This window comes from Entelurus aequoreus, linkage group LG10 (genome assembly GCF_033978785.1).
Source record: "Entelurus aequoreus isolate RoL-2023_Sb linkage group LG10, RoL_Eaeq_v1.1, whole genome shotgun sequence".
Taxonomy (NCBI): Eukaryota; Metazoa; Chordata; class Actinopteri; order Syngnathiformes; family Syngnathidae; genus Entelurus; species Entelurus aequoreus.
The window spans coordinates 10,580,513-10,652,448 of record NC_084740.1 but is presented as its reverse complement, the minus strand read 5'-3'; the positions used below and the strand labels follow the sequence as shown (position 1 = coordinate 10,652,448).

Genomic DNA, 71,936 nt, shown 5'->3' with positions numbered 1-71,936 from the left:
GGAAAAAAATCAGTAATCATCACTGAGAATTTACTATTGGAGCGGAATGAAGTAAAATATTTTAGCACAAAACCGTATAGGCCAACTCAGTGTATCAGGTGGGAGATGAGGACTGCATGGTCCACTATAAGATCCAAAAGTAATTGACATTGTGCACTTTTATTAAGCCTAATTAAAACATTTAAGCAATATCATGAAGGGACAGATATGGCTGAAGGACAAGTTACTCTGCGACTTTGGACAGACAAGGCAGAGATAAGATTGGATGGAAGTTGGACAGACAGAGGTATGCTTTTTGAGGACTGGTCTGACTACAACTTGTCTAAGAACAGTCCCTTAAGACAGTGGTCCCCAACCACCGGGCTGCGGCCTGGTACTGGTCCGTGGATCGATTGGCACCGGGCCGCACAAGTAATAAAAAAAAAAAATTAAAAAAAAAAACTTTTTATTTTATCAACATAAAAACACAAGATACACTTACAATTTGTGCACCAACACAAAAAACCTCCCTCCCCCATTTACACTCATTCACACAAAAGGGTTGTTTCTTTCTGTTATTAATATTTCTGGTTCCTACATCCATCCATCCATCTTCTTCCGCTTATCCGAGGTCGGGTCGCGGGGGCAGCAGCCTAAGCAGGGAAGCCCAGACTTCCCTCTCCCCAGCCACTTCGTCCAGTTATTCCCGGGGGATCCCGAGGCGTTCCCAGGCCAGCCGGGAGACATAGTCTTCCCAACGTGTCCTGGGTCTTCCCCGTGGCCTCCTACCGGTCGGACGTGCCCTAAACACCTCCCTAGGGAGGCGTTTGGGTGGCATCCTGACCAGATGCCCGAACCACCTCATCTGGCTCCTCTCGATGTGGAGGAGCAGCGGCTTTATTTTGAGCTCCTCCCGGATGGCAGAGCTTCTCACCCTATCTCTAAGGGAGAGCCCCGCCACCCGGCGCAGGAAACTCATTTCGGCCGCTTGTACTCGTGATCTTGTCCTTTCGGTCATAACCCGAAGCTCATGACCATAGGTGAGGATGGGAACGTAGACCGACCGGTAAATTGAGAGCTTTGCCTTCCGGCTCATCTCGTTCTTCACCACAACGGATTGATACAGTGTACGCATTACTGAAGACGCCGCACCGATCCGCCTGTCGATCTCACGATCCACTCTTCCCTCACTCGTGAACAAGACTCCTAGGTACTTGAACTCCTCCACTTGGGGCAGAGTCTCCTCCGCAACCCGGAGATGGCACTCCACCCTTTTCCGGGCGAGAACCATGGACTCGGACTTGGAGGTGCTGATTCTCATCCCAGTCGCTTCACACTGAGCTGCGAACCGATCCAGTGACAGCTGAAGATCCTGGCCTGATGAAGCCATCAGGACCACATCATCTGCAAAAAGCAGAGACCTAATCCTGCAGCCACCAAACCAGATCCCCTCAACGCCTTGACTGCGCCTAGAAATTCTGTCCATAAAAGTTTTGAACAGAATCGGTGACAAAGGGCAGCCTTGGCGGAGTCCAACCCTCACTGGAAACGTGTCCGGCAATGCGGACCAAGCTCTGACACTGATCATACAGGGAGCGGACCGCCACAATCAGACAGTCCGATACCCCATACTCTCTGAGCACTCCCCACAGGACTTCCCGAGGGACACGGTCGAATGCCTTCTCCAAGTCCACAAAGCACATGTAGACTGGTTGGGCAAACTCCCATGCACCCTCAAGGACCCTGCCGAGAGTATAGAGCTGGTCCACAGTTCCACGACCAGGACGAAAACCACACTGTTACTCCTGAATCCTAGGTTTGACTAGCCGGCGTAGCCTCCTCTCCAGTACACCTGAATAGACCTTACCGGGAAGGCTGAGGAGTGTGATCCCACGATAGTTAGAACACACCCTCCGGTTCCCCTTCTTAAAGAGAGGAACCACCACCCCGGTCTGCCAATCCAGAGGTACTGCCCCCGATGTCCACGCGATGCTGCAGAGTCTTGTCAACCAAGACAGCCCCACAACATCCAGAGTCTTAAGGAACTCCGGGCGGATCTCATCTACCCCCGGGGCCTTGCCACCGAGGAGCTTTTTAACTACCTCAGCAACCTCAGCCCCAGAAATAGGAGAGCCCACCACAGATTCCCCAGGCACTGCTTCCTCATAGGAAGACGTGTTGGTGGGATTGAGGAGGTCTTCGAAGTATTCCCTCCACCGATCCACAACATCCGCAGTCGAGGTCAGCAGAACACCATCCTCACCATACACGGTGTTGATAGCGCACTGCTTCCCCTTCCTGAGGCGGCAGATGGTGGTCCAGAATCACTTCGAAGCCGTCCGGAAGTCTTTTTCCATGGCTTCTCCGAACTCCTCCCATGTCCGAGTTTTTGCCTCCGCGACCGCTGAAGCCGCACACCGCTTGGCCCGTCGGTACCTGTCTGCTGCCTCAGGAGTTCTATGAGCCAAAAGAACCCGATAGGACTCCTTCTTCAGCTTGACGGCATCCCTCACCGTCGGTGTCCACCAACGGGTTCTAGGATTACCGCCACGACAGGCACCAACTACCTTGCGGCCACAGCTCCAATCAGCCGCCTCGACAATAGAGGTGCGGTGATTCCTACATTATATATCAATATAGATTAATACAGTCTGCAGGGATACAGTCCCTGCAGTCCCCAAAAAGGTTGGGGACCACTGCCTTAAGATACATCAAGTCTAACTTTCTTCTAATTGTGCTCAGCCTGTTTACACTGACATCTCAAGACATGTGTGGTTTAATTTTGCCACGAGTCAGGAGTAGTTGTAGTTATAGTGACTTTGTTTCTGACATTCTTTTTACATGTTGAAATTATCACTTTGTTTGAATTGATTATTATTTAATAGTGATATATGATTTATCCGTACCTGGCTCCCTGTTGTTAGTGAGCAGCCCACAGCGTCTCACCATGATTGGGCGTCAACAGGAAAGTTCTCAATATTGATTTTTTTCCTGTAAAAGAAGTCGCCAATAAGTAAAGGGAAACAGAAACATATTAAAAATACAATGTTGTTGTAGATTACACAAGAGCAAACATATTATATGAACACATTTTTTTGGGAAATGTGAGCCTTATTATTATTGTTAAACAAATACTCTACAGCTTACCTGTTGGTGTGTGTGTGTGTGTATGAGGAAGTGTCCACAGTAAACACGGAAGAGGACTCGGTTAAGTTTACAGGAGAAGGCCACACCCACTCAGCCTTGAGAATTATTTTTTTTGTCGTTTGGCACACCACGCCTGACTGGGTACGCTCCTATTTATTTTGTTTTAATTTCAGTTTTTAAAAGAAATCAAGAACAATTAAAAATAAATTGCAAATGTTGGTGATTATTATTACAAGGTTTAATTGTATTGATGTACGGTTTGATTTTATTGAAATAATTGCTTGTGTTTAAAATAACTTAAATGTATTTGTATAATAAGGGCTATTATTTTAATGTAAATCAATAATGGAATATTGATTTTAATAAAATAAACAAATCTTACTTTGATGGATAGTTATTCCCTAGGTCAGGAAAACACACAGAGGCTATTTCATCTCTACAGGTCTGTTTCACAGGTTTCCCTGCTCTTAAGGTAGAGTTTTGATAGATTAGTATCGATAGATCGATGGATAGATGGATGGATGGATGGATGGATAGAGACAGATGTAATATATATGTCAAATATGTCAAAGAAAATATTACTCATTTTGATTCATATATAGTGTCAGTTCCCTCTTTAAAGTAGCACAGAAAATTGTTAACAAACAAAACAATTCCACATTGGATGCATCAGTTGCAACGTGAGATGGTAGTGAACAACAACAAAGAAGCAAACGTGGTCTGCTGTTGACCACAATAAAGATTATCCAAGAAGACACAGAGGGCAGCGAAAGAAAACAGAGCGGCGCAGCAAAGTGCAGACTGTGGAGTATAATTGTGCAGCAACAGGGTAGCTTGCGTTGGCACGTGTATACTCAAATGCACCCAGACTGACAAGCTACAACAAACCGTATCCATTTATGTGAGTGGAAAAGCATCATGCAGAGTAGGGCCAGGTCAAGTCCAGTAGGTATCGTGCAGTGGGAAATGGGCATTAGCGTGAGTCAAGTGGGCATTGAGTTGAAAATAATCCCATGCAAACCGCAGGAAAGTCATTAACTACTACATTACTCCTATCTACAAATCCATCAGTAATTACTGTAAGCTACATAGCCTGAAACAGCTGATCACTCAATTCACACGGGTGTGCCGTGCCCTGCTGCTCAAACAGTCATTGATTTGATTTTGACATCAGACCGGACCAAGATCTCCAGAAGCGGTGTAATCGAGTGCGGAATAAGTGATCACTTCATCATTTTCTGCACACATAAAATTCAGAAATCTGTATCAGATTGTCACAACACAATAAGATTCAGATCGATGAAAAAGTACACCAGCGAAGCTCTAACAGCAGCCCTGGAGAGACTGGACTGGTCAAATGTACTAAATTGCTCATCGGTTGAAAAAGCATGGGCATGCTTCAAATCCAACTTCCTGCATGTATCTGACCAGCTAGCACCCATGAAAGCTTCCAGGGTAACATCCAGAACAGAACCCTGGATCAATGCAGACATAATATAAGCCATGAAACTTAGAAATGACAAACACGCTAAGTTCACTAAAAACAGGACTGAACAGCTCCTTAAAGAATACAAAAAACTAATATGATCAGGAAGGCCAAATCCAGTTACTTCAAGGGAAAAATAGCGGAAAATAAAAATAACCCGCAAAAACTCTGGAAGACGCTGAAACAATTGGGCCACAGCAGTCTCAAAACAATAACCACCAACCTCAACTTGAAAATAAACAGCTCACTCATCACAGACAAACTGAATGTGGCAAATTGCTTTGACAGATTTTACTCAACCATCGCTTCCACGTTGGTAAGCAAATTGCCCACACATTCAGGCCTCTGCAGTGAACAGCACATCAAAGACTTTTACAAAAACAAAGGGGTATGCAAGGATGACTTCAAGTTTGTCAAAGTTAAAACTGATGATGTGTTAAAGAAACTCAGCTCGCTGCAGCCAAACAAAGCCACAGAACATGATAATATTCCCCCCAGATTTCTCAAAGACGCAGCCATCAGCACTAATGGAATATGTCGGTCCCAGTCATGCTGATGGTTGGCGGTGAGGATAGCTAGTTGCTGCTGCATGGTGCGGTTAAACCGCTCTACTGGTCCATCACTTTGCGGGTGCAAGGGAGTCGTGCGTATCTTTTGCATGTCTAGTCTTTCACACAGGGCAGCAAAAACCCTGGATTCAAAATTCCTGCCCTGGTCGCTGTGTAGGATATCTGCAGTCCCGAAGCGACTGAACATGCCCTCCAGTAAGGCAGGGGTGCTCACACTTTTTCTGCAGGTGAGCTACTTTTCAATTGATCAAGTCGTGGGGATCTACCTCATTCATATATATAATTTATATTTACTTATTTATGAAATATATGTTTTGTTAACAAGTTAAAGGTGTTTAATGATAATACAAGCATGTTTAACACATATAGTTAATATTGTTAATAAATTAAAGGTGTTTAATGATAATACAAGAATGTTGAATACATATAGTTAACATTGTTAACATGTTAAATTGTTTAAAGATAATGCAAGCATGTTTAACACATATACTTAATATTGTTAACAAGTTAAAGGTGTTTAAAGATAATACAAGCATGTTTAACACATATAGTTAATATTGTTAACAAGTTAAAAGGTGTTCAATGATAATACAAGCATGTTTAACACATATAGATTCCTTTCTTTCATGAAGACAAGAATATAAGTTGGTGTATTACCTGATTCTGATGACTTGCTTTGATTGGAATCATACAGTGGTACTGATAACGTCCGAATTTTCAAATGGAGGAGAAAAAAAGTCCTCCTTTCTGTCCAATACCACATGAAAGTGGTTGGTTTTTGTCATCTTATTTGTCCAGCTTCCATACTCCTTTGTACACACTTTACAAGAAATACATTGGCGGCAAACTCCGTAGCTTGCTAGCTTGTGCACGCCAGCTTTCTGAGACTCTTAGCGCAGGCAGGATGAAGCAGAGCTTTTATTGTGAAGGCAGGAACTATGCAGTCGGTCTTTGGAGTTTTGACGACAGGCACGGCGCCAGAGTCTGTTGAAATAAAAAGTGTTTCTCGCCTTCCTGTCTGTAATTTTTTCTTAATAATGAGCTGGCAGCAGCCAGCGTCATCTCAGAAGACCCTCGGGTGCCGTGAATGTCAATCAAGTGACGAAAGTGACGTCATAGTGAAGATTTATGATCGCTCATTTTTAGGACTATTTTTTTAATGCCTGGCTGGCGAACGACTGACACAACCTCCGCGATCGACCGGTAGATCGCGATCGACCTAATGAGCACCCCTGCAAGAAATCAGCCACTATCTCCGGCCACTTGCTAAAGTAATCCATCGCGCAAAGCACATTCTTGTTTCCTCTGTCTGTTACAGAAAAAGGGCCCATAATGTCCACAGCTACCCTCTCCATGGGTGCTCCAACCCCTTGCTGCTGAAGCGGTGCGTGTGACCGGTCCTGGGGTCCCTTGTAGGCTGCGCACTCATCACAGCGCCAACAGAAGTCCTCCACGTCCTGCCGGTGCTGACCCCAGTAGAACCCTTGGCACAACCGACGGAGCGTCTTTGAGCTGCCAAAATGTTCCGAGCCTGTGCCCCCATGACACGCCTTCAGCACCGCGTCCTTCAGAGTCTTCGGCACCCCCACCTGCCATCTCTCCTCCTCGGTGGCCAGCTCCTTCCACGCATGCTGTACGTCGTCCCTGATGCGCAGCACAGCAAACTTACTCCACAGGCCCTTGGTGCCGACCGACAGCCCCATCACACCTTCCCAGGGTGGTCTCCTACCACTCTGGACCCATTGTCGTGTTGCAGGTCTCAGGTAGCCAGGACAAGCAGTCAGATAATAATGTCCTGTTAAACAGGAGGAAAAAGCACACAGAACGTTTCAGATGTTTACAGACTGGTCGCTCTCATCAGAATTTATTAACAGAAATTAGAAATCCACAATTCACTTAATTTCCCATATATTTTGTCACTTTGTGTTACCATGTAAATGTCTTTTACTTTATCTTCACCTCTATTTTCATCAAAACACTTAATAAACTATCATTAAACCGTTACTGTATCACTGGAGTTATAATTACCATAACAAAACTGTATGCCTTTGCCATATATTTTCACACAACCCACATCATCACTCCAAAACATACAATATAGTGCCCAATTAGACATTATTTCACTGTCTTGCCTTTCTCAGGAATGTTCACCTTTAACTTAATGCACAATTTAGCAACATTCATTTAAATACTTTACTTTTCTTCATATTGTCCTTCTTATAATAGCAGCTTTAAGTTACTGTATTTGAAATGTTCATTGACCATTCCTGAGAGCTTAACTTATATAACCATGTCTAAACACAATATAATAGCATGTAAAACCTATTTCATAACACACACATTATACAAAAATACATTATAAAATAAATAAGAAAACGGGAGCTCTAATTTGGGAGTCTAAATTAGGATCAGAAGTTCCTATATAAACATTGCGCACTCACGTCGCCATTTTGTATTGATTACTGCAGCTGTGCACTGGATTCATTCACAAATACAAACTACAACTCACAAACACTTTAGAGTTAGGCTCCACTATTAGAATGTGTACTCAAACTTATGAAGATCACATGGATATTATTCAGTGAGTTGATTCACCAAAACTAACCTGTTAAACAGGTGGAAAAAGCACACAGAACGTTTCAGATGTTTACAGACTGGTCGCTCTCAGCCTCTCATCAGAATGACGAGAAGCTTCCGGTCTGCAGGTAATAGCATTCAGTTGGGAAGAAACGCCCTACTGCCCCCTACTGACCAATTTGAATAGTGATAAATGTGGAATGACAGCTCCAAAAACGAATTCAAACCACAAAATAAAATAAATAAATCAACACAAAAATGTGACACATTATGGGTGGGTCACAGTCGCACTGGTTTGAGGTCGCTGTCTTCCCCCTGCCTGGCCGCCCATTTTGCCGCGTCCACAGTCTCCAAGGTGCAGCACGAAGGCCCGTCAGAGGTCTCATCTACGCGCAGCTCCTTTTCTCTGACGTCTCGCCGGTCACAATAGCTACTGCACAAGCTACAAACACTACTACTACTACGCATGCACAAGGCGCATCACACGCACCCTGTGTGCATGCACACACACACACACACACACACACACACACACACACACACACACACACACACACACACACACACACACACACACACACACACACACACACACACACACACACAAATATTAGTGGTTATTATTCGAGGGTTGTATTGTATTGATGTGCTGTTACCACCATTGCGACATAAATTGTTTGTACCACTGCCATCGGGGAAGAGGTTCAGGACCATGAAAATAATAGGCTGAGGAACAGCTTATTCCCCAGAGCCAGGGCCAGCCCGTGGCATAGGCCGTATAGGCAAATGCTAAGGGCGCCGTCCATCAGGGGGCGCCACGCCAGTGCCACAAATGTTGGAGAAAAAAAAAAGTTGGTACTATTATTTCTAAATACAAAAAATAATCCCACTTTGATTAAAATGCAAAGTAAAGCCTTGTTCTGTTACAACTAAAAGTTGTAAACTCTTGTTGTTGAAACGTGTTGTGCTTAAATAAGCTTGTTATGTAATTAACATTATTACATGTGTATTTGTCGCCATCATGTGGTCACGGCAGTTAATACATCTTTGAGAAGTGTGTATTTTGAATCAAACTTTATTGACCGGAAGTTACATAAGCCAAGCAGAGAAATCTCCGGTTCCAGCACGTACTTTATGGTGGTTATTTTCGAAGAAAAACTGCATATATCCTTTGTTTAAGGTTGCATCGCCGGTATGTATCATAAGTTGAACTTTGAAACTTGTTTTTTGTCTAAAATATTTCGAGCTAAATTTATGATTTTTGATGTGTGATCTTTGCCATACTCATTAGCAATAACTTGCGATGTCATCTAAGATGGCGTCGTAGTACAATTTCACTTTGTTTACCTTCTCATGCCTTGTAAGGTAGCATTACAGCATATATATGAATACATTTGCATAACAAATGTATATATTGACTGTATTGTTTGTCTTTTTAGTTTCACCCTTTCGAATGTCATTAAACCTGCTGACAACGCTCATCGGTCTCCAGAGTCGTGACGTAAGAAAGGTGTTAAACAGCCCTTGCATCAGACATGCACCCCTAACGGCACAAGCCTATTTAATAGAAATATTATTTGTTACAACATTACGCGCCCCCCCCCCCCCTCCCCCTCCCCCCGCACGGTGCGCCCCCTCCCTTCCTGTATCATGACTTTTTGGACATCACCACATCAAAAAATCAACACAAGATGTTAAAACGGCCAAAACTGTCAGGTGCCCAGGGAAGAAAAAAGAGAAGAGAAGAGGAGGAGAAACGAGAAAAAGACGGAGGTAGCAGGGAGGTAACGTTAGCCTACATGAAATTATTTGTCTGTTACAGAATGTGATAGTAACCTGCTGGCTTTTTAGCATTAAGCTAATGTTACATGATTCGGCAATTGCTAATCAATAAATAGCTAGTTCTGTTTTAACGTCGGGTTAATATTGTGGAGGGGGCTAAATTGTTCTGGAAAATAATAATGTAACGTTGGGTAATTACAGTACTCCCACCTTACATTCCTCAGGGACATTTGTATTAGATCTTTTAAGCAGGTGTTTTTTGTTTACATTGTTATTGCCTTCTGGTTAGCTAATGTTTGCCCTGCAGGTAATAGTCACTTTTCCACCCCTTTATATATTAGGTATAGTTGTAAGCCTAGTTGTTAAAGTGCACATCATTAATGTTAATTAAGCAATATCACATGAGAGGGAATGCTGTTTTTTAATTTGAGCACTGCTGTGATTCGGTTAAAGATAATCATAACATAACATTCTCATATAATATGTTAATTTGCTTTCTTTAAGTAAAAAAAAAGGTCAAAAACAAAGCTATTCGGTTTCTTGTGAGTATATACACTTCATTGCCGAAGTGGGGGGCAAAACCTAAAATCTTGCCTAGGGCGCCAGATTGGTTAGGGCCAGGCCTGCCCAGAGCGGACACACACAAACACACACACATCCACTCCACACACACACACACACACACACACACACACACACACACACACACACACACACACACACACACACACACACACACACACACACACACACACACACACACACCAGTCCAATATACAATCCCAACCTCATTATTATTATATATATATGTATATATTATATACTATACTTTTTTTTTACCTAGTTGTACTCACTCAATGTTTAATCTGTAATCTTTTATTGTGTATTATTAATATTGTATTGTACTGTTTTAAGCTGTTGGTTCGTCTCGATTTGTTTCGTCTTGTCTTATTAAGTGCCACCAAAATGTTGTAGGAATACGATGACAAATAAAATATGACTCTTTGAAAGCGAACAATACAGAAAATAAGAACTGTGGAGAAAATATCATATGTAAAGGCAGCTAAACAAGTACAAGGAAAGCAGGTGCAGAAAAGAGTAGATGCTTGCTGTAATATCTAGGAGGGATCGCTCGTTGTCAAAAAGGAACACTTTGTGTATTTTATTGCAGAAGTAACCAATTGCACGTGTCAAGCTGAGCATAAGTCAGAAAACAAAGCGATTGTGGTGAAGAGTAAAGCTTGATATTTGGACATCAAGGATATCATGTGGGAGCAAGGAGCTGAAAAAACAAGAAAGGGTAGAGTTTTTCTGTCTTGCCACTGGTGAGGGCGGTCGCATCTCTCTCCGCTCCCTCCTTCCCTGCTTGCTCTCTTTGTTTTTTGTCTTGTCTGAACTATTTTGAAGCCTCTTTTCTTGAGCTGTCCTCAAATCTAAACATCAAAATGAATTTGATCAACTGGACTCTCGACGCAATTGACACAGTCTTTTCGACAAGGAAAAGAGGCTCGGGGGAGCCTGGCTGCCCTGATGGAACCATTGCTGCGGGGTACGTGAGAGATTCCTGGAATACTTGGAGAATCATGTGCCTCTCAGTCCTTTCCATCGAGGACGTGGAAGACATCTACCTATTTGGAGCTGTGATCGCAGGGCATTTGCTGATTGGGCTGGGCATTGCTCTGGTGTATCGTCAAATTCGGAAGACGATGGCAGCCACTCAAGGGGCCAACAGGCTGTTCAACGCAATGGAAGGATTGGGTCGTGCTGTGGGATCACAGACTGGAGCGATTGCTGATTTGAATCGCAAGGTAGATTCCATCTTGATGATGTTACAGAAAGAATAAATTGGAATTGTCAGAGCCAGCATATAGAGCAGGAATGTCATTGTTTTGACTGCTCGAAGAAAAAAACAACATCTTAATCTACGATTTGACTCCCTCGAATGGCCTTGAGGAACAGGCTGTTTGAAAACACTCCCCCGAGGACTCCTCAAAGATGGACGCTTTTGACCTTTCCCTTTTCTTCAAAAGCACCTGGGTCGGACTCTTGAACTCTTGAACTCTTGGGGCCGGCCTCGGCCCATAAAGACAATCCAACATCTCACCCAAGTTAATTGGGCATACATGCACGCACATACCCCTCCCCAAATCAACGTCTTCACCACTGCTTTATTCCTCCGGGGTTGTGGGGGCTGAGCAGCGCTCAACAGCAGCTGCTGGCCTCCAAGGTCCTGTTGGATGACTTTGTTGCGAGTTGTTGTGATTAAATGTACCTTGTTTATGTGTGCCATGCTATGTGAGGTTTTTTTCCTCGGACTCAGTCTGGACCATTCCTGAGGGTCCAGCCTCAGACTGATATTTTTTTTTACTTCCCCCCTCCCCCCAATGTCACCTTTTTCCCACCTTTTTGAGGAGCGCCTAAGTGAGGCTGATCCGTTGGCGGTCCCGTCTTGTCTCCCTGTAACGTATGTCTGCTCTTAGCGGGATTGTGCCGAAAATGTAATTTCAGTTCTTATGTGTCTTGTACATGTAAGAATGGACAATAAAGCTGATTGATTGATTGAGAAAGACACCGGCAATAAACCTCAAACCTAATGGACTTCCTCCAGTGGAATGCAAGAAGGCTGATAGTCAATGGTCAGCAGTTGAAACAATTCATTTCAGAGCAAAACAATTAACTTGACGTTATATGTATTGTAAAAACGTATACGTTTAAAATGTGTTATTAATGGGTATATATGTGTAACCTGACTCTCGCCAGATCCCTGTAGTTCGCTGAGCTCCACACAAGGATCTGGGATCGAGGGCATTGCAAACTCCTTCAAGATAGCAAAAAATAATGAACCAATCAGAATCGCCGGGCGGGGTTTCATAGATGTGCCGTAGCGCCGAAGCGACTGTTTGATTCAAACAACAACGGCGTCACGCAGCGAGGAGTCATGTGCTGACATTGATTCTGCTATTGCAACTGTTTTGTCGAATCTATCGAATATTAATTCTTTAAAAGATGGACGGTTTTGAACTTTTCGTTTTGTCGTTATCCAATATGTCGGCTGTTCTGTTTTGGATTTCCCCTCTCATCAGCGTCACGGGTTGATTTGGATGTGAGTGGTTGAAGTAGCACGTCATTCAAGATAACGGACAAGTGGTTTATCCAATCACAAACAACGATTTTATTACAAGGCCCCGCCTTCTGAAATACATCTCCTATTGAGATGTATCCTTGTGTGGAGCTCAGCGAACAACAAGGATCTGGCGAGAGTCAGGTTAATATATGTGAGCGAAGTGATAGAACTAATAGCAGTTGGGGTGGGAGTGGTCTTTTTTTTTTTTATAAAGGAAGTGAAAAATCCTCATTAATAGCAAGTAGCACCAATTGAATGTTCCAATTAAAGCCTGGGCATTTATTTACCAAAAGTACAAGGAGGACAGGGCGCTAAATGGAAACAGATGATATTTGGAGAGCGGCTGTTATTTCTGAAATTTAAAAACATATTCTCTATAACGTCATTTTTTAAAACTTTAATAAGGATTAGCAGTGCATGAGAATGTGGGAAGGAGCACGTAGCTTTCTTCGACCACATGGCCGTTTCTCTACACAGTACATTGCACAACATAGTCGCAACAGAACCAATATTGTGATAACAGTAGGATGCAAACTGCAGTATAAATACAAAACAGATGAGTGCATTATAGACAACACTATGCTCGTATTTTTTAAAAATTAACCCCACATGAATGTTATACAAGCCAATAAAAAACACATCAGCAGGTTAACCACAGCCGCAGATGTTAATACCTATGTTTTTTAACTCGGCACTCATTTGAGACTAAAGCGGTTATTGCCAAGATACACTGCTGAAAAACACACATCTCAACTCACAAAAAATGAAATATTCCACTTAAAATCTTTATTGTGATGTTTAGTAATTATTTGAGAATGAAATATTAGAATAATAAAGGGACTGGATTTAGAATCAAAGTTTTAGCATAAAATCCCTCAAGACAACACAATCAGTTGTGTGTATGGCCTTTGTGTAGCTGTATGCACTCCCTACAATGTTGTTTATGGTTCTATAGGTTTCAGGTTTGCCACTTTTAGTTGATTAGTGTAAGAAAACATGACATTGACCCATGAGCAACTTATCGAAGAGGAATGCCGACAAGAAAAGCAGATTGGATGAAAATAGTGCAATGTTGACAAAGTTTCTTTGTATTGGACACCTCACAGGCCCAGCGTATCTTTTTGTACGTTGCAGCCCAACAGAGTGTTTGCAGCCACAACACAGTCGGTCACAGAAGGTGCTTTGAAAGAAAAAAAAACACACACAAAATTCTCATTCCATGGGATAAAAATATTAACATCACACAATTGTGTGAGTTAGTTTACCATTCAGAGAAAGGAGCCATGACGCAGCCTTCCTAGCCAGAAGCTTCCATTCGACCTCAGCATCTGACTTGAAGCCATGAAGCCAGACCAGAGCCAGAATGGTGGCCCACACGTTCTCATTCGCCTGAGCTCATCCAATCAAAAGAAAGAAAATAGCATAAACAACCGTGGGAAAAAGGGTCCTGGAACATTTATCATTTCCAACAAGGACTCACCGATGCAGGCTTCAGCTTCTCCACCTCCTTGCTGGTCTTTCCTAGCACAGCAGCCAGAGTGGGTTTGAGCTCCCAGCTGCCCGACGCCTTCTGGAGGGAAACCAACTGCAGCAAAGGGTCTGTAGGCGACGAGCTGGCTAAAGTTTTTTCAACACCTGCAGGGGAAAGGAGGTCTTGTCAAGTATTCAACTTGATAGTTCACTGAAGATCAATCATCTTATATTAAACCAGTGTGGAGTATAGTGTACTCATGTTCAACAACTTTACAGAACACAGCATACATATAAAATATTTTGCTCAGAACATTGTATGCACGCAACCATAGAAATATACAGCACAATAATACATTGTGTTTTTGTCAGGTAAGGATTAGCTAAATTCAAACACGTACATTAATAAAAAATGGATGGATGCAATTAAAATAATCAAAAAGGCTGTCAACTGACAAGAATCCGCAGAATTCCTCGTGCTTGGTGCAGATTTCTTCTTAGAGCTTCGCATCCCCATTTTAAGTAAATCAAAATTTTGTTCTTCAAAATGTTTTTCTGCAAAGGAATAAAGAGCAAAAGCAATTAATAATTGTATGCAAGTTTGCTGGAAAACACACAGGCCTTGAGTTGCTGCACGGTAAACTCTGGCGTTTTAAAGGTAAACTATTTAGTAGGAAAAATAGTTGTTCAACACATTTGTTGGATATCTATCTCTTCCTCTAATAAGACAGGTACAGTAGTAATGCTACTTACGGCCTGCATTTACCATTCTCTTCCGCATGGAATCACAATCTTTGAGAAAAAAAAAGAGATTATTATATGAGAATTAAAGAGCAAAATATTTCAATCAATTTGTAAACAAGTGATTGTGAGATGCAGTGACATTGATTTACCGACACCTTTGAGAGAAAATAAAATAAATAAAAGTGTTGAAGGTACACTATTTGCCATGCAACCTTAAGTAATAAAAATTTGTTTATTGACTTTATTCTGGCAATTTTGTATTTTTTCGTAATGATGCGCTAACTTGGTAGATTTTGATCCTACATTCTTTATTTTCATGTACATTCTGGGTGTCTCATTCAATAAAAAAATTAAAAATTTCATTCGATTTTTTCAGGCGGTCTGTCATAACATTTTTAGCTTTTAATTAGACATTATTGTGAGGTTTTGTATTAGTGTTCCTAAAAATAGATATAGCAGGCCCCCAGACACATTTTTCTCTCTAAATTTGGCCCCCCGAGTCAAAATAATTGCCCGGGCCTGCTCTACGCCATGGTTACGACTCTGCCTAGAAATCCTGTCCATGAAAATCACAAACAGGATAGGTGACAGAGCGCAGCCCTGGCGGAGACCAACCCCCACTGGAAACGGATCCGACCTACATCCAAGCACACAGACACAACTCTTGCTTTGGTTGTACAGAGGCCATCAGCAGTTCTCCCTCACCCCGTACTCCCTCAGCACCTCCCACAGGATCTCCCTGGGGATCCGGTCATACGCCTTCCCCAAAACCACAAAGCACATGTAGACTGGATAGGCATACTCCCAGGCCTTCTCCAGGATTCCCGCAAGAGTAAAGAGCCGGTCAGTTGATCCACGACCAGGACGGAATCCACATTGCTCCTCTTGAATCTGAGGTTCGACTATCGGCTGGACCCTCCTTTCTAGTACCTTGGCGTAAACTTTCCCAGGGAGGCTGAGTAGTGTGATACCCCTGTAATTAGCACACACCCTCTTGTCCCCCTTTTTGAATAGGGGAACCACCACCCCAGTCTGCCACTCCCTCTGCACTGTCCCAGACTTCCACGCAATGTTGAAAAGGCGTATCAACCAAGACAGCCCCTCAACACCCAGAGCCTTCAGCATTTCTGGACGAATCTCGTCAACCTCTGGAGCTTTGCCCACCGTGGAGTTGTCTAACTACCTCAGTGACTTCACTCCGAGAGATCGACGTCCAACTATTTATTCCATCCATCCGTCTTCAACCGCTTATCCGGAATTGGGTCGCGGGGACAACAGCTCCAGCGATCAGACACTTGTCATTAATGTCCAAAGTTAATGACTTGGCAACCGCATTGGGCTAAAAAAAATATATTATTACAGTTGTGTTTATACAGTTCTGAAGTTAGTGTACTTATATAGTTCTTAAATATGTGTAATGTAATTAAATAAGCATATAAATACAATTGATATCGAAATCACTACACTAACTTAATTTTTTTAATCATCATTTATTCCAACTGTTTATTCCATCCATCCGTCTTCAACCGCTTATGCGAAATCGGGTCGCGGGGACAACAGCTCCAGCGATCAGACACTTGTCATTAATGCTAAAGTGGACTAAAATACTCTTTCAAACATCACCTGTAGTTAGTTTAAAAAAATACACTGACCATAGTTTTAATCTGGAACAGATTGATTCCATTTCCGTTAAATTGGACTTTAGAGGTTTAGCTGTATTTTGTTGTTTAGTGGATGCACATTATGTATTGTGTGTGTTAGTTTTTTACCTCCAAGGGATGACGAAAAACTAAACATCCTCCGCGGCATGCTACATGCTGAAAAAGGAATACATAACGGTCAGAAGCAACAAGCACAACCCACTACTATTCACTCTAGTACTGTTTTTATAGATTCCTATAATAGGATTGTTTAGATTTCAAAGTCTAGTCCAGGGGTGTCCAAAGTTTATGACTTGGCGGCCGTATTGGGCTAAAAAAAATATATTATTACAGTTCTGAAGTTAGTGTACTTATATAGTTATTAAATATGTGTAATGTAATTAAATAAGCATATAAATACAATTGATATCGAAATCACTACACTAACTTAATTTTTTTAATCATCATTTATTCCAACTATTTATTCCATCCATCCGTCTTCAACCGCTTATGCGGAATCGGGTCGCGGGGACAACAGCTCCAGCGATCAGACACTTGTCATTAATGCTAAAGTGGACTAAAATACTCATTCAAACATCAATCAATCAATCAATGTTTATTTATATAGCCCTAAATCACAAGTGTCTCAAAGGGCTGTACAAGCCACAACGACATCCTCGGTACAGAGCCCACATACATTACCTGTAGTTAGTTTAAAAAAATACACTGACCATAGTTTTAATCTGGAACCGATTGATTCCATTTCCGTTAAATTGGACTTTAGAGGTTTAGCTGTATTTTGTTGTTTAGTGGATGCACATTATGTATTGTGTGTGTTAGTTTTTTACCCACCATTGGGTGGAGAGATAGGCATACTCATCCTGTACATCCTCAGCGGCATGTTACGAAATGCTGAAAAAAGAAGACATAACAGTCAGAAGCAACAAGCACAACCCACTACTATTCACTCTTATACTGTTTTTGTAGATTCCTATAATAGGATTGTTTAGATTTCAAAGTCTAGTCCAGTGGTGTCCAAAGTTTATGACTTGGCGGCCGTATTGGGCTAAAAAAAATATATATTATTACAGTTCTGTTTATACAGTTCTGAAGTTAGTGTACTTATATAGTTATTAAATATGTGTAATGTAATTAAATAAGCATATAAATACAATTGATATCGAAATCACTACACTAACTTAATTTTTTTAATCATCATTTATTCCAACTATGTGTGCTGTCTCGGAGTGATCTGTGATCACGTTTACACAGCTTATTTTACACGTAATCTGCGATCGCAATGTTTTAAGTCTGCATATTAATTTCATACCAAATTGAAGAGGGAAGTTTGCCAAACATGTAAGAATACAGTACCAACTGTGGACAAAGCCATATTTTTTAGAGTAATTGCCAACATGCTGTCATATGGATGCCCGCACGCGCGCACACAAAGAAAAGCACCCTTAAATACACACTTTACGATGCTTTTTTTCCGCCACACAGCAGAGCGTTGATTGTGACGTAACAATCATTTGTACAAAAATAACACTTCAGTTTGCGTTGATTAAAGCAAGATATAACAGACAGAACAACAACACAAACTTCAACTACTTCAACTTTAACAACCGTCCCCACAACAGATCATCGATTCTCAAGTCAAAATATTGATACTTTAAATACTTTAGGTATTTTAGATAATGTGCAATATTAACAGGAACACAGTGTAAAAAAGTAACTAAACTTGTGAATGAAACAATGTGTCAATGTTGAATGCTTTTGTTGAGTGTCATATGTTCAATATTTTTCCGTTTACATGTTCATGTAACTGAATTTTGAATTACTTGATATTCTAATAGTAGCTCTTAACTTATTTATTTTAATGCTTTTATTATTTTACTTATGGTTTGAAACACCATTTTCATGTACTTGATATGATTTTATCCTCGTTTTTTCTGTTGTATTAGCTTGACTATATTGTTATTCACTCTACTACCTCAATATACTTCAGAGATTAAAATCATTAAATAACTCTATATTGTATTCTCTATGCTATGAGATATGTTATTATTTGAAATACACAACTTTTTAAATGTTTGCAAACATTTTAGGTATATTTGCACAAAGCATCGGTATCAGATCGGTATCGCCAATACCACCCTGGCTTTTACTCTATGGAATTGGAAAGAAAATCAGAGCTATCGCACATCACAAGTTTTGTAATTAATCAGAAATATCAAGCAGCTAAAATGCGCCAAACATGGGGAAGTGTGGAAAGTGCTTTGCATATCATCCATTATGCACTTGGTTTGTGAAATTTGAAATGACATATACCGCTTAAACGTGTTGACATTATTCGCTGGTTATAGTTACCATGAGTGGGAAAAGTTGTTTGGATTGGTCATAAAAATTGATTAAATGAAACTCACGGTTTTTGACCATCAATTCTGTCTTCGCCCACTAGAGGGCGGAAAAAATCATCAGAATCAATTCACAGGGGCACAAATTTGGGTAAAATCACTACGCGGTAGGGGTGTAACGGTACACAAAAATTTCGGTTCGGTACGTACCTCGGTTTAGAGGTCACGGTTCGGTTCATTTTCGGTACAGTAAGAAAACAACAAAATATAAATTTTTTGGTTATTTATTTACCAAATTTGCAAAATCTTCCACCAAAAATATTTTTCTTAGTGGAATATTTGATGTGAAGTAATCGGAACCTTAGATAGGTCAATAATTCTTAATAACATTGATTTTGATTCAATATGTTTTGAGCAATGACAGTTTGAAAGAAAAAAAAAACAGCTTTGTTTTATTAGTCAACATTGAAACTTTTTCTAAATTACATTTAACCTTTAAGCTTTTTTATTTCACTTTTGTTACGTTTTTGTTTATTTTAATAGTATTTTTAGAATGTGCCGTGGGCCTTTAAAACATTAGCTGTGGGCCGCAAATGGCGGCCGGGACACTTTTGACACCGCTGCTATAGATAATAAAAAAATAAATCTGATAAATCTATGGATAAAAAGCAGAGCCTGGCGACGCATGCGCGTTTATCATAACTCTCTCGCTCTCTCTGTCTTGCCCCTCCCTCACGAATGCTGCTGCACGCACAATTTGTTTTGTTTTTAACCCCTTCTTAACCCTGAACGTACATTGAAAATACATGCAACCCTAACTCAAAATGCCGGACATTTGAGGCATTTAAGAAACTCCTCCCTGACAGCCCCGCAAAAGAGGACATGTACGGTGAAAAGAGGACGTATGGTCAGTCTATCGTAGCCCGGTCGCTGCTAGAATGCCGTGTGTTGTGCCCTGGTGTGGATTGTTTACACCACGTGCGGTACGCTACTTAATATGTCCATGTGGAAACTCGTTCGGTACACCTCCGATCCGAACCGAAACCCCCGTACCGAAACGGTTCAATACAAATACACGTACCGTTACACCCCTACTACGCGGTCCAATCTTCTTGTTAAACTTGTGATGTCTTGCGGGCCGCACTGAAGACCCACATGCCGTAGTTTGGACACAGAGTCAATGGCGAAGTCACTTGAATGTTTACTGGATTTGTCGCTGATTACTATTAAAGCGTTGTGTTATGCAACCAGGATGACTGTATGATGTCATTTTTGTTCTTTACTTACGCATAAAATAAGCTGTGGGTTTAAACTGCTCTTGGAAAAGACACTTACAGGGAACTGGAATGATTTGATGCAGTAAAGGTCCTTGAGTGGTGCTGCTTTCCCCCTTATGGACAGCGATGAAGGCAGTATGGCTACTGCTAACTCCTGATTGGACACTCAGCTCCACCACTTTCTGCTTAACTCCATCTTCTTCCTCTTTTTTGTCTTCCCTTTCCATGAAGGGCATTAAATCGTAGTTGTTCTTCTCTGTCTCCAAAGAGCGAATCACGGTCCGGGCGCTCAGCCTGTGAATTGTTAAACTGCATGGGGTGAAAGAAAATGAGAAAAAAGGTCGTTTCTCTATCTGCCATTTCATGAAGTTACATTTTGACATACTTTGCATGGCTGTAAGCTACCACAGGACTGGAGATTTAGCATGCAGGGACCAAATTGGTGGTACATTTGCCTCAGTCCTGGTTGCCAGTACAATATGGCGGAATCAACAATAAGTAAACAACAATTATGAAATCATCTTGCACCCAAGTTTTCTGAACAAGAAAGGTCGTGTTATGTACGAGGAAGAGAGATGTATACATGCAAACTTAACACGAGTCAGCGCTTTTCTTCCTGTCACACACACACCAGTGACCTAAGGCCTCATTATCAAGAGTTGCCTTGATTTCCTACTAAAAATTGACGTACGTTCAAATTTAGAACACTTAATACTAGAGATGTCCGATAATGGCTTTTTTGCTGATATCCGATATTCCGATATTGTCCAACTCTTAATTACTGATTCTGATATCAACCGATACCGTTATATAAAGTTGTGGAATTAACACATTATTATGCCTAATTTTGTTGTGATGTCCCGCTGGATGCATTAAACAATGTAACAAGGTTTTCCAAAATAAATCAACTCAAGTTATGGAAAAAAGTGCACTGCCATATTTATTATTGAAGTCACAAAGTGCATCATTTTTTTTAACATGCCTCAAAACAGCAGCTTGGAATTTGGGACATGCTCTCCCTGAGAGAGCATGAGGAGGTTGAGGGAGTAGCGGGGGGTGTATATTGTAGCGTCCCGGAAGAGTTAGTGCTGCAAGGGGTTCTGGGTATTTGTTCTGTTGTGTTTATGTTGTGTTACAGTGCGGATGTTCTCCCGAAATGTGCTTGTCATTCTTGTTTGGTGTGGGTTCACAGTGTGGCGCATATTTGTAACAGTGTTAAAGTTGTTTATACGGCACCCTTAGTGTGACCTGTATGGCTGTGGAACAAGTATGCCTTGCATTACCTTGTGTGTGTGAAAAGCCGTAGATATTATGTGATTGGGCCGGCACGCAAAGGCAGTGCCTTTAAGGTTTATTGGCGCTCTGTACCTCTCCTTACGTCCGTGTACACAGCTGCGTTTTAAAAAGTCATACATTTTTACTTTTTGAAACAGATACCGATAATTTTGAAACCGATACAGATAATTTCCGATATCACATTTTAAAGCATTTTTCGGCCGATAATATCGGCAGTCCGATATTATCGGACATCTCTACTTAATACTCAAGAAAAAAAATGGTACGATATATATATATATAATTAATTTCAAATTTTCAGGACTTATGCAGATCCCAAATACACAAAAAGAGGTATCGGTCGGTAAGAAAAGTTGGTTTTGCACATATAGGCTCCCTGTAAGAGTGGCTAATTCAGCTTTACGCTTCTATGACAATCAAGGCTTTCTTTTTGCCACAGTTTGACTCTGAAACAGATCAGAGTAATTTACAGTACATTTGAACATGTTCCAAACAAATATGTGTTATGCATGCAAAAAATATGTATTAGTCAAATGACAAAAGAACAACAACTTTGTATGTTACCCAGTTTCCTCTGTGGGTTGGAGAGTGAAGGGAATCTGATTCTGGGTTGGATGGCCCGCCAGGTTGTACTTGACAGTTACAAAACAGTCTTTAGCCTCTGAACTCTGAGGGAAATATTAATTAAGTTAGGGTTAGGAATGAACACACACACCTCCCAATCTAGCTATGTACAATACAGTATATGTAAGTGTAAACATTTCCTGTATAATAGATTTTATACCACAGGTATCAAACTCAAGGCTAATCTTCATTGCTAAATGTATTTATTTTTTCAGTTTGGAAAGAAAAAAAAGATATGCGTGTAACTGCATATCTTTTGAACTTAAGAATGTTCTACTCGTGGAACAAGATATTCCAAAACATGTTTTATTATCTAAAAATAAACACCTACATTTGGGGTGTCCTCATACAGCTTTTCACTTCCAATACAGATATTGGAGGCTTGGGTATTGGCCGATACAGAAATTGATCCCATTCGATATCAGCACAAAACATACATACTTTTGTTTTGTAGTGTCGAATGTTAGAAAAGGTTTGATCTTGTGAAATTACTCGAACAGAAAACAATTAAAAATACTAACTGTCTGGAATGGACTTATTCTGACTTTAAATTGAAATGGAGTGTTAATTGTTTTTTTGACAACACTTAGTGGCCACAACAATTAGGTAACTCAAGTAGGTAGTAAGCTGTAAGTTTGTTACACAATCATTTCTAACAAGCTTCTGAAATGGAGACTTTGTATCTGATAGTAAAATGCAACTATAATTATTTAATCCCTTTTTACATTGACAAATGTGATGTTTTAGACTGCAGTATTGTTCAATTGTGCTTAGCTGTTGTGTAGCAGTTAGCTCCTAGTAGCCTATAGCCTACCTACTTTTTGTTTTAATTACTGTACTTCACTGAAATAGAAAGAAAGACCAACCTTATCGTATTTTTGGGACTATAAGTCGCAGTTTTGGGTGCGACTTATACTCAGGAGCGACTATTGTGTGAAATTATTAACACATTACCGTAAAATATCAAATAATATTATTTAGCTCATTCACGTAAGAGACTAGACATATAAGATTTCATGGGATTTAGCGATTAGGAGTGACAGATTGTTTGGTAAACGTATAGCATGTTCTATATGTTATAGTTATTTGAATGACTCTTACCATAATATGTTACGTTAACATACCAGGCACGTTCTCAGTTGGTTATTTATGCGTCATATAACGTACACTTATTCAGCCTGTTGTTCACTATTCTTTATTTATTTTAAATTGCCTTTCAAATGTCTATTCTTGGCGTTGGGTTTTATCAAATAAATTTCCCCAAAAAATGCGGCTTATATGTTTTTTTCCTTCTTTATTATGCATTTTCGGCCGGTGCGACTTATACTCCGGAGCGACTTATACTCCGAAAAATACGGTATATGCTTTGAATGTGATTATGAATGTACTTTATGATAAATTGAGTTCATGTAAACTCATTATTCTGAGCAAATCAATTGATGTAAATCCAGATAAATGTGATACAAATGCGGTTCAGAGGAAACCCGATGTTATTAGTTAAAGTTTTACTATGGAAAAGAGTTGGGATTCAAAAAGTTCCCATTAACCTTTTAAGACAAGTTCAATTTTCTTTCTTTTTTTGAGTTTGAGTTTATTTCGAACATGCAAGCATACAACATGATACATCACAATTTCCAGTTTCTTTTCAACATGTTCGAAAAGGAGTAGGAAGAAGCAGAGCTTATTTAATCCTACCCCTTTTCTTTACATAACAGTTGCAAAACTTTTTGTTCACTTCCTGTTCACAATTTTTTCACAATAAACTCCATAAGTAATCACAATAAAAATAAATAAATAAATAATAGTAAGAATTTAATAATAATAATTGGTGAAGTAAGTCATATTTCATATGATGAGATAAGTAAGATTACTTTAAGAATGAATGAATGGATGGATGAAATAAATTGAGAATGTTTGTCATGGTTCTTCTTCTTTGTACTTTGTAAACACTTTAAGTTTGAAGAGTTTCTTGAAGTGTATCATATTAGTACATTGTTTGATTGCTTTGCTTAATCCATTCCATGATTTAATTCCACATACTGATATACTGAAGGTCCTAAGTGTTGTACGTGCAAACAAATGTTTTAAATTACGTTTTTCTCTTAGATTATATTTCTCCTCTTTTTTTGAAAAGAATTGTTGTATATTCTTGGGTAGCAGGTTATAGTTTGCTTTGTGCATAATTTTAGCTGTTTGCAAATTCACTATGTCGTGGAATTTCAGTATTTTTGATTCAATAAATAAAGGGTTTGTATGTTCTCTATATCCAACATTATGTATTATTCTAACTGATCTTTTTTGTAACACTGTTAATGAATGAAGTGTACTTTTGTAATTATTTCCCCATATTTCTACACAGTAGCTCAGATATGGTAACACTAGTGAGCAGTAGAGAATATGAAGGGATTTTTGGTCTAGAACATGTTTTGCTTTATTCATTATTGACGTGTTTCTTGCAACTTTATGTTGTATATTTTTTACGTGAGATTTCCAGTTCAATTTATCATCAATCATTATACCTAGAAATTTGGTTTCGTTTACTCTTTCAATTTCTATTCCGTCTATTTGTATTTGTGTTTGACTTTCTCTTCTACTGTTACCAAATAGCATTATTTTAGTTTTACTAAGATTCAACGATAGTCTGTTTTTATCAAACCATCTTTTTAATTTGTTAATTTCTTCTGTTATTATTTGTATTATCTCCTGTGTGTTCTCTCCTGAACAAAACGCTGTTGTATCATCTGCAAATAATACTAACTTTAAATCTTTTGTAACTTTACAAATGTCATTTATATAGAGATTGAATAATTTAGGTCCTAATATTGATCCCTGAGGTACACCACAGGATATATTTAGCGTTGTAGACGTGTGTTCGCCTAGCTTCACGTATTGTTTCCTGTTCGTTAGATAACTTCTTATCCAGTTTAAGACTAACCCTCTGATGCCATATCGTTTTAGTTTTTTGATTAAAATATTGTGATTAATTGTGTCAAATGCTTTAGTTAGATCCATAAAAACCGCTGCCGCACATTTTTTACTATCTATTGCATTGGTAATTTCTTCTGTAATTTCAATTAAAGCCATTGAAGTTGAAACATTAGCTCTGTATCCATATTGGTTCTCTTCGAGTATTCTATTTTTATTTATGAAACTTTCTAATCTGTTATTGAACAGTTTTTCAATGATTTTAGAAAATTGTGGAAGTAGAGAAACAGGTCTATAATTTGTAAATTGATGTTTGTCTCCAGTCTTATAAATTGGTGCAACTTTAGCTATTTTCATTTTGTTTGGAAATGTACCTGTTTGAAATGATAGGTTACTAATATACATTAATGGTCCTGAGATCTCTTCAATAACCTTTTTTATCGTTTCCATATCAATTCCGTTACAATCAGTTGAAGTCTTAGATTTACATGTTTTCACGATTGTAACTATTTCCTCCTGTGTCACATTACTGAGGAACATGGAGTTGGGATTTCGCTCTATGGTATCATTATAGTCCTCAATTGGAACTGGGTCTGGAATCCTTTCTTCCAATTTTGGTCCAATATTTACAAAATAATTATTGAAGCTTTCAACTACTTCCTTTATGTTGTCTTTTTTTTTTTTTTTTCATCTAAGAAGTATTGAGGGTAGTTCCTCTTAGTTCCATTTTTAATAATGCTATTGAGGATGCCCCATGTTGCTCTCATATTATTTTTGTTCCTGTCCAATAATTCACTGTAATATTCTTTTCTACATGATCGTAGTATGTCTGTTAACTTGTTTTTATACTTTTTGTACTTAATTTCTGCCTCTATAGTTTTTTGTGCTATACATTTTCTATATAGTGTATTCTTCTTCTTACAAGCATTTTTGAATCCTTTTGTCATCCATGGTTGATTATTCTTTCTCTGCTTGTTACTGAGTTGTATCCATGGACAATGTTTGTCATAAAGTATTATGAACTTGTTTAAGAAATGTTCATATGCTTCATCAACCTCTTTTTCATTATACACATTGTCCCAATCTTGCTTTTGTAGCTCAATTTTGAAGGCAGTCATCCTCTTCTCTGTGCATAGTCTTCGAAATGTCCTTTTGTCTTCCATGTTCTTCTTGTAGTTTCCATCATATATTGTAAAAACTGGCAGATGATCACTAACGTCGCTTATAAGTAGACCACTTGTAGTGTTATTATCAAAATCATTGGTAAAAATATTATCAATAAGCGTGGCACAGTGTGCTGTGATTCTGCTTGGCTTTGTGATTTTAGGATATAGACTGATGCTGTACATTGTATCAATGAAGTCATCAATAGACTTTTGCTTGTTGGGGTTCAATAAGTCAATATTAAAGTCACCACATAAGAACATTATTCTTTGACCATTGTCCATGTAAGTTGCCTTGATCCATTCTTCAAATGTTTCTATACTTGACTTAGGTGATCTATATATACAACTGATGAATATGTTTTTGCTTTTTTCCTGACATATTTCAATGGTTATACATTCTAAGATATTATCTATGGCAAATTACATGTTTTTTACCACTTTGTAGTTCAGGTTCTTCATCACGTACACAGCTACTCCTCCTCCATTTTTGTTGGTTCTGTTGATGTAGTTTAGTTCATATCCCTCCAGATCAAAATCTATTCCTTTTTTATCATCAATCCATGTTTCTGTGACAGCAATCACTTTGAAGGGTTCGTTGATGTGTTCCGAAAAGTTCTTAATGTTGTTGTAATTTGCATACAAGCTTCTACTATTAAAATGAATAATTGACAATTTGTTATCACATTCAATGTTGCTAGTATATTGATCATCTGTATAATAAAAACAACTATTACTGATGTGGGAGAAAAAATTTGTATCTGGATCTATATCATTTTCCAAATCCTGGTTTTTGTGATCTTTGTTGCAGAAATTTTTTAGTTCCATATTTTCTTGTTCAACGAACTTTGATGTTGTTTCAATAATCTCTATAAGTGTAGGTGGATGCAATCCTGAATCTAGGTCCTCTTGTTTAGTCGTCCCTTGGAACATAGTAGTGCCGATGCTGAATTTAGGTGCTTGTTTTCTGTCAGAGTCCATTATCATCGTTGTTGTGGTAGCTGTGTAAACTTTAAAAATTGTCCAGGTCCTTGATGTCATGGACAACAATTACTCTTGCTTCTGGACTTCCATTCAGCTTGATGTAGATTTTACAGTTGGCGCTCCAAGTTCCCTGGATTTTTCCCTGCCTTCTCAAGTCGCGTGCTTTCTTGGCGATTCCAGCATTACGTTTTGTGAGATGCTCATTCATGTACACATTTGTTCCCTTCAGCTTCTTTCCCTGTCTCAGCAATGCCATTTCAGATTTTCTGTTTACGAGTGTCACGAGCACGACTGGAGTGGCGTTGTTGTTTCTTCCGTTCAGTGGGATGCATGTTTCGATGGTATTAATGTCAATTTCAATTTCTTTTGATTGCAGAAAGCTGACCACTTGCTGTTCTGCTGAGACCATATCCATTTCATCTGGTTCACCTTCATTATTCACAGCTTTCGCATAGGATCTTGGTTTAATTCGGTGCCCTGTCACAATGATACTCGCCGTAACTTTTGGTTGCTAGGCAACCGCTTTGAACTGCGGGAGGCGCCTTTGGCTTGAGGCTAACGGCTCTTCCACTCGCCTTATTTCAGCGTATCAGTGCCTCTCAACTGACCAAAATCAGATCGAAGATGCCAGGTTACTCTCCTGTGGCTGTGATCGCAAATCAGTGGTCAAATCAGTGGTCAAAATCTTCAGACTTAACAAAAACTCCGGTAGCAGAAGCTGAGCTTTTCTTCTTTGCGTCCTTTCTCATTGACAGGAAGTGACGCATTTGTGAAACAATAATAATATATTGTTATTATATTGTATGTAATATTGTTATTATATGGAACTGACTATGACACACTCAAAAAAATATTGTATTCTATGATATTCCATTCTTATTGGAGAACAACTTTGCACAAATATGCGCTGTAGTACTGCTCGTATTAGAGCTTATATCAATCAGCTATTTTACATGCAAGCCCATAGTATCTCATATATGGACCGAATATTGGCTCAGGACACTTATGATATTAAAGCAATAAAAACGAGGCATGTATACATTTATATTCATACGGGATACAGTATATTCACTGTAACACAATTACCCTCTCTGAAAACAGATTTGACACTGTTTTATACAATGTATAGTACAGAGCTTAGCAATTGTTTCCTGGTGTTGTGGTTGTGGTCGGGTGTTTTGTAAATAGTCTTGAAGTGAAAAAATGTTGGTTGACAACATTTGTTGTGCCCTTTACTTGTCACGCCCGCATATTCATTAGTGTCAACTGAAGAAAGAAAAGCACCCTTCACAGTGGTTATACTCATACCTGTCCTGTGAGCTGAGCATAGATGAGTGACCTCTGACCCTGGAAAATAGCTGTGAGAGGCGGGGACAGGACAATAGCAGTTACTCCCTGTGGCAGATCCCATGTGACCGAGATGTCCTCCACTGCTGGTTGCAGAGCAAACCGTAGTGTTTGCATCACCTGGTTGTGCAACAAATACAGGCAGTTTGTACAAATCTATGTATTGTATTCTAATCAAACAAATCATGTTCATTGTTTAGCGCTTATGAGGGTGTACTTTTGGTTGCATCCGGTCGGCTCCTGTTATGAACTGAGCGTGACCTCCTCCCTCCTTAGCCATTCCATTGATGAGAGCAGTGCTGGCACCTTCGCCGATCCCAAAAGAGAAACACCTGCAAGACAGTCGCTTTGGTTCAAACATACACTGAAGTAAGACTTAATAGGTTTGTGGGCCCTCTGCACATTAAAGAATTAAACATGGGGGGATAATAGTACATAAAGGCACAACATATGTTCCGTTTCTTACATTCAAACAAGTTTTGTGTATATTGGAGTTTTTTACTTTGGCATGTTTGGACGGTCATCTGCAATGTTTAATCATGAGAATGAATTCAGTAACTTTTCATTTACGAAAGAATATTAATTATGTTCTTGTCCTGTTGGTTCATTTTTGGTTTCTAACTGGATTGCGTGCAAATCATTCGTACCTTTAATTTTTTAAACAAAATGTTATTTAAATGGCTATTGTGTGATCCTATACTAGCATAACAATTGTATGTAATTAAAGTTTTACTTTAAATGTGGTGTTATTTTAACTTATTTGTCATGTATAAATTAATGTGTGTGTGTTCTATTTCACCTTAATGTACATGTCTTTGAAATTGTAGACCACAGAGAGCTATTGCTGCAGCTAATGAGGATCTTAATAAACGAACAGACAGAAAACTTGTATAAGAACATATATTCAAAAGGGAAGAAATTAGTCTATTTGTGCTAAAAAAAAACGTACAATGTTAAGAGCAGACACACATAACTAACAAGACTAAGCTTTATTTTTTAATTTATATTGAAATGATATGCCCTAAAAAAATATATATAAATATATATGAATGTGGTCACTGCATCACTTGATTTTTAAGTATGCAGCCCTGGATGGGAACAAATTGGAAACAACTAACCTTAGGAAACATAGACAAAGGTTTTTTTTCTTTTCTTTTTTTTACTGTTAATTATTCACATTGAGCGTGCTAAATAATTATATTTGCATCTTCTCCTCCAAGTATTGCGGGTGTTTTGCTGATCAGCATATAATGTGTATATTAATGAAGAAGAAGACGCAAAAAGGATTGCACGCCTAATTCTGACCGCTTAACAGACGCAATCAACTTTGACAACGTTTAGTCGATCAGCTTTGTATGTGGTGTCAAGTTTCCACGTGTTTTAGTGCATGCAAACCTTTAATATATCAGGCCCTATAGTGACTTGTGCGGTGTTGCTCACATTATTTGGTAAGAGAGGAGCAAAGTGAAATTTAATACAAAATAACATTAAGACATTTTACTTATATGCCAGCATCAGGCACACTCACACTCACACTCACACACACACACACACACACACACACACACACACACACACACACACACACACACACACACACACACACACACACACACACACACACACACACACACACACACACACACGCACACACACACACGTTATCATTTGGAATGGGGACCAAGTTTTTGATCATCACTTGTGGGGACCACCCTTTCTACAGGTTGTGGAGGCATAAAAACAATTTGGTAAAATGGCCACTGCCCAGTTAGCTCATACACGTCTTTAAATCTCTGGATTGATGAAGTAACCCTGATCATTCTTACTGGGGACCCTGGGGAAAAAGAGTTAATATGGTTCATGGGGACCAAATTTAAATAATTTTGCATAATTCACACAAATTTGTACGTGACTGCTGAGGACCATTTAAAATTAAAAAAAGTTTGAAAGTCTGATAGTCAGAAGGATCTGACTATCTTTTAAAAAAGTTTCCCTTTCGGGGACCTGTTTTTTTGTCCCCACACTGTCAGAGGTCCCCTAAAGGTGACTGTGTAAACAGAGCGATGTCCCCATTAAGTAAGCATTGCCAGAACACACACACACACACACACACACACACACACACACACACACACACACACACACACACACACACACACACACACACACACACACACACACACACACACACACACACACACACACACACACACACACACACACACACACACACAAGAAGCAAGACAAATGATGGATATGTGTATTAAATGTAACTGCTGAAGTTAAAAAAAACACAGCAAGGGTCAATGTACTTTTTTAACACTTAAATGTCTCAAAATTCACATTTGTGGCACTTTTTCCTATTTTAACAAAAAGTTAACATTGAATATGCAATACATGTTTTACCTTTTTTCAATATCACTAACTTATTCTGTGTGTGTGCGTGCGTGCGCTTTGACCTGTGAGAGGTGGAATTCTTCTTTACCAGGCTGGTAACCTCTTTAGTGTTCCCCACCTTGCCATCAGTGAAGACAAAAAGCTGTGAGGAATTGACAATGGACTTAAAATTTACACCGCATCGCTGCTGTCATCAGTTCTGTCACACTGGTAATGTCAAGAAGTTGTTGGTTCAGGATTAACACTCAGAAAGCAATACATTCTCAGCGTGTTCAACATATTTTAAGTGTGTGTGTGTGTGTGTGTGTGTGTGTGTGTGTGTGTGTGTGTGTGTGTGTGTGTGTGTGTTACAGCTACAGTGAGAAGACTCTAGTAGTGCAGATGGGTGTGTAAATTACTTGTCTTGGTTGACTGGGAATGCAGGGTTGGTTGTAAATGTGTTTGAGCGGCTGAAGGATCGCTGTTCCTCTCAGGTTAGCTTGCATCTCCTTTACTTTCTTCAGAGCCTCTTCCATGGTCTTCTCACTGTATTCCACACTCGTACTGCATTCAATATACACACAGGTACATGTACTCATGCAGTGTGACTTACCAGGAATGTAATGGTAGGACAAAGGGTACTTTCTTACGGGAAGATGTGTTCAAAGCTAGATCCAAAACTGTAGATGTTGAAGTAGCAGCCCATTGGTAAGCTCTTCAGAAGCAGCAGAAGAGTGTCCTGTGTGGAAGTGAAAGTCAAAGAGTGAAGGCCACCGTCGGGAAGAAGGAAAAATGAATGGTTTATTGACCCTCTGATTACCCTGGCGCTGCTGATGCGAGTCCCACTCATACTTTCAGATCGATCTAGTAAGAACACAAATTCTCCACTTGAGGCCAGTGAAGACATCACTGCCTGAGGGAACTCCGGGTACACACTCAGCATCACGACCGCATCTCCCATCAGTGTGCCTGAAACACAATAAAAATATTCAAACACATTCAATGCATAGTTTTACATCAGTTTGAAATTAGAAGTAACTCACCAGGCTTGGCAGACACCTGACCTGCCTCCACCACAGCAGCCGGCTGGTGGGCGTCCTGGTAGTAAATCAACAGCTCAACATCCCTGTCAAACTTGTGTCCTGCAGCCAGTTTCACCTAAACCCAGTGAATAAATAAATACATACATAGCACTTCTCAACCGTGACAAACAGTCGTCAGCGTTTACGTACAACAGCCTGGCTTTGCTCCGCGTTGAGGTACTGCAGAGGCTCCAAGGAACAGTTGGAGTCGATTTTGGAGACCTGACGAGGAGAGGACACCCGAGCAGAGAAAGACAGACTGTAGGGCACCTGAGAGGCGGGGACAGAGGTCATCTGGACGCCGCCACCTTCACTCCCTGGAAACATCGTACAATCAACAAGAACTCTGCCAAGTCTTAAATATCTACATCAGGGTTTTCCTACATTTTTCAGCCCCAATATTTGGTTCCAATATTATTAAAATACACCGTGTATTCCATGACATTAGTAAATACTGTATATACACTAATAACATTAACAGATATGAGATTAGCATGAATGAAAAAGGTGTTGCTAAGTGTCCTACCCTGAGGTTGGTAGCGAGGGTTGAGCACCGCAGGCAAACAAAACCTCAGCGCGTCATCCGCCTGTACAGCCAACTCAATGATGTACTCCAGCCTGATGGAGGCGCTCTCTCCTGGAGGAAGACTGCCCACACTGAGAGAGAAGATATCCGAGCTCTGCTCACTCTCCTCCAGGAGGAAGGCCTGCTGCCCTGAGCTCAAAGCGTCGTCGTACTCCTCGCGGGCCTGTAGAAGACAAAACCTGGTTGCGGACGCTCTTTTTCAGCCATTTCGTCTTCGGGATGCATGCGACTCACCTCCTGTTTCTCCTTCACCTCGGCCACAATCTCAGTCTGTCCGACCTTAGCGCTGAAATGGCAGACAGCAGCATCTCCGGGCAGAGGGAAGACAAAAACAGCTTCTATGGCTTTGTCCTCCTTGTTATCATAGTGCAGAGTGGACACTACTGTGGCCACGTGGTCCTTCACCTCCAGCGCTACTTCAATGCCCTTTAAAGGAACTGAACCACACACACACACACACACACACACACACACACACACACACACACACACACACACACACACACACACACACACACACACATACACACATACACATACACAAAAGTTGTAATAAAAGGTAAAAAGATAGACAATGTGTCTGGAGATGATTAAACCTAATTGAGTCATATAGAGTAAGAAAATTACAGGCCCAAGATTGAACATCAGAAAAAAAGGAGAGCAACTGTATCGGAAAAAAATCAGTAATCATCACTGAGAATTTACTATTGGAGCGGAATGAAGTAAAATATTTTAGCACAAAACCGTATAGGCCAACTCAGTGTATCAGGTGGGAGATGAGGACTGCATGGTCCACTATAAGATCCAAAAGTAATTGACATTGTGCACTTTTATTAAGCCTAATTAAAACATTTAAGCAATATCATGAAGGGACAGATATGGCTGAAGGACAAGTTACTCTGCGACTTTGGACAGACAAGGCAGAGATAAGATTGGATGGAAGTTGGACAGACAGAGGTATGCTTTTTGAGGACTGGTCTGACTACAACTTGTCTAAGAACAGTCCCTTAAGACAGTGGTCCCCAACCACCGGGCTGCGGCCTGGTACTGGTCCGTGGATCGATTGGCACCGGGCCGCACAAGTAATAAAAAATAAATAAATAAATTTTTTTTATTTTATTTTATCAACATAAAAACACAAGATACACTTACAATTAGTGCACCAACCCAAAAAACCTCCCTCCCCCATTTACACTCATTCACACAAAAGGGTTGTTTCTTTCTGTTATTAATATTTCTGGTTCCTACATCCATCCATCCATCTTCTTCCGCTTATCCGAGGTCGGGTCGCGGGGGCAGCAGCCTAAGCAGGGAAGCCCAGACTTTCCTCTCCCCAGCCACTTCGTCCAGTTATTCCCGGGGGATCCCGAGGCGTTCCCAGGCCAGCCGGGAGACATAGTCTTCCCAACGTGTCCTGGGTCTTCCCCGTGGCCTCCTACCGGTCGGACGTGCCCTAAACACCTCCCTAGGGAGGCGTTTGGGTGGCATCCTGACCAGATGCCCGAACCACCTCATCTGGCTCCTCTCGATGTGGAGGAGCAGCGGCTTTATTTTGAGCTCCTCCCGGATGGCAGAGCTTCTCACCCTATCTCTAAGGGAGAGCCCCGCCACCCGGCGCAGGAAACTCATTTGGCCGCTTGTACTCGTGATCTTGTCCTTTCGGTCATAACCCAAAGCTCCTGACCATAGGTGAGGATGGGAACGTAGACCGACCGGTAAATTGAGAGCTTTGCCTTCCGGCTCATCTCGTTCTTCACCACAACGGATCGATACAGTGTACGCATTACTGAAGACGCCGCACCGATCCGCCTGTCGATCTCACGATCCACTCTTCCCTCACTCGTGAACAAGACTCCTAGGTACTTGAACTCCTCCACTTGGGGCAGAGTCTCCTCCGCAACCCGGAGATGGCACTCCACCCTTTTCCGGGCGAGAACCATGGACTCGGACTTGGAGGTGCTGATTCTCATCCCAGTCGCTTCACACTGAGCTGCGAACCGATCCAGTGAGAGCTGAAGATCCTGGCCTGATGAAGCCATCAGGACCACATCATCTGCAAAAAGCAGAGACCTAATCCTGCAGCCACCAAACCAGATCCCCTCAACGCCTTGACTGCGCCTAGAAATTCTGTCCATAAAAGTTATGAACAGAATCGGTGACAAAGGGCAGCCTTGGCGGAGTCCAACCCTCACTGGAAACGTGTCCGACTTACTGCCGGCAATGCGGACCAAGCTCTGACACTGATCATACAGGGAGCGGACCGCCACAATCAGACAGTCCGATACCCCATACTCTCTGAGCACTCCCCACAGGACTTCCCGAAGGACACGGTCGAATGCCTTCTCCAAGTCCACAAAGCACATGTAGACTGGTTGGGCAAACTCCCATGCACCCTAAAGGACCCTGCCGAGAGTATAGAGCTGGTCCACAGTTCCACGACCAGGACGAAAACCACACTGTTCCTCCTGAATCCTAGGTTTGACTAGCCGGTGTAGCCTCCTCTCCAGTACACCTGAATAGACCTTACCGGGAAGGCTGAGGAGTGTGATCCCACGATAGTTAGAACACACCCTCCGGTTCCCCTTCTTAAAGAGAGGAACCACCACCCCGGTCTGCCAATCCAGAGGTACTGCCCCCGATGTCCACGCGATGCTGCAGAGTCTTGTCAACCAAGACAGCCCCACAACATCCAGAGTCTTAAGGAACTCCGGGCGGATCTCATCTACGCCTTGCCACCGAGGAGCTTTTTAACTACCTCAGCAACCTCAGCCCCAGAAATAGGAGAGCCCACCACAGATTCCCCAGGCACTGCTTCCTCATAGGAAGACGTGTTGGTGGGATTGAGGAGGTCTTCGAAGTATTCCCTCCACCGATCCACAACATCCGCAGTCGAGGTCAGCAGAACACCATCCTCACCATACACGGTGTTGATAGCGCACTGCTTCCCCTTCCTGAGGCGGCAGATGGTGGTCCAGAATCGCTTCGAAGCCGTCCGGAAGTCTTTTTCCATGGCTTCTCCGAACTCCTCCCATGTCCGAGTTTTTGCCTCCGCGACCGCTGAAGCCGCACACCGCTTGGCCCGTCGGTACCTGTCTGCTGCCTCAGGAGTTCTATGAGCCAAAAGAACCCGATAGGACTCCTTCTTCAGCTTGACGGCATCCCTCACCGTCGGTGTCCACCAACGGGTTCTAGGATTACCGCCACGACAGGCACCAACTACCTTGCGGCCACAGCTCCAATCAGCCGCCTCGACAATAGAGGTGCGGTGATTCCTACATTATATATCAATATAGATTAATACAGTCTGCAGGGATACAGTCCCTGCAGTCCCCAAAAAGGTTGGGGACCGCTGCCTTAAGATACATCAAGTCTAACTTTCTTCTAATTGTGCTCAGCCTGTTTACACTGACATCTCAAGACATGTGTGGTTTAATTTTGCCACGAGTCAGGAGTAGTTGTAGTTATAGTGACTTTGTTTCTGACATTCTTTTTACATGTTGAAATTATCACTTTGTTTGAATTGATTATTATTTAATAGTGATATATGATTTATCCGTACCTGGCTCCCTGTTGTTAGTGAGCAGCCCACAGCGTCTCACCATGATTGGGCGTCAACAGGAAAGTTCTCAATATTGATTTTTTTCCTGTAAAAGAAGTCGACAATTAAGTAAAGGGAAACAGAAACATATTAAAAATACAATGTTGTTGTAGATTACACAAGAGCAAACATATTACATGAACACATTTTTTTGGGAAATGTGAGCCTTATTATTATTGTTAAACAAATACTCTACAGCTTACCTGTTGGTGTGTGTGTGTGTGTATGAGGAAGTGTCCACAGTAAACACGGAAGAGGACTCAGTTAAGTTTACAGGAGAAGGCCACACCCACTCAGCCTTGAGAATTATTTTTTTTGTCGTTTGGCACACCACGCCTGACTGGGTACGCTCCTATTTATTTTGTTTTAATTTCAGTTTTTAAAAGAAATCAAGAACAATTAAAAATAAATTGCAAATGTTGGTGATTATTATTACAAGGTTTAATTGTATTGATGTACGGTTTGATTTTATTGAAATAATTGCTTGTGTTTAAAATAACTTAAATGTATTTGTATAATAAGGGCTATTATTTTAATGTAAATCAATAATGGAATATTGATTTTAATAAAATAAACAAATCTTACTTTGATGGATAGTTATTCCCTAGGTCAGGAAAACACACAGAGGCTATTTCATCTCTACAGGTCTGTTTCACAGGTTTCCCTGCTCTTAAGGTAGAGTTTTGATAGATTAGTATCGATAGATCGATGGATAGATGGATGGATGGATGGATGGATAGAGACAGATGTAATATATATGTCATATATGTCAAAGAAAATATTAGTCATTTTGATTCATTTATAGTGTCAGTTCCCTCTTTAAAGTAGCACAGAAAATTGTTAACAAACAAAACAATTCCACATTGGATGCATCAGTTGCAACGTGAGATGGTAGTGAACAACAACAAAGAAGCAAACGTGGTCTGCTGTTGACCACAATAAAGATTATCCAAGAAGACACAGAGGGCAGCGAAAGAAAACAGAGCGGCGCAGCAAAGTGCAGACTGTGGAGTATAATTGTGCAGCAACAGGGTAGCTTGCGTTGGCACGTGTATACTCAAATGCACCCAGACTGACAAGCTACAACAAACCGTATCCATTTATGTGAGTGGAAAAGCATCATGCAGAGTAGGGCCAGGTCAAGTCCAGTAGGTATCGTGCAGTGGGAAATGGGCATTAGCGTGAGTCAAGTGGGCATTGAGTTGAAAATAATCCCATGCAAACCGCAGGAAAGTCATTAACTACTACATTACTCCTATCTACAAATCCATCAGTAATTACTGTAAGCTACATAGCCTGAAACAGCTGATCACTCAATTCACACGGGTGTGCCGTGCCCTGCTGCTCAAACAGTCATTGATTTGATTTTGACATCAGACCGGACCAAGATCTCCAGAAGCGGTGTAATCGAGTGCGGAATAAGTGATCACTTCATCATTTTCTGCACACATAAAATTCAGAAATCTGTATCAGATTGTCACAACACAATAAGATTCAGATCGATGAAAAAGTACACCAGCGAAGCTCTAACAGCAGCCCTGGAGAGACTGGACTGGTCAAATGTACTAAATTGCTCATCGGTTGAAAAAGCATGGGCATGCTTCAAATCCAACTTCCTGCATGTATCTGACCAGCTAGCACCCATGAAAGCTTCCAGGGTAAAATCCAGAACAGAACCCTGGATCAATGCAGACATAATATAAGCCATGAAACTTAGAAATGACAAACACGCTAAGTTCACTAAAAACAGGACTGAACAGCTCCTTAAAGAATACAAAAAACTAATATGATCAGGAAGGCCAAATCCAGTTACTTCAAGGGAAAAATAGCGGAAAATAAAAATAACCCGCAAAAACTCTGGAAGACGCTGAAACAATTGGGCCACAGCAGTCTCAAAACAATAACCACCAACCTCAACTTGAAAATAAACAGCTCACTCATCACAGACAAACTGAATGTGGCAAATTGCTTTGACAGATTTTACTCAACCATCGCTTCCACGTTGGTAAGCAAATTGCCCTCACATTCAGGCCTCTGCAGTGAACAGCACATCAAAGACTTTTACAAAAACAAAGGAGTATGCAAGGATGACTTCAAGTTTGTCAAAGTTAAAACTGATGATGTGTTAAAGAAACTCAGCTCGCTGCAGCCAAACAAAGCCACAGGACATGATAATATTCCCACCAGATTTCTCAAAGACGCAGCCATCAGCACTAATGGAATATGTCGGTCCCAGTCATGCTGATGGTTGGCGGTGAGGATAGCTAGTTGCTGCTGCATGGTGCGGTTAAACCGCTCTACTGGTCCATCACTTTGCGGGTGCAAGGGAGTCGTGCGTATCTTTTGCATGTCTAGTCTTTCACACAGGGCAGCAAAAACCCTGGATTCAAAATTCCTGCCCTGGTCGCTGTGTAGGATATCTGCAGTCCCGAAGCGACTGAACATGCCCTCCAGTAAGGCAGGGGTGCTCACACTTTTTCTGCAGGCGAGCTACTTTTCAATTGATCAAGTCGTGGGGATCTACCTCATTCATATATATAATTTATATTTACTTATTTATGAAATATATGTTTTGTTAACAAGTTAAAGGTGTTTAATGATAATGCAAGCATGTTTAACACATATAGTTAATATTGTTAATAAATTAAAGGTGTTTAATGATAATACAAGAATGTTGAATACATATAGTTAACATTGTTAACATGTTAAATTGTTTAAAGATAATGCAAGCATGTTTAACACATATACTTAATATTGTTAACAAGTTAAAGGTGTTTAAAGATAATACAAGCATGTTTAACACATATAGTTAATATTGTTAACAAGTTAAAAGGTGTTCAATGATAATACAAGCATGTTTAACACATATAGATTCCTTTCTTTCATGAAGACAAGAATATAAGTTGGTGTATTACCTGATTCTGATGACTTGCTTTGATTGGAATCATACAGTGGTACTGATAACGTCCGAATTTTCAAATGGAGGAGAAAAAAAGTCCTCCTTTCTGTCCAATACCACATGAAAGTGGTTGGTTTTTGTCATCTTATTTGTCCAGCTTCCATACTCCTTTGTACACACTTTACAAGAAATACATTGGCGGCAAACTCCGTAGCTTGCTAGCTTGTGCACGCCAGCTTTCTGAGACTCTTAGCGCAGGCAGGATGAAGCAGAGCTTTTATTGTGAAGGCAGGAACTGTGCAGTCGGTCTTTGGAGTTTTGACGACAGGTACGGCGCCAGAGTCTGTTGAAATAAAAAGTGTTTCTCGCCTTCCTGTCTGTAATTTTTTCTTAATAATGAGCTGGCAGCAGCCAGCGTCATCTCAGAAGACCCTCGGGTGCCGTGAATGTCAATCAAGTGACGAAAGTGACGTCATAGTGAAGATTTATGATCGCTCATTTTTAGGACTATTTTTTTAATGCCTGGCTGGCGAACGACTGACACAACCTCCGCGATCGACCGGTAGATCGCGATCGACCTAATGAGCACCCCTGCAAGAAATCAGCCACTATCTCCGGCCACTTGCTAAAGTAATCCATCGCGCAAAGCACATTCTTGTTTCCTCTGTCTGTTACGGAAAAAGGGCCCATAACGTCCACAGCTACCCTCTCCATGGGTGCTCCAACCCCTTGCTGCTGAAGCGGTGCGTGTGACCGGTCCTGGGGTCCCTTGTAGGCTGCGCACTCATCACAGCGCCAACAGAAGTCCTCCACATCCTGCCGGTGCTGACCCCAGTAGAACCCTTGGCACAACCGACGGAGCGTCTTTGAGCTGCCAAAATGTCCCGAGCCTGTGCCCCCATGACACGCCTTCAGCACCGCGTCCTTCAGAGTCTTCGGCACCCCCACCTGCCATCTCTCCTCCTCGGTGGCCAGCTCCTTCCACGCATGCTGTACGTCGTCCCTGATGCGCAGCACAGCAAACTTACTCCAAAGGCCCTTGGTGCCGACCGACAGCCCCATCACACCTTCCCAGGGTGGTCTCCTACCACTCTGGACCCATTGTCGTGTTGCAGGTCTCAGGTAGCCAGGACAAGCAGTCAGATAATAATGTCCTGTTAAACAGGAGGAAAAAGCACACAGAACGTTTCAGATGTTTACAGACTGGTCGCTCTCATCAGAATTTATTAACAGAAATTAGAAATCCACAATTCACTTAATTTCCCATATATTTTGTCACTTTGTGTTATCATGTAAATGTCTTTTACTTTATCTTCACCTCTATTTTCATCAAAACACTTAATAAACTATCATTAAACCGTTACTGTATCACTGGAGTTATAATTACCATAACAATACTGTATGCCTTTGCCATATATTTTCACACAACCCACATCATCACTCCAAAACATACAATATAGTGCCCAATTAGACATTATTTCACTGTCTTGCCTTTCTCAGGAATATTCACCTTTAACTTAATGCACAATTTAGCAACATTTATTTAAATACTTTACTTTTCTTCATATTGTCCTTCTTACAATAGCAGCTTTAAGTTACTGTATTTGAAATGTTCATTGACCATTCCTGAGAGCTTAACTTATATAACCATGTCTAAACACAATATAATAGCATGTAAAACCTATTTCATAACACACACTGTATACAAAAATACATTATAAAATCAATAAGAAAACGGGAGCTCTAATTTGGGAGTCTAAATTAGGATCAGAAGTTCCTATATAAACATTGCGCACTCACGTCGCCATTTTGTATTGATTACTGCAGCTGTGCACTGGATTCATTCACAAATACAAACTACAACTCACAAACACTTTAGAGTTAGGCTCCACTATTAGAATGTGTACTTAAACTTATGAAGATCACATGGATATTATTCAGTGAGTTGATTCACCAAAACTAACCTGTTAAACAGGTGGAAAAAGCACACAGAACGTTTCAGATGTTTACAGACTGGTCGCTCTCAGCCTCTCATCAGAATGACGAGAAGCTTCCGGTCTGCAGGTAATAGCATTCAGTTGGGAAGAAACGCCCTACTGCCCCCTACTGACCAATTTGAATAGTGATAAATGTGGAATGACAGCTCCAAAAACGAATTCAAACCACAAAATAAAATAAATAAATCAACACAAAAATGTGACACATTATGGGTGGGTCACAGTCGCACTGGTTTGAGGTCGCTGTCTTCCCCCTGCCTGGCCGCCCATTTTGCCGCGTCCACAGTCTCCAAGGTGCAGCACGAAGGCCCGTCAGAGGTCTCATCTACGCGCAGCTCCTTTTCTCTGACGTCTCGCCGGTCACAATAGCTACTGCACAAGCTACAAACACTACTACTACTACGCATGCACAAGGCGCATCACACGCACCCTGTGTGCATGCACACACACACACACACACACACACACACACACACACACACACACACACACACACACACACACACACACACACACACACACACACACACACACACACACACACACACACACACACACACACACACACACACACACACACACACACACACACACACACAAATATTAGTGGTTATTATTCGAGGGTTGTATTGTATTGATGTGCTGTTACCACCATTGCGACATAAATTGTTTGTACCACTGCCATCGGGGAAGAGGTTCAGGACCATGAAAATAATAGGCTGAGGAACAGCTTATTCCCCAGAGCCAGGGCCAGCCCGTGGCATAGGCCGTATAGGCAAATGCTAAGGGCGCCGTCCATCAGGGGGCGCCACGCCAGTGCCACAAATGTTGGAGAAAAAAAAAAGTTGGTACTATTATTTCTAAATACAAAAAATAATCCCACTTTGATTAAAATGCAAAGTAAAGCCTTGTTCTGTTACAACTAAAAGTTGTAAACTCTTGTTGTTGAAATGTGTTGTGCTTAAATAAGCTTGTTATGTAATTAACATTATTACATGTGTATTTGTCGCCATCATGTGGTCATGGCAGTTAATACATCTTTGAGAAGTGTGTATTTTGAATCAAACTTTATTGACCGGAAGTTACATAAGCCAAGCAGAGAAATCTCCGGTTCCAGCACGTACTTTATGGTGGTTATTTTCGAAGAAAAACTGCATATATCCTTTGTTTAAGGTTGCATCGCCGGTATGTATCATAATTTGAACTTTGAAACTTGTTTTTTGTCTAAAATATTTCGAGCTAAATTTATGATTTTTGATGTGTGATCTTTGCCATACTCATTAGCAATAACTTGCGATGTCATCTAAGATGGCGTCGTAGTACAATTTCACTTTGTTTACCTTCTCATGCCTTGTAAGGTAGCATTACAGCATATATATGAATACATTTGCATAACAAATGTATATATTGACTGTATTGTTTGTCTTTTTAGTTTCACCCTTTTGAATGTCATTAAACCTGCTGACAACGCTCATCGGTCTCCAGAGTCGTGACGTAAGAAAGGTGTTAAACAGCCCTTGCATCAGACATGCACCCCTAACGGCACAAGCCTATTTAATAGAAATATTATTTGTTACAACATTACGCCCCCCCCCCCTCCCCCTCCCCCCGCACGGTGCGCCCCCTCCCTTCCTTCCTGTATCATGACTTTTTGGACATCACCACATCAAAAAATCAACACAAGATGTCAAAACGGCCAAAACTGTCAGGTGCCCAGGGAAGAAAAAAGAGAAGAGAAGAGGAGGAGAAACGAGAAAAAGACGGAGGTAGCAGGGAGGTAACGTTAGCCTACATGAAATTATTTGTCTGTTACAGAATGTGATAGTAACCTGCTGGCTTTTTAGCATTAAGCTAATGTTACATGATTCGGCAATTGCTAATCAATAAATAGCTAGTTCTGTTTTAACGTCGGGTTAATATTGTGGAGGGGGCTAAATTGTTCTGGAAAATAATAATGTAACGTTGGGTAATTACAGTACTCCCACCTTACATTCCTCAGGGACATTTGTATTAGATCTTTTAAGCAGGTGTTTTTTGTTTACATTGTTATTGCCTTCTGGTTAGCTAATGTTTGCCCTGCAGGTAATAGTCACTTTTCCACCCCTTTATATATTAGGTATAGTTGTAAGCCTAGTTGTTAAAGTGCACATCATTAATGTTAATTAAGCAATATCACGTGAGAGGGAATGCTGTTTTTTAATTTGAGCACTGCTGTGATTCGGTTAAAGATAATCATAACATAACATTCTCATATAATATGTTAATTTGCTTTCTTTAAGTAAAAAAAAAGGTCAAAAACAAAGCTATTCGGTTTCTTGTGAGTATATACACTTCATTGCCGAAGTGGGGGGCACAACCTAAAATCTTGCCTAGGGCGCCAGATTGGTTAGGGCCAGGCCTGCCCAGAGCGGACACACACAAACACACACACATCCACTCCACACACACCAGTCCAATATACAATCCCAACCTCATTATTATATATATATATATATATATATATATATATATATATATATATATATATATATATATATATATATATATATATATATATATATATATATATATATATATATATATATATATATATATATATATGTATATATTATATACTATACTTTTTTTTTTACCTAGTTGTACTCACTCAATGTTTAATCTGTAATCTTTTATTGTGTATTATTAATATTGTATTGTACTGTTTTAAGCTGTTGGTTCGTCTCGATTTGTTTCGTCTTGTCTTATTAAGTGCCACCAAAATGTTGTAGGAATACGATGACAAATAAAATATTTGACTCTTTGAAAGCGAACAATACAGAAAATAAGAACGGTGGAGAAAATATCATATGTAAAGGCAGCTAAACAAGTACAAGGAAAGCAGCTGCAGAAAAGAGTAGATGCTTGCTGTAATATCTAGGAGGGATCGCTCGTTGTCAAAAAGGAACATTTTGTGTATTTTATTGCAGAAGTAACCAATTGCACGTGTCAAGCTGAGCATAAGTCAGAAAACAAAGCGATTGTGGTGAAGAGTAAAGCTTGATATTTGGACATCAAGGATATCATGTGGGAGCAAGGAGCTGAAAAAACAAGAAAGGGTAGAGAAAGACACCGGCAATAAACCTCAAACCTAATGGACTTCCTCCAGTGGAATGCAAGAAGGCTGATAGTCAATGGTCAGCAGTTGAAACAATTCATTTCAGAGCAAAACAATTAACTTGACGTTATATGTATTGTAAAAACGTATACGTTTAAAATGTGTTATTAATGGGTATATATGTGTAACCTGACTCGCCAGATCCTTGTAGTTCGCTGAAATACATCTCCTATTGAGATGTATCCTTGTGTGGAGCTCAGCGAACAACAAGGATCTGGCGAGAGTCAGGTTAATATATGTGAGCGAAGTGATAGAACTAATAGCAGTTGGGGTGGGAGTGGTCTTTTTTTTTTTTATAAAGGAAGTGAAAAATCCTCATTAATAGCAAGTAGCACCAATTGAATGTTCCAATTAAAGCCTGGGCATTTATTTACCAAAAGTACAAGGAGGACAGGGCGCTAAATGGAAACAGATGATATTTGGAGAGCGGCTGTTATTTCTGAAATTTAAAAACATATTCTCTATAACGTCATTTTTTAAAACTTTAATAAGGATTAGCAGTGCATGAGAATGTGGGAAGGAGCACGTAGCTTTCTTCGACCACATGGTCGTTTCTCTACACAGTACATTGCACAACATAGTCGCAACAGAACCAATATTGTGATAACAGTAGGATGCAAACTGCAGTATAAATACAAAACAGATGAGTGCATTATAGACAACACTATGCTCGTATTTTTTAAAAATTAACCCCACATGAATGTTATACAAGCCAATAAAAAACACATCAGCAGGTTAACCACAGCCGCAGATGTTAATACCTATGTTTTTTAACTCGGCACTCATTTGAGACTAAAGCGGTTATTGCCAAGATACACTGCTGAAAAACACACATCTCAACTCACAAAAAATGAAATATTCCACTTGAAATCTTTATTGTGATGTTTAGTAATTATTTGAGAATGAAATATTAGAATAATAAAGGGACTGGATTTAGAATCAAAGTTTTAGCATAAAATCCCTCAAGACAACACAATCAGTTGTGTGTATGGCCTTTGTGTAGCTGTATGCACTCCCTACAATGTTGTTTATGGTTCTATAGGTTTCAGGTTTGCCACTTTTAGTTGATTTGTGTAAGAAAACATGACATTGACCCATGAGCAACTTATCGAAGAGGAATGCCGACAAGAAAAGCAGATTGGATGAAAATAGTGCAATGTTGACAAAGTTTCTTTGTATTGGACACCTCACAGGCCCAGCGTATCTTTTTGTACGTTGCAGCCCAACAGAGTGTTTGCAGCCACAACACAGTCGGTCACAGAAGGTGCTTTGAAAGAAAAAAAAACACACACAAAATTCTCATTCCATGGGATAAAAATATTAACATCACACAATTGTGTGAGTTAGTTTACCATTCAGAGAAAGGAGCCATGACGCAGCCTTCCTAGCCAGAAGCTTCCATTCGACCTCAGCATCTGACTTGAAGCCATGAAGCCAGACCAGAGCCAGAATGGTGGCCCACACGTTCTCATTCGCCTGAGCTCATCCAATCAAAAGAAAGAAAATAGCATAAACAACCGTGGGAAAAAGTGTCCTGGAACATTTATCATTTCCAACAAGGACTCACCGATGCAGGCTTCAGCTTCTCCACCTCCTTGCTGGTCTTTCCTAGCACAGCAGCCAGAGTGGGTTTGAGCTCCCAGCTGCCCGACGCCTTCTGGAGGGAAACCAACTGCAGCAAAGGGTCTGTAGGCGACGAGCTGGCTAAAGTTTTTTCAACACCTGCAGGGGAAAGGAGGTCTTGTCAAGTATTCAACTTGATAGTTCACTGAAGACCAATCATCTTATATTAAACCAGTGTGGAGTATAGTGTACTCATGTTCAACAACTTTACAGAACACAGCATACATATAAAATATTTTGCTCAGAACATTGTATGCACGCAACCATAGAAATATACAGCACAATAATACATTGTGTTTTTGTCAGGTAAGGATTAGCTAAATTCAAACACGTACATTAATAAAAAATGGATGGATGCAATTAAAATAATCAAAAAGGCTGTCAACTGACAAGAATCCGCAGAATTCCTCGTGCTTGGTGCAGATTTCTTCTTAGAGCTTCGCATCCCCATTTTAAGTAAATCAAAATTTTGTTCTTCAAAATTTTTTCCTGCAAAGGAATAAAGAGCAAAAGCAATTAATAATTGTATGCAAGTTTGCTGGAAAACACACAGGCCTTGAGTTGCTGCACGGTAAACTCTGGCGTTTTAAAGGTAAACTATTTAGTAGGAAAAATAGTTGTTCAACACATTTGTTGGATATCTATCTCTTCCTCTAATAAGACAGGTACAGTACTAATGCTACTTACGGCCTGCATTTACCATTCTCTTCCGCATGGAATCACAATCTTTGAGAAAAAAAAAGAGATTATTATATGAGAATTAAAGAGCAAAATATTTCAATCAATTTGTAAACAAGTGATTGTGAGATGCAGTGACATTGATTTACCGACACCTTTGGGAGAAAATAAAATAAATAAAAGTGTTGAAGGTACACTATTTGCCATGCAACCTTAAGTAATAAAAATTTGTTTATTGACTTTATTCTGGCAATTTTGTATTTTTTCGTAATGATGCGCTAACTTGGTAGATTTTGATCCTACATTCTTTATTTTCATGTACATTCTGGGTGTCTCATTCAATAAAAAAATTTAAAATTTCATTCGATTTTTTCAGGCGGTCTGTCATAACATTTTTAGCTTTTAATTAGACATTATTGTGAGGTTTTGTATTAGTGTTCCTAAAAATAGATATAGCAGGCCCCCAGACACATTTTTCTCTCTAAATTTGGCCCCCCGAGTCAAAATAATTGCCCGGGCCTGCTCTACGCCATGGTTACGACTCTGCCTAGAAATCCTGTCCATGAAAATCACAAACAGGATAGGTGACAGAGCGCAGCCCTGGCGGAGACCAACCCCCACTGGAAACGGATCCGACCTACATCCAAGCACACAGACACAACTCTTGCTTTGGTTGTACAGAGGCCATCAGCAGTTCTCCCTCACCCCGTACTCCCTCAGCACCTCCCACAGGATCTCCCTGGGGATCCGGTCATACGCCTTCCCCAAAACCACAAAGCACATGTAGACTGGATAGGCATACTCCCAGGCCTTCTCCAGGATTCCCGCAAGAGTAAAGAGCCGGTCAGTTGATCCACGACCAGGACGGAATCCACATTGCTCCTCTTGAATCTGAGGTTCGACTATCGGCTGGACCCTCCTTTCTAGTACCTTGGCGTAAACTTTCCCAGGGAGGCTGAGTAGTGTGATACCCCTGTAATTAGCACACACCCTCTTGTCCCCCTTTTTGAATAGGGGAACCACCACCCCAGTCTGCCACTCCCTCTGCACTGTCCCAGACTTCCACGCAATGTTGAAAAGGCGTATCAACCAAGACAGCCCCTCAACACCCAGAGCCTTCAGCATTTCTGGACGAATCTCGTCAACCTCTGGAGCTTTGCCCACCGTGGAGTTGTCTAACTACCTCAGTGACTTCACTCCGAGAGATCGACGTCCAACTATTTATTCCATCCATCCGTCTTCAACCGCTTATCCGGAATCGGGTCGCGGGGACAACAGCTCCAGCGATCAGACACTTGTCATTAATGTCCAAAGTTAATGACTTGGCAACCGCATTGGGCTAAAAAAAATATATTATTACAGTTCTGTTTATACAGTTCTGAAGTTAGTGTACTTATATAGTTCTTAAATATGTGTAATGTAATTAAATAAGCATATAAATACAATTGATATCGAAATCACTACACTAACTTAATTTTTTTAATCATCATTTATTCCAACTGTTTATTCCATCCATCCGTCTTCAACCGCTTATGCGAAATCGGGTCGCGGGGACAACAGCTCCAGCGATCAGACACTTGTCATTAATGCTAAAGTGGACTAAAATACTCTTTCAAACATCACCTGTAGTTAGTTTAAAAAAATACACTGACCATAGTTTTAATCTGGAACAGATTGATTCCATTTCCGTTAAATTGGACTTTAGAGGTTTAGCTGTATTTTGTTGTTTAGTGGATGCACATTATGTATTGTGTGTGTTAGTTTTTTACCTCCAAGGGATGGCGACAAATAACACATCATCCGCAGCTTGCTACATGCTGAAAAAGGAATACATAACAGTCAGAAGCAACAAGCACAACCCACTACTATTCACTCTAGTACTGTTTTTGTAGATTCCTATAATAGGATTGTTTAGATTTCAAAGTCTAGTCCAGGGGTGTCCAAAGTTTATGACTTGGCGGCCGTATTGGGCTAAAAAAATATATTATTACAGTTCTGAAGTTAGTGTACTTATATAGTTATTAAATATGTGTAATGTAATTAAATAAGCATATAAATACAATTGATATCGAAATCACTACACTAACTTAATTTTTTTAATCATCATTTATTCCAACTATTTATTCCATCCATCCGTCTTCAACCGCTTATGCGGAATCGGGTCGCGGGGACAACAGCTCCAGCGATCAGACACTTGTCATTAATGCTAAAGTGGACTAAAATACTCATTGAAACATCAATCAATCAATCAATGTTTATTTATATAGCCCTAAATCACAAGTGTCTCAAAGGGCTGTACAAGCCACAACGACATCCTCGGTACAGAGCCCACATACATTACCTGTAGTTAGTTTAAAAAAATACACTGACCATAGTTTTAATCTGGAACCGATTGATTCCATTTCCGTTAAATTGGACTTTAGAGGTTTAGCTGTATTTTGTTGTTTAGTGGATGCACATTATGTATTGTGTGTGTTAGTTTTTTACCCACCATTGGGTGGAGAGATAGGCATACCCCGCAAGCACGTCTGCGGCATGTTACGAAATGCTGAAAAAAGAAGACATAACGGTCAGAAGCAACAAGCACAACCCACTACTATTCACTCTTTTACTGTTTTTGTAGATTCCTATAATAGGATTGTTTAGATTTCAAAGTCTAGTCCAGTGGTGTCAAAGTTTATGACTTGGCGGCCGTATTGGGCTAAAAAAAAAATATATTATTACAGTTCTGTTTATACAGTTCTGAAGTTAGTGTACTTATATAGTTATTAAATATGTGTAATGTAATTAAATAAGCATATAAATACAATTGATATCGAAATCACTACACTAACTTAATTTTTTTAATCATCATTTATTCCAACTATGTGTGCTGTCTCGGAGTGATCTGTGATCACGTTTACGCAGCTTATTTTACACGCAATCTGCGATCGCAATGTTTTAAGTCTGCATATTAATTTCATACCAAATTGAAGAGGGAAGTTTGCCAAACATGTAAGAATACAGTACCAACTGTGGACAAAGCCATATTTTTTAGAGTAATTGCCAATATGCTGTCATATGGATGCCCGCACGCGCGCACACAAAGAAAAGCACCCTTAAATACACACTTTACGATGCTTTTTTTCCGCCACACAGCAGAGCGTTGATTGTGACGTAACAATCATTTGTACAAAAATAACACTTCAGTTTGCGTTGATTAAAGCAAGATATAACAGACAGAACAACAACACAAACTTCAACTACTTCAACTTTAACAACCGCCCCCACAACAGATCATCGATTCTCAAGTCAAAATATCGATACTGTAAATACTTTAGGTATTTTAGATAATGTGCAATATTAACAGGAACACAGTGTAAAAAAGTAACGAAACTTGTGAATGAAACAATGTGTCAATGTTGAATGCTTTTGTTGAGTGTCATATGTTCAATATTTTTCCGTTTACATGTTCATGTAACTGAATTTTGAATTACTTGATATTCTAATAGTAGCTCTTAACTTATTTATTTTAATGCTTTTATTATTTTACTTATGGTTTGAAACACCATTTTCATGTACTTGATATGATTTTATCCTTGTTTTTTCTGTTGTATTAGCTTGACTATATTGTTATTCACTCTACTACCTCAATATACTTCAGAGATTAAAATCATTAAATAACTCTATATTGTATTCTCTATGCTATGAGATATGTTATTATTTGAAATACACAACTTTTTAAATGTTTGCAAACATTTTAGGTATATTTGCACAAAGTATCGGTATCAGATCGGTATCGCCAATACCACCCTGGCTTTTACTCTATGGAATTGGAAAGAAAATCGGAGCTATCGCACATCACAAGTTTTGTAATTAATCAGAAATATCAAGCAGCTAAAATGCGCCAAACATGGGGAAGTGTGGAAAGTGCTTTGCATATCATCCATTATGCACTTGGTTTGTGAAATTTGAAATGACATATACCGCTTAAACGTGTTGACATTATTCGCTGGTTATAGTTACCATGAGTGGGAAAAGTTGTTTGGATTGGTCATAAAAATTGATTAAATGAAACTCACGGTTTTTGACCATCAATTCTGTCTTCGCCCACTAGAGGGCGGAAAAAATCATCAGAATCAATTCACAGGGGCACAAATTTGGGTAAAATCACTACGCGGTAGGGGTGTAACGGTACACAAAAATTTCGGTTCGGTACGTACCTCGGTTTAGAGGTCACGGTTCGGTTCATTTTCGGTACAGTAAGAAAACAACAAAATATAAATTTTTTGGTTATTTATTTACCAAATTTGCAAAATCTTCCACCAAAAATATTTTTCTTAGTGGAATATTTGATGTGAAGTAATCGGAACCTTAGATAGGTCAATAATTCTTAATAACATTGATTTTGATTCAATATGTTTTGAGCAATGACAGTTAGAAAGAAAAAAAAAACAGCTTTGTTTTATTAGTCAACATTGAAACTTTTTCTAAATTACATTTAACCTTTAAGCTTTTTTATTTCACTTTTGTTACGTTTTTGTTTATTTTAATAGTATTTTTAGAATGTGCCGTGGGCCTTTAAAACATTAGCTGTGGGCCGCAAATGGCGGCCGGGACACTTTTGACACCGCTGCTATAGATAATAAAAAAATAAATCTGATAAATCTATGGATAAAAAGCAGAGCCTGGCGACGCATGCGCGTTTATCATAACTCTCTCGCTCTCTGTCTTGCCCCTCCCTCACGAATGCTGCTGCACGCACAATTTGTTTTGTTTTTAACCCCTTCTTAACCCTGAACGTACATTGAAAATACATGCAACCCTAACTCAAAATGCCGGACATTTGAGGCATTTAAGAAACTCCTCCCTGACAGCCCCGCAAAAGAGGACATGTACGGTGAAAAGAGGACGTATGGTCAGTCTATCGTAGCCCGGTCGCTGCTAGAATGCCGTGTGTTGTGCCCTGGTGTGGATTGTTTACACCACGTGCGGTACGCTACTTAATATGTCCATGTGGAAACTCGTTCGGTACACCTCCGATCCGAACCGAAACCCCCGTACCGAAACGGTTCAATACAAATACACGTACCGTTACACCCCTACTACGCGGTCCAATCTTCTTGTTAAACTTGTGATGTCTTGCGGGCCGCACTGAAGACCCACATGCCGTAGTTTGGACACAGAGTCAATGGCGAAGTCACTTGAATGTTTACTGGATTTGTCGCTGATTACTATTAAAGCGTTGTGTTATGCAACCAGGATGACTGTATGATGTCATTTTTGTTCTTTACTTACGCATAAAATAAGCTGTGGGTTTAAACTGCTCTTGGAAAAGACACTTACAGGGAACTGGAATGATTTGACGCAGTAAAGGTCCTTGAGTGGTGCTGCTTTCCCCCTTATGGACAGCGATGAAGGCAGTATGGCTACTGCTAACTCCTGATTGGACACTCAGCTCCACCACTTTCTGCTTAACTCCATCTTCTTCCTCTTTTTTGTCTTCCCTTTCCATGAAGGGCATTAAATCGTAGTTGTTCTTCTCTGTCTCCAAAGAGCGAATCACGGTCCGGGCGCTCAGCCTGTGAATTGTTAAACTGCATGGGGTGAAAGAAAATGAGAAAAAAGGTCGTTTCTCTATCTGCCATTTCATGAAGTTACATTTGGACATACTTTGCATGGTTGTAAGCTACCACAGGACTGGAGATTTAGCATGCAGGGACCAAATTGGTGGTACATTTGCCTCAGTCCTGGTTGCCAGTACAATATGGCGGAATCAACAATAAGTAAACAACAATTATGAAATCATCTTGCACCCAAGTTTTCTGAACAAGAAATGTCGTGTTATGTACGAGGAAGAGAGATGTATACATGCAAACTTAACACGAGTCAGCGCTTTTCTTCCTGTCACACACACACCAGTGACCTAAGGCCTCATTATCAAGAGTTGCCTTGATTTCCTACTAAAAATTGACGTACGTTCAAATTTAGAACACTTAATACTAGAGATGTCCGATAATGGCTTTTTTGCTGATATCCGATATTCCGATATTGTCCAACTCTTAATTACTGATTCTGATATCAACCGATACCGTTATATAAAGTTGTGGAATTAACACATTATTATGCCTAATTTTGTTGTGATGTCCCGCTGGATGCATTAAACAATGTAACAAGGTTTTCCAAAATAAATCAACTCAAGTTATGGAAAAAAGTGCCAACATGGCACTGCCAGATTTATTATTGAAGTCACAAAGTGCATAATTTATTTTAACATGCCTCAAAACAGCAGCTTGGAATTTGGGACATGCTCTCCCTGAGAGAGCATAAGGAGGTAGCGGGGGATGTATATTGTAGCGTCCCGGAAGAGTTAGTGCTGCAAGGGGTTCTGGGTATTTGTTCTGTTGTGTTACAGTGCGGATGTTCTCCCGAAATGTGTTTGTCATTCTTGTTTGGTGTGGGTTCACAGTGTGGCGCATATTTGTAACAGTGTTAAAGTTGTTTATACGGCACCCTCAGTGTGACCTGTATGGCTGTGGAACAAGTATGCCTTGCATTACCTTGTGTGTGTGAAAAGCCGTTGATATTATGTGATTGGGCCGGCACGCAAAGGCAGTGCCTTTAAGGTTTATTGGCGCTCTGTACCTCTCCTTACGTCCGTGTACACAGCTGCGTTTTAAAAAGTCATACATTTTTACTTTTTGAAACAGATACCGATAATTTTGAAACCGATACAGATAATTTCCGATATCACATTTTAAAGCATTTTTCGGCCGATAATATCGGCAGTCCGATATTATCGGACATCTCTACTTAATACTCAAGAAAAAAAATGGTACGATATATATATATAATTAATTTCAAATTTTCAGGACTTATGCAGATCCCAAATACACAAAAAGAGGTATCGGTCGGTAAGAAAAGTTGGTTTTGCACATATAGGCTCCCTGTAAGAGTGGCTAATTCAGCTTTACGCTTCTATGACAATCAAGGCTTTCTTTTTGCCACAGTTTGACTCTGAAACAGATCAGAGTAATTTACAGTACATTTGAACATGTTCCAAACAAATATGTGTTATGCATGCAAAAAATATGTATTAGTCAAATGACAAAAGAACAACAACTTTGTATGTTACCCAGTTTCCTCTGTGGGTTGGAGAGTGAAGGGAATCTGATTCTGGGTTGGATGGCCCGCCAGGTTGTACTTGACAGTTACAAAACAGTCTTTAGCCTCTGAACTCTGAGGGAAATATGAATTAAGTTAGGGTTAGGAATGAACACACACACCTCCCAATCTAGCTATGTACATTACAGTATATGTAAGTGTAAACATTTCCTGTATAATATATTTTATACCACAGGTATCAAACTCAAGGCTAATCTTCATTGCAAAATGTATTTATTTTTTCAGTTTGGAAAGAAAAAAAAGATATGCGTGTAACTGCATATCTTTTGAACTTAAGAATTTTCTACTCGTGGAACAAGATATTCCAAAACATGTTTTATTATCTAAAAATAAACACCTACATTTGGGGTGTCCTCATACAGCTTTTCACTTCCAATACAGATATTGGAGGCTTGGGTATTGGCCGATACAGAAATTGATCCCATTCGATATCAGCACAAAACATACATACTTTTGTTTTGTAGTGTCGAATGTTAGAAAAGGTTTGATCTTGTGAAATTACTCGAACAGAAAACAATTAAAAATACTAACTGTCTGGAATGGACTTATTCTGACTTTAAATTGAAATGGAGTGTTAATTGTTTTTTTGACAACACTTAGTGGCCACAACAATTAGGTAACTCAAGTAGGTAGTAAGCTGTAAGTTTGTTACACAATCATTTCTAACAAGCTTCTGAAATGGAGACTTTGTATCTGATAGTAAAATGCAACTATAATTATTCAATCCCTTTTTACATTGACAAATGTGATGTTTTAGACTGCAGTATTGTTCAATTAAGGACACTTATTACGTTTGTCTAGCTTGTGTGCCATTGTGTGCTTAGCTGTTGTGTAGCAGTTAGCTCCTAGTAGCCTATAGCCTACCTACTTTTTGTTTTAATTACTGTACTTCACTGAAATAGAAAGAAAGACCAACCTTACCGTATTTTTGGGACTATAAGTCGCAGTTTTGGGTGCGACTTATACTCAGGAGCGACTTATGTGTGAAATTATTAACACATTACCGTAAAATATCAAATAATATTATTTAGCTCATTCACGTAAGAGACTAGACATATAAGATTTCATGGGATTTAGCGATTAGGAGTGACAGATTGTTTGGTAAACGTATAGCATGTTCTATATGTTATAGTTATTTGAATGACTCTTACCATAATATGTTACGTTAACATACCAGGCACGTTCTCTGTTGGTTATTTATGCGTCATATAACGTACACTTATTCAGCCTGTTGTTCACTATTCTTTATTTATTTTAAATTGCCTTTCAAATGTCTATTCTTGGCGTTGGGTTTTATCAAATAAATTTCCCCAAAAAATGCGGCTTATATGTTTTTTTCCTTCTTTATTATACATTTTCGGCCGGTGCGACTTATACTCCGGAGCGACTTATACTCCGAAAAATACGGTATATGCTTTGAATGTGATTATGAATGTACTTTATGATAAATTGAGTTCATGTAAACTCATTATTCTGAGCAAATCAATTGATGTAAATCCAGATAAATGTGATACAAATGCGGTTCAGAGGAAACCCGATGTTATTAGTTAAAGTTTTACTATGGAAAAGAGTTGGGATTCAAAAAGTTCCCATTAACCTTTTAAGACAAGTTCAATTTTCTTTCTTTTTTTGAGTTTGAGTTTGAGTTTATTTCGAACATGCAAGCATACAACATGATACATCACAATTTCCAGTTTCTTTTCAACATGTTCGAAAAGGAGTAGGAAGAAGCAGAGCTTATTTAATCCTACCCCTTTTCTTTACATAACAGTTGCAAAACTTTTTGTTCACTTCCTGTTCACAATTTTTTCACAATAAACTCCATAAGTAATCACAATAAAAATAAATAAATAAATAATAGTAAGAATTTAATAATAATAATTGGTGAAGTAAGTCATATTTCATATGATGAGATAAGTAAGATTACTTTAAGAATGAATGAATGGATGGATGAAATAAATTGAGAATGTTTGTCATGGTTCTTCTTCTTTGTACTTTGTAAACACTTTAAGTTTGAAGAGTTTCTTGAAGTGTATCATATTAGTACATTGTTTGATTGCTTTGCTTAATCCATTCCATAATTTAATTCCACATACTGATATACTGAAGGTCCTAAGTGTTGTACGTGCAAACAAATGTTTTAAATTACGTTTTTCTCTTAGATTATATTTCTCCTCTTTTTTTGAAAAGAATTGTTGTATATTCTTGGGTAGCAGGTTATAGTTTGCTTTGTGCATAATTTTAGCTGTTTGCAAATTCACTATGTCGTGGAATTTCAGTATTTTTGATTCAATAAATAAAGGGTTTTTTATGTTCTCTATATCCAACATTATGTATTATTCTAACTGATCTTTTTTGTAACACTGTTAATGAATGAAGTGTACTTTTGTAATTATTTCCCCATATTTCTACACAGTAGCTCAGATATGGTAACACTAGTGAGCAGTAGAGAATATGAAGGGATTTTTGGTCTAGAACATGTTTTGCTTTATTCATTATTGACGTGTTTCTTGCAACTTTATGTTGTATATTTTTTACGTGAGATTTCCAGTTCAATTTATCATCAATCATTATACCTAGAAATTTGGTTTCGTTTACTCTTTCAATTTCTATTCCGTCTATTTGTATTTGTGTTTGACTTTCTCTTCTACTGTTACCAAATAGCATTATTTTAGTTTTACTAAGATTCAACGATAGTCTGTTTTTGTCAAACCATCTTTTTAATTTGTTAATTTCTTCTGTTATTATTTGTATTATCTCCTGTGTGTTCTCTCCTGAACAAAACGCTGTTGTATCATCTGCAAATAATACTAACTTTAAATCTTTTGTAACTTTACAAATGTCATTTATATAGAGATTGAATAATTTAGGTCCTAATATTGATCCCTGAGGTACACCACAGGATATATTTAGCGTTGTAGACGTGTGTTCGCCTAGCTTCACGTATTGTTTCCTGTTCGTTAGATAACTTCTTATCCAGTTTAAGACTAACCCTCTGATGCCATATCGTTCTAGTTTTTTGATTAAAATATTGTGATTAATTGTGTCAAATGCTTTAGTTAGATCCATAAAAACCGCTGCCGCACATTTTTTACTATCTATTGCATTGGTAATTTCTTCTGTAATTTCAATTAAAGCCATTGAAGTTGAAACATTAGCTCTGTATCCATATTGGTTCTCTTCGAGTATTCTATTTTTATTTATGAAACTTTCTAATCTGTTATTGAACAGCTTTTCAATGATTTTAGAAAATTGTGGAAGTAGAGAAACAGGTCTATAATTTGTAAATTGATGTTTGTCTCCAGTCTTATAAATTGGTGCAACTTTAGCTATTTTCATTTTGTTTGGAAATGTACCTGTTTGAAATGATAGGTTACTGATATACATTAATGGTCCTGAGATCTCTTCAATAACCTTTTTTATCGTTTCCATATCAATTCCGTTACAATCAGTTGAAGTCTTAGATTTACATGTTTTCACGATTGTAACTATTTCCTCCTGTGTCACATTACTGAGGAACATGGAGTTGGGATTTCGCTCTATGGTATCATTATAGTCCTCAATTGGAACTGGGTCTGGAATCCTTTCTTCCAATTTTGGTCCAATATTTACAAAATAATTATTGAAGCTTTCAACTACTTCCTTTATGTTGTCTTTTTTTTTTTTTTCATCTAAGAAGTATTGAGGGTAGTCCCTCTTAGTTCCATTTTTAATAATGCTATTGAGGATGCCCCATGTTGCTCTCATATTATTTTTGTTCCTGTCCAATAATTCACTGTAATATTCTTTTCTACATGATCGTAGTATGTCTGTTAACTTGTTTTTATACTTTTTGTACTTAATTTCTGCCTCTATAGTTTTTTGTGCTATACATTTTCTATATAGTGTATTCTTCTTCTTACAAGCATTTTTTAATCCTTTTGTCATCCATGGTTGATTATTCTTTCTCTGCTTGTTACTGAGTTGTATCCATGGACAATGTTTGTCATAAAGTATTATGAACTTGTTTAAGAAATGTTCATATGCTTCATCAACCTCTTTTTCATTATACACATTGTCCCAATCTTGCTTTTGTAGCTCAATTTTGAAGGCAGTCATCCTCTTCTCTGTGCATAGTCTTCGAAATGTCCTTTTGTCTTCCATGTTCTTCTTGTAGTTTCCATCATATATTGTAAAAACTGGCAGATGATCACTAACGTCGCTTATAAGTAGACCACTTGTAGTGTTATTATCAAAATCATTGGTAAAAATATTATCAATAAGCGTGGCACAGTGTGCTGTGATTCTGCTTGGCTTTGTGATTTTAGGATATAGACTGATGCTGTACATTGTATCAATGAAGTCATCAATAGACTTTTGCTTGTTGGGGTTCAATAAGTCAATATTAAAGTCACCACATTAGAACATTATTCTTTGACCATTGTCCATGTAAGTTGCCTTGATCCATTCTTCAAATGTTTCTATACTTGACTTAGGTGATCTATATATACAACTGATGAATATGTTTTTGCTTTTTTCCTGACATATTTCAATGGTTATACATTCTAAGATATTATCTATGGCAAATTACATGTTTTTTACCACTTTGTAGTTCAGGTTCTTCATCACGTACACAGCTACTCCTCCTCCATTTTTGTTGGTTCTGTTGATGTAGTTTAGTTCATATCCCTCCAGATCAAAATCTATTCCTTTTTTATCATCAATCCATGTTTCTGTGACAGCAATCACTTTGAAGGGTTCGTTGATGTGTTCCAAAAAGTTCTTATTGTTGTTGTAATTTGCATACAAGCTTCTACTATTAAAATGAATAATTGACAATTTGTTATCACATTCAATGTTGCTATTATATTGATCATCTGTATAATAAAAACAACTATTACTGATGTGGGAGAAAAAATTTGTATCTGGATCTATATCATTTTCCAAATCCTGGTTTTTGTGATCTTTGTTGCAGAAATTTTTTAGTTCCATATTTTCTTGTTCAACGAACTTTGATGTTGTTTCAATAATCTCTATAAGTGTAGGTGGATGCAATCCTGAATCTAGGTCCTCTTGTTTAGTCGTCCCTTGGAACATAGTAGTGCCGATGCTGAATTTAGGTGCTTGTTTTCTGTCAGAGTCCATTATCATCGTTGTTGTGGTAGCTGTGTAAACTTTAAAAATTGTCCAGGTCCTTGATGTCATGGACAACAATTACTCTTGCTTCTGGACTTCCATTCAGCTTGATGTAGATTTTACAGTTGGCGCTCCAAGTTCCCTGGATTTTTCCCTGCCTTCTCAAGTCGCGTGCTTTCTTGGCGATTCCAGCATTACGTTTTGTGAGATGCTCATTCATGTACACATTTGTTCCCTTCAGCTTCTTTCCCTGTCTCAGCAATGCCATTTTAGATTTTCTGTTTACGAGTGTCACAAGCACGACTGGAGTGGCGTTGTTGTTTCTTCCGTTCAGTGGGATGCATGTTTCGATGGTATTAATGTCAATTTCAATTTCTTTTGATTGCAGAAAGCTGACCACTTACTGTTCTGCTGAGACCATATCCATTTAATCTGGTTCACCTTCATTATTCACAGCTTTCGCATAGGATCTTGGTTTAATTCGGTGCCCTGTCACAATGATACTCGCCGTAACTTTTGGTTGCTAGGCAACCGCTTTGAACTGCGGGAGGCGCCTTTGGCTTGAGGCTAACGGCTCTTCCACTCGCCTTATTTCAGCGCATCAGTGCCTCTCAACTGACCAAAATCAGATCGAAGATGCCAGGTGACTCTCCTGTGGCTGTGATCGCAAATCAGTGGTCAAATCAGTGGTCAAAATCTTCAGACTTAACAAAAACTCCGGTAGCAGAAGCTGAGCTTTTCTTCTTTGCGTCCTTTCTCATTGACAGGAAGTGACGCATTTGTGAAACAATAATAATATATTGTTATTATATTGTATGTAATATTGTTATTATATGGAACTGACTATGACACACTCAAAAAAATATTGTATTCTATGATATTCCATTCTTATTGGAGAACAACTTTGCACAAATATGCGCTGTAGTACTGCTCGTATTAGAGCTTATATCAATCAGATATTTTACATGCAAGCCCATAGTATCTCATATATGGACCGAATATTGGCTCAGGACACTTATATTAAAGCAATAAAAACGAGGCATGTATACATTTATATTCATACGGGATACAGTATATTCACTGTAACACAATTACCCTCTCTGAAAACAGGTTTGACACTGTTTTATACAATGTATAGTACAGAGCTTAGCAATTGTTTCCTGGTGTTGTGGTTGTGGTCGGGTGTTTTGTAAATAGTCTTGAAGTGAAAAAATGTTGGTTGACAACATTTGTTGTGCCCTTTACTTGTCACGCCCGCATATTCATTAGTGTCAACTGAAGAAAGAAAAGCACCCTTCACAGTGGTTATACTCATACCTGTCCTGTGAGCTGAGCATAGATGAGTGACCTCTGACCCTGGAAAATAGCTGTGAGAGGCGGGGACAGGACAATAGCAGTTACTCCCTGTGGCAGATCCCATGTGACCGAGATGTCCTCCACTGCTGGTTGCAGAGCAAACTGTAGTGTTTGCATCACCTGGTTGTGCAACAAATACAGGCAGTTTGTACAAATCTATGTATTGTATTCTAATCAAACAAATCATGTTCATTGTTTAGCGCTTATGAGGGTGTACTTTTGGTTGCATCCGGTCGGCTCCTGTTATGAACTGAGCGTGACCTCCTCCCTCCTTAGCCATTCCATTGATGAGAGCAGTGCTGGCACCTTCGCCGATCCCAAAAGAGAAACACCTGCAAGACAGTCGCTTTGGTTCAAACATACACTGAAGTAAGACTTAATAGGTTTGTGGGCCCTCTGCACATTAAAGAATTAAACATGGGGGGATAATAGTACATAAAGGCACAACATATGTTCCGTTTCTTACATTCAAACAAGTTTTGTGTATATTGGAGTTTTTTACTTTGGCATGTTTGGACGGTCATCTGCAATGTTTAATCATGAGAATGAATTCAGTAACTTTTCATTTACGAAAGAATATTAATTATGTTCTTGTCCTGTTGGTTCATTTTTGGTTTCTAACTGGATTGCGTGCAAATCATTCGTACCTTTAATTTTTTAAACAAAATGTTATTTAAATGGCTATTGTGTGATCCTATACTAGCATAACAATTGTATGTAATTAAAGTTTTACTTTAAATGTGGTGTTATTTTAACTTATTTGTCATGTATAAATTAATGTGTGTGTGTTCTATTTCACCTTAATGTACATGTCTTTGAAATTGTAGACCACAGAGAGCTATTGCTGCAGCTAATGAGGATCTTAATAAACGAACAGACAGAAAACTTGTATAAGAACATATATTCAAAAGGGAAGAAATTAGTCTATTTGTGCTAAAAAAAAACGTACAATGTTAAGAGCAGACACACATAACTAACAAGACTAAGCTTTATTTTTTAATTTATATTGAAATGTTATGCCCTAAAAAAAAATATATATATATATATATGAATGTGGTCACTGCATCACTTGATTTTTAAGTATGCAGCCCTGGATGGGAACAAATTGGAAACAACTAACCTTAGGAAACATAGACAAAGGTTTTTTTTCTTTTCTTTTTTTTACTGTTAATTATTCACATTGAGCGTGCTAAATAATTATATTTGCATCTTCTCCTCCAAGTATTGCGGGTGTTTTGCTGATCAGCATATAATGTGTATATTAATGAAGAAGAAGACGCAAAAAGGATTGCACGCCTAATTCTGACCGCTTAACAGACGCAATCCACTTTGACAACGTTTAGTCGATCAGCTTTGCATGTGGTGTCAAGTTTCCACGTGTTTTAGTGCATGCAAACCTTTAATATATCAGGCCCTATAGTGACTTGTGCGGTGTTGCTCATATTATTTGGTAAGAGAGGAGCAAAGTGAAATTTAATACAAAATAACATTAAGACATTTTACTTATATGCCAGCATTAGGCACACACACACACACACACACACACACACACACACACACACACACACACACACACACACACACACACACACACACACACACACACACACACACACACACACACACACACACACACACACACACACACACACACACACACACACACACACACACGTTATCATTTGGAATGGGGACCAAGTTTTTGATCATCACTTGTGGGGACCACCCTTTCTACAGGTTGTGGAGGCATAAAAACAATTTGGTAAAATGGCCACTGCCCAGTTAGCTCATACACGTCTTTAAATCTCTGGATTGATGAAGTAACCCTGATCATTCTTACTGGGGACCCTGGGGAAAAAAGAGTTAATATGGTTCATGGGGACCAAATTTAAATAATTTTGCATAATTCACACAAATTTGTACGTGACTGCTGAGGACCATTTTGAAAGTTTGAAAGTCTCACACTCAAACTAACCAGTAAACATGTTTTATGGGCCAAAGCTTAAAAATCACTTAGGCATCTTCAGAATGGATCTGACTATCTTTTAAAAAAGTTTCCCTTTCGGGGACCTGTTTTTTTGTCCCCACACTGTCAGAGGTCCCCTAAAGGTGACTGTGTAAACAGAGCGATGTCCCCATTAAGTAAGCATTGCCAGAACACACACACACACACACACACACACACACACACACACACACACACACACACACACACACACACCACACACACACACACACACACACACACACACACACACACACACACACACACAAGAAGCAAGACAAATGATGGATATGTGTATTAAATGTAACTGCTGAAGTTAAAAAAAACAGCAAGGGTCAATGTACTTTTTTAACACTTAAATGTCTCAAAATTCACATTTGTGGCACTTTTTCCTATTTTAACAAAAAGTTAACATTGAATATGCAATACATGTTTTACCTTTTTTCAGTATCACTAACTTATTCTGTGTGTGTGCGTGCGTGCGCTTTGACCTGTGAGAGGTGGAATTCTTCTTTACCAGGCTGGTAACCTCTTTAGTGTTCCCCACCTCGCCGTCAGTGAAGACAAAAAGCTGTGAGGAATTGACAATGGACTTAAAATTTACACCGCATCGCTGCTGTCATCAGTTCTGTCACACTGGTAATGTCAAGAAGTTGTTGGTTCAGGATTAACACTCAGAAAGCAATACATTCTCAGCGTGTTCAACATATTTTAAGTGTGTGTGTGTGTGTGTGTGTGTGTGTGTGTGTGTGTGTGTGTGTGTGTGTGTGTGTATGTGTGTTACAGCTACAGTGAGAAGACTCTAGTAGTGCAGATGGGTGTGTAAATTACTTGTCTTGGTTGACTGGGAATGCAGGGTTGGTTGTAAATGTGTTTGAGCGGCTGAAGGATCTCTGTTCCTCCCAGGTTAGCTTGCATCTCCTTGACTTTCTTCAGAGCCTCTTCCATGGTCTTCTCACTGTATTCCACACTCGTACTGCATTCAATATACACACAAGTACATGTACTCATGCAGTGTGACTTACCAGGAATGTAATGGTAGGACAAAGGGTACTTTCTTACGGGAAGATGTGTTCAAAGCTAGATCCAAAACTGTAGATGTTGAAGTAGCAGCCCATTGGTAAGCTCTTCAGAAGCAGCAGAAGAGTGTCCTGTGTGGAAGTGAAAGTCAAAGAGTGAAGGCCACCGTCGGGAAGAAGGACAAATGAATGGTTTATTGACCCTCTGATTACCCTGGCGCTGCTGATGCGAGTCCCACTCATACTTCCAGATCGATCTAGTAAGAACACAAATTCTCCACTTGAGGCCAGTGAAGACATCACTGCCTGAGGGAACTCCGGGTACACACTCAGCATCACGACCGCATCTCCCATCAGTGTGCCTGAAACACAATAAAAATATTCAAACACATTCAATGCATAGTTTTACATCAGTTTGAAATTAGAAGTAACTCACCAGGCTTGGCAGACACCTGACCTGCCTCCACCACAGCAGCCGGCTGGTGGGCGTCCTGGTAGTAAATCAACAGCTCAACATCCCTGTCAAACTTGTGTCCTGCAGCCAGTTTCACCTAAACCCAGTGAATAAATAAATACATACATAGCACTTCTCAACCGTGACAAACAGTCGTCAGCGTTTACGTACGACAGCCTGGCTTTGCTCCGCGTTGAGGTACTGCAGAGGCTCCAAGGAACAGTTGGAGTCGATTTTGGAGACCTGACGAGGAGAGGACACCCGAGCAGAGAAAGACAGACTGTAGGGCACCTGAGAGGCGGGGACAGAGGTCACCTGGACGCCGCCACCTTCACTCCCTGGAAACATCGTACAATCAACAAGAACTCTGCCAAGTCTTAAATATCTACATCAGGGTTTTCCTACATTTTTCAGCCCCAATATTTGGTTCCAATATTATTAAAATACACCGTGTATTCCATGACATTAGTAAATACTGTATATACCCTAATAACATTAACAGATATGAGATTAGCATGAATGAAAAAGGTGTTGCTAAGTGTCCTACCCTGAGGTTGGTAGCGAGGGTTGAGCACCGCAGGCAAACAAAACCTCAGCGCGTCATCCGCCTGTACAGCCAACTCAATGATGTACTCCAGCCTGATGGAGGCGCTCTCTCCTGGAGGAAGACTGCCCACACTGAGAGAGAAGATATCCGAGCTCTGCTCACTCTCCTCCAGGAGGAAGGCCTGCTGCCCTGAGCTCAAAGCGTCGTCGTACTCCTCGCGGGCCTGTAGAGGACAAAACCTGGTTGCGGACGCTCTTTTTCAGCCATTTCGTCTTCGGGATGCATGCGACTCACCTCCTGTTTCTCCTTCACCTCGGCCACAATCTCAGTCTGTCCGACCTTAGCGCTGAAATGGCAGACAGCAGCATCTCCGGGCAGAGGGAAGACAAAAACAGCTTCTATGGCTTTGTCCTCCTTGTTATCATAGTGCAGAGTGGACACTACTGTGGCCACGTGGTCCTTCACCTCCAGCGCTACTTCAATGCCCTTTAAAGGAACTGAACCACACACACACACACCACACACACACACACACACACACACACACACACACACACACACACACACACATACACACGTACACAAAAGTTGTAATAAAAGGTAAAAAGATAGACAATGTGTCTGGAGATGATTAAACCTAATTGAGTCATATAGAGTAAGAATATTACTGGCCCAAGATTGAACATCAGAAAAAAAGGAGAGCAACTGTATCGGAAAAAAATCAGTAATCATCACTGAGAATTTACTATTGGAGCGGAATGAAGTAAAATATTTTAGCACAAAACCGTATAGGCCAACTCAGTGTATCAGGTGGGAGATGAGGACTGCATGGTCCACTATAAGATCCAAAAGTAATTGACATTGTGCACTTTTATTAAGCCTAATTAAAACATTTAAGCAATATCATGAAGGGACAGATATGGCTGAAGGACAAGTTACTCTGCGACTTTGGACAGACAAGGCAGAGATAAGATTGGATGGAAGTTGGACAGACAGAGGTATGCTTTTTGAGGACTGGTCTGACTACAACTTGTCTAAGAACAGTCCCTTAAGACAGTGGTCCCCAACCACCGGGCTGCGGCCTGGTACTGGTCCGTGGATCGATTGGCACCGGGCCGCACAAGTAATAAAAAAAAAAAATTTAAAAAAAAAACTTTTTATTTTATCAACATAAAAACACAAGATACACTTACAATTTGTGCACCAACACAAAAAACCTCCCTCCCCCATTTACACTCATTCACACAAAAGGGTTGTTTCTTTCTGTTATTAATATTTCTGGTTCCTACATCCATCCATCCATCTTCTTCCGCTTATCCGAGGTCGGGTCGCGGGGGCAGCAGCCTAAGCAGGGAAGCCCAGACTTCCCTCTCCCCAGCCACTTCGTCCAGTTATTCCCGGGGGATCCCGAGGCGTTCCCAGGCCAGCCGGGAGACATAGTCTTCCCAACGTGTCCTGGGTCTTCCCCGTGGCCTCCTACCGGTCGGACGTGCCCTAAACACCTCCCTAGGGAGGCGTTTGGGTGGCATCCTGACCAGATGCCCGAACCACCTCATCTGGCTCCTCTCGATGTGGAGGAGCAGCGGCTTTATTTTGAGCTCCTCCCGGATGGCAGAGCTTCTCACCCTATCTCTAAGGGAGAGCCCCGCCACCCGGCGCAGGAAACTCATTTCGGCCGCTTGTACTCGTGATCTTGTCCTTTCGGTCATAACCCGAAGCTCATGACCATAGGTGAGGATGGGAACGTAGACCGACCGGTAAATTGAGAGCTTTGCCTTCCGGCTCATCTCGTTCTTCACCACAACGGATTGATACAGTGTACGCATTACTGAAGACGCCGCACCGATCCGCCTGTCGATCTCACGATCCACTCTTCCCTCACTCGTGAACAAGACTCCTAGGTACTTGAACTCCTCCACTTGGGGCAGAGTCTCCTCCGCAACCCGGAGATGGCACTCCACCCTTTTCCGGGCGAGAACCATGGACTCGGACTTGGAGGTGCTGATTCTCATCCCAGTCGCTTCACACTGAGCTGCGAACCGATCCAGTGACAGCTGAAGATCCTGGCCTGATGAAGCCATCAGGACCACATCATCTGCAAAAAGCAGAGACCTAATCCTGCAGCCACCAAACCAGATCCCCTCAACGCCTTGACTGCGCCTAGAAATTCTGTCCATAAAAGTTTTGAACAGAATCGGTGACAAAGGGCAGCCTTGGCGGAGTCCAACCCTCACTGGAAACGTGTCCGGCAATGCGGACCAAGCTCTGACACTGATCATACAGGGAGCGGACCGCCACAATCAGACAGTCCGATACCCCATACTCTCTGAGCACTCCCCACAGGACTTCCCGAGGGACACGGTCGAATGCCTTCTCCAAGTCCACAAAGCACATGTAGACTGGTTGGGCAAACTCCCATGCACCCTCAAGGACCCTGCCGAGAGTATAGAGCTGGTCCACAGTTCCACGACCAGGACGAAAACCACACTGTTACTCCTGAATCCTAGGTTTGACTAGCCGGCGTAGCCTCCTCTCCAGTACACCTGAATAGACCTTACCGGGAAGGCTGAGGAGTGTGATCCCACGATAGTTAGAACACACCCTCCGGTTCCCCTTCTTAAAGAGAGGAACCACCACCCCGGTCTGCCAATCCAGAGGTACTGCCCCCGATGTCCACGCGATGCTGCAGAGTCTTGTCAACCAAGACAGCCCCACAACATCCAGAGTCTTAAGGAACTCTGGGCGGATCTCATCTACCCCCGGGGCCTTGCCACCGAGGAGCTTTTTAACTACCTCAGCAACCTCAGCCCCAGAAATAGGAGAGCCCACCACAGATTCCCCAGGCACTGCTTCCTCATAGGAAGACGTGTTGGTGGGATTGAGGAGGTCTTCGAAGTATTCCCTCCACCGATCCACAACATCCGCAGTCGAGGTCAGCAGAACACCATCCTCACCATACACGGTGTTGATAGCGCACTGCTTCCCCTTCCTGAGGCGGCAGATGGTGGTCCAGAATCGCTTCGAAGCCGTCCGGAAGTCTTTTTCCATGGCTTCTCCGAACTCCTCCCATGTCCGAGTTTTTGCCTCCGCGACCGCTGAAGCCGCACACCGCTTGGCCCGTCGGTACCTGTCTGCTGCCTCAGGAGTTCTATGAGCCAAAAGAACCCGATAGGACTCCTTCTTCAGCTTGACGGCATCCCTCACCGTCGGTGTCCACCAACGGGTTCTAGGATTACCGCCACGACAGGCACCAACTACCTTGCGGCCACAGCTCCAATCAGCCGCCTCGACAATAGAGGTGCGGTGATTCCTACATTATATATCAATATAGATTAATACAGTCTGCAGGGATACAGTCCCTGCAGTCCCCAAAAAGGTTGGGGACCACTGCCTTAAGATACATCAAGTCTAACTTTCTTCTAATTGTGCTCAGCCTGTTTACACTGACATCTCAAGACATGTGTGGTTTAATTTTGCCACGAGTCAGGAGTAGTTGTAGTTATAGTGACTTTGTTTCTGACATTCTTTTTACATGTTGAAATTATCACTTTGTTTGAATTGATTATTATTTAATAGTGATATATGATTTATCCGTACCTGGCTCCCTGTTGTTAGTGAGCAGCCCACAGCGTCTCACCATGATTGGGCGTCAACAGGAAAGTTCTCAATATTGATTTTTTTCCTGTAAAAGAAGTCGCCAATAAGTAAAGGGAAACAGAAACATATTAAAAATACAATGTTGTTGTAGATTACACAAGAGCAAACATATTATATGAACACATTTTTTTGGGAAATGTGAGCCTTATTATTATTGTTAAACAAATACTCTACAGCTTACCTGTTGGTGTGTGTGTGTGTGTGTGTATGAGGAAGTGTCCACAGTAAACACGGAAGAGGACTCAGTTAAGTTTACAGGAGAAGGCCACACCCACTCAGCCTTGAGAATTATTTTTTTTGTCGTTTGGCACACCACGCCTGACTGGGTACGCTCCTATTTATTTTGTTTTAATTTCAGTTTTTAAAAGAAATCAAGAACAATTAAAAATAAATTGCAAATGTTGGTGATTATTATTACAAGGTTTAATTGTATTGATGTACGGTTTGATTTTATTGAAATAATTGCTTGTGTTTAAAATAACTTAAATGTATTTGTATAATAAGGGCTATTATTTTAATGTAAATCAATAATGGAATATTGATTTTAATAAAATAAACAAATCTTACTTTGATGGATAGTTATTCCCTAGGTCAGGAAAACACACAGAGGCTATTTCATCTCTACAGGTCTGTTTCACAGGTTTCCCTGCTCTTAAGGTAGACTTTTGATAGATTAGTATCGATAGATCGATGGATAGATGGATGGATGGATGGATGGATAGAGACAGATGTAATATATATGTCAAATATGTCAAAGAAAATATTACTCATTTTGATTCATATATAGTGTCAGTTCCCTCTTTAAAGTAGCACAGAAAATTGTTAACAAACAAAACAATTCCACATTGGATGCATCAGTTGCAACGTGAGATGGTAGTGAACAACAACAAAGAAGCAAACGTGGTCTGCTGTTGACCACAATAAAGATTATCCAAGAAGACACAGAGGGCAGCGAAAGAAAACAGAGCGGCGCAGCAAAGTGCAGACTGTGGAGTATAATTGTGCAGCAACAGGGTAGCTTGCGTTGGCACGTGTATACTCAAATGCACCCAGACTGACAAGCTACAACAAACCGTATCCATTTATGTGAGTGGAAAAGCATCATGCTGAGTAGGGCCAGGTCAAGTCCAGTAGGTATCGTGCAGTGGGAAAGGGGCATTAGCGTGAGTCAAGTGGGCATTGAGTTGAAAATAATCCCATGCAAACCGCAGGAAAGTCATTAACTACTACATTACTCCTATCTACAAATCCATCAGTAATTACTGTAAGCTACATAGCCTGAAACAGCTGATCACTCAATTCACACGGGTGTGCCGTGCCCTGCTGCTCAAACAGTCATTGATTTGATTTTGACATCAGACCGGACCAAGATCTCCAGAAGCGGTGTAATCGAGTGCGGAATAAGTGATCACTTCATCATTTTCTGCACACATAAAATTCAGAAATCTGTATCAGATTGTCACAACACAATAAGATTCAGATCGATGAAAAAGTACACCAGCGAAGCTCTAACAGCAGCCCTGGAGAGACTGGACTGGTCAAATGTACTAAATTGCTCATCGGTTGAAAAAGCATGGGCATGCTTCAAATCCAACTTCCTGCATGTATCTGACCAGCTAGCACCCATGAAAGCTTCCAGGGTAACATCCAGAACAGAACCCTGGATCAATGCAGACATAATATAAGCCATGAAACTTAGAAATGACAAACACGCTAAGTTCACTAAAAACAGGACTGAACAGCTCCTTAAAGAATACAAAAAACTAATATGATCAGGAAGGCCAAATCCAGTTACTTCAAGGGAAAAATAGCGGAAAATAAAAATAACCCGCAAAAACTCTGGAAGACGCTGAAACAATTGGGCCACAGCAGTCTCAAAACAATAACCACCAACCTCAACTTGAAAATAAACAGCTCACTCATCACAGACAAACTGAATGTGGCAAATTGCTTTGACAGATTTTACTCAACCATCGCTTCCACGTTGGTAAGCAAATTGCCCACACATTCAGGCCTCTGCAGTGAACAGCACATCAAAGACTTTTACAAAAACAAAGGGGTATGCAAGGATGACTTCAAGTTTGTCAAAGTTAAAACTGATGATGTGTTAAAGAAACTCAGCTCGCTGCAGCCAAACAAAGCCACAGAACATGATAATATTCCCCCCAGATTTCTCAAAGACGCAGCCATCAGCACTAATGGAATATGTCGGTCCCAGTCATGCTGATGGTTGGCGGTGAGGATAGCTAGTTGCTGCTGCATGGTGCGGTTAAACCGCTCTACTGGTCCATCACTTTGCGGGTGCAAGGGAGTCGTGCGTATCTTTTGCATGTCTAGTCTTTCACACAGGGCAGCAAAAACCCTGGATTCAAAATTCCTGCCCTGGTCGCTGTGTAGGATATCTGCAGTCCCGAAGCGACTGAACATGCCCTCCAGTAAGGCAGGGGTGCTCACACTTTTTCTGCAGGCGAGCTACTTTTCAATTGATCAAGTCGTGGGGATCTACCTCATTCATATATATAATTTATATTTACTTATTTATGAAATATATGTTTTGTTAACAAGTTAAAGGTGTTTAATGATAATACAAGCATGTTTAACACATATAGTTAATATTGTTAATAAATTAAAGGTGTTTAATGATAATACAAGAATGTTGAATACATATAGTTAACATTGTTAACATGTTAAATTGTTTAAAGATAATGCAAGCATGTTTAACACATATACTTAATATTGTTAACAAGTTAAAGGTGTTTAAAGATAATACAAGCATGTTTAACACATATAGTTAATATTGTTAACAAGTTAAAAGGTGTTCAATGATAATACAAGCATGTTTAACACATATAGATTCCTTTCTTTCATGAAGACAAGAATATAAGTTGGTGTATTACCTGATTCTGATGACTTGCTTTGATTGGAATCATACAGTGGTACTGATAACGTCCGAATTTTCAAATGGAGGAGAAAAAAAGTCCTCCTTTCTGTCCAATACCACATGAAAGTGGTTGGTTTTTGTCATCTTATTTGTCCAGCTTCCATACTCCTTTGTACACACTTTACAAGAAATACATTGGCGGCAAACTCCGTAGCTTGCTAGCTTGTGCACGCCAGCTTTCTGAGACTCTTAGCGCAGGCAGGATGAAGCAGAGCTTTTATTGTGAAGGCAGGAACTATGCAGTCGGTCTTTGGAGTTTTGACGACAGGCACGGCGCCAGAGTCTGTTGAAATAAAAAGTGTTTCTCGCCTTCCTGTCTGTAATTTTTTCTTAATAATGAGCTGGCAGCAGCCAGCGTCATCTCAGAAGACCCTCGGGTGCCGTGAATGTCAATCAAGTGACGAAAGTGACGTCATAGTGAAGATTTATGATCGCTCATTTTTAGGACTATTTTTTTAATGCCTGGCTGGCGAACGACTGACACAACCTCCGCGATCGACCGGTAGATCGCGATCGACCTAATGAGCACCCCTGCAAGAAATCAGCCACTATCTCCGGCCACTTGCTAAAGTAATCCATCGCGCAAAGCACATTCTTGTTTCCTCTGTCTGTTACAGAAAAAGGGCCCATAATGTCCACAGCTACCCTCTCCATGGGTGCTCCAACCCCTTGCTGCTGAAGCGGTGCGTGTGACCGGTCCTGGGGTCCCTTGTAGGCTGCGCACTCATCACAGCGCCAACAGAAGTCCTCCACGTCCTGCCGGTGCTGACCCCAGTAGAACCCTTGGCACAACCGACGGAGCGTCTTTGAGCTGCCAAAATGTCCCGAGCCTGTGCCCCCATGACACGCCTTCAGCACCGCGTCCTTCAGAGTCTTCGGCACCCCCACCTGCCATCTCTCCTCCTCGGTGGCCAGCTCCTTCCACGCATGCTGTACGTCGTCCCTGATGCGCAGCACAGCAAACTTACTCCACAGGCCCTTGGTGCCGACCGACAGCCCCATCACACCTTCCCAGGGTGGTCTCCTACCACTCTGGACCCATTGTCGTGTTGCAGGTCTCAGGTAGCCAGGACAAGCAGTCAGATAATAATGTCCTGTTAAACAGGAGGAAAAAGCACACAGAACGTTTCAGATGTTTACAGACTGGTCGCTCTCATCAGAATTTATTAACAGAAATTAGAAATCCACAATTCA

The 71,936-nt window shown here is 40.3% G+C and overlaps 3 protein-coding genes across 10 annotated transcripts in view; all 3 read right to left on the bottom strand.

Moving 5' to 3' along the window:
- Positions 1-5,961, bottom strand: part of LOC133658243 (von Willebrand factor A domain-containing protein 5A-like) — a 27,348-nt gene extending 21,387 nt beyond the window's left edge. For 3 of the 4 annotated variants that reach the window (XM_062060063.1, XM_062060065.1, XM_062060066.1), the window contains exons 1-2: positions 5,839-5,961; positions 2,886-2,970 (exon numbers count right to left, since the gene is read on the bottom strand). In XM_062060063.1, the coding sequence (XP_061916047.1) occupies positions 2,886-2,928 (43 nt within the window). In that variant the 5' untranslated portion in view covers positions 2,929-2,970; positions 5,839-5,961. Of the gene's footprint in view, positions 1-2,885; positions 2,971-3,126; positions 3,162-5,838 lie in introns of those variants that run through there. The other variant, XM_062060064.1, reaches the window with a different exon arrangement.
- Positions 5,962-12,894: 6,933 nt separating this feature from the next.
- LOC133658244 (von Willebrand factor A domain-containing protein 5A-like) lies at positions 12,895-39,173 on the bottom strand. 3 transcript variants are annotated; one of them, XM_062060068.1, is made up of 21 exons: positions 39,049-39,173; positions 36,095-36,179; positions 32,770-32,972; positions 32,476-32,698; positions 32,100-32,266; positions 31,911-32,025; positions 31,688-31,836; positions 31,518-31,606; positions 31,287-31,431; positions 30,951-31,030; positions 28,709-28,823; positions 28,453-28,611; positions 22,013-22,116; positions 20,211-20,461; positions 17,371-17,430; positions 16,648-16,695; positions 14,888-14,926; positions 14,591-14,689; positions 14,145-14,299; positions 13,930-14,053; positions 12,896-13,844 (listed from the first exon to the last, which is right to left on the bottom strand). In XM_062060068.1, the coding sequence occupies exons 2-21, from the start codon at positions 36,135-36,137 to the stop codon at positions 13,765-13,767; spliced, it is 2,448 nt and encodes an 815-aa protein (XP_061916052.1). In that variant the 5' UTR covers positions 36,138-36,179; positions 39,049-39,173; the 3' UTR covers positions 12,896-13,764. The 3 variants fall into 3 exon arrangements, 2 of the variants coding, with proteins under 2 accessions (XP_061916053.1, XP_061916052.1); XM_062060069.1 differs by lacking the exon at positions 17,371-17,430 and having other exon boundaries at positions 12,895-13,844; XR_009827426.1 differs by lacking the exon at positions 12,896-13,844 and having other exon boundaries at positions 14,901-14,926.
- Positions 39,174-45,041: 5,868 nt separating this feature from the next.
- Positions 45,042-70,821, bottom strand: LOC133658242 (von Willebrand factor A domain-containing protein 5A-like). 3 transcript variants are annotated; one of them, XM_062060059.1, is made up of 21 exons: positions 70,699-70,821; positions 67,742-67,826; positions 64,439-64,641; positions 64,145-64,367; positions 63,769-63,935; positions 63,580-63,694; positions 63,357-63,505; positions 63,187-63,275; positions 62,956-63,100; positions 62,616-62,695; positions 60,337-60,451; positions 60,081-60,239; positions 53,599-53,702; positions 51,810-52,060; positions 48,976-49,032; positions 48,254-48,301; positions 46,494-46,532; positions 46,197-46,295; positions 45,751-45,905; positions 45,536-45,659; positions 45,042-45,450 (listed from the first exon to the last, which is right to left on the bottom strand). In XM_062060059.1, the coding sequence occupies exons 2-21, from the start codon at positions 67,782-67,784 to the stop codon at positions 45,371-45,373; spliced, it is 2,445 nt and encodes an 814-aa protein (XP_061916043.1). In that variant the 5' UTR covers positions 67,785-67,826; positions 70,699-70,821; the 3' UTR covers positions 45,042-45,370. The 3 variants fall into 3 exon arrangements, with proteins under 3 accessions (XP_061916043.1, XP_061916045.1, XP_061916046.1); XM_062060061.1 differs by lacking the exon at positions 70,699-70,821 and adding an exon at positions 67,983-68,017; XM_062060062.1 differs by lacking the exon at positions 48,976-49,032.
- Between the last annotated feature and the right edge of the window lie 1,115 nt (positions 70,822-71,936).

Bases quoted from the DNA above. Each gene is read 5' to 3' on its own strand.
- LOC133658242 (XM_062060059.1), bottom strand. From the start codon at position 67,784: ATGGTGAGACGCTGTGGGCTGCTCACTAACAACAGGGAGCCAG. The intron at 52,061-53,598 runs GTAACATACAAA...CACCCCATGCAG, and splicing joins CAACCCACAGAGGAAACTGG to TTTAACAATTCACAGGCTGA. The intron at 46,296-46,493 runs GTAAGTAGCATT...ATTCCTTTGCAG, and splicing joins GAGAATGGTAAATGCAGGCC to GAAAAAATTTTGAAGAACAA.
- LOC133658244 (XM_062060068.1), bottom strand. From the start codon at position 36,137: ATGGTGAGACGCTGTGGGCTGCTCACTAACAACAGGGAGCCAG. The intron at 32,267-32,475 runs GTAGGACACTTA...CGATGTTTCCAG, and splicing joins CCCTCGCTACCAACCTCAGG to GGAGTGAAGGTGGCGGCGTC. The intron at 14,300-14,590 runs GTCAGTTGACAG...TTTCCCCTGCAG, and splicing joins GAGGAATTCTGCGGATTCTT to GTGTTGAAAAAACTTTAGCC.